The following is a 72,089-nucleotide window of genomic DNA, read 5'->3' as shown; positions in this document are numbered from 1 at the left end:
CATTCCTCTCCCTGCTGCTCCATCCTTCACAGTCAACAAGGAACTGCCACCGGACCAAGGCAAAAATGCTCAAGGCTTGGTAAAAATAAACATGAGATGAAACAAGATAAATTAAAATAACCATAGGTGCTTATATAGAAAGGAACCTTAAAACTGCAATCCAACCTCTTACTCAGCAGTTCAGTGCCCTCTACCCTCCATGCCAAAAAGTCATCAACACATTAAACACCTCTAGTGATGGGAATTACTAACTCCCAAACAGCTTACTGGATGTTTAGATGATTCTGTCATATATCAGCCAGAAAATGACATAGTAACAAGAGCTAACATTTGTTAGATATTCTATTTTGTATATACAATATTGTTTATTCTCCTCAACAATGCTGTGAGGAAAATATTGGGTTGGCCAAAATTTTCATTCATTTTTTTTCCATAAGATGGCTCTAGTAGTGTTTAGTTGTCTTTAATTTCATTTGACACAATTTTTAGAAATTTTTGTGACAGCTGTCATATCAGCATGTATTTAAAAAACATCAGAATAGGTGGATTTTTGTCTAGACATTTTAATATTGAAGATGGAAGAAAATAAGCAACACTTTTGGCACATTAAGCTTTATTATTTCAAGAAAGGTAAAAATGCAACTGAAATGCAAAAAAAAATTTCGGCATTGTATGAAGAAGGTGCTGTGACTGATTGAACATGTCAAAAGTGCTTTGTGAAGTTTTGTGCTGGAAATTTTTCTATGGACAGTGCTCCACGGTCGGGTGAAGTCGATAGTGATCAAATCAAGACATTAACTGAGAACAATCAATGTTATACCACATAGGAGATAGCCGACACGTTCAAAATATCCAAATCAAGCACTGAAAATCATTTGCATCAGCTTAATTATGTTAATCACTTTGAGGTTTGGATTCCGTATAAGTTATGCCAAAAAAAAAAAAAAAAAACCTTGTCTGTATTTCCATGTGCAATTCTCTACTTAAATGTAACAAAAGCACATTCTGTTTTTAAAAGAAATTGTGACAGGTGATGGAAAATGGATACTTTACAATAATGTGGAACAGAAGAGATTGTGGGGCAAGTGAAATAAACTACCACCAACAACATAAAAGGCCAGTCTTCATCCAAAGAAGGCAGTGTGTATATGGTGGGATTGGAAGGGAGCCTCTATTACAACTGAAAGCAGCACTTGAGGAAAATCATCCAGAATTAGTCAACACAAAATGCATAACCTTCCATCAGGATAATGCAAGACTACATGTTTTTTTGGTGACAAGACAAAAACAGTTACAGCTTACCTGGGGAGGTCTGATTCATCTGCCATATTCACCAGACATTGCACCTTCGGATTTCCATTTATTTCAGTCTTTACAAAATTCTCTTTAAGGAAAAAATTGGAAGACTGAAAAAGGCACCTGGAATAGTTCTTTGCTCAAAGAGATAAAAAGTTTTGGGAAGATGGAATTGTGAAGTTGCTGGAAATATGGCAGAAGGTAGTGGAACTAAACAGTGAATACACTGTCATTCAATAAAGAAATTGGTGAAAATGAAAAATGTGTCTTTTATTTTTAATTTAAAAATGAACAAACATTTTGGCCAACCCAATACTAATATTATCCTGTTCTACAAGTGAAGTAACTGAGGCTTAGAGAGTTTAAGTCACCTGTCCGGGGTCATCCGACAAAAAAGAAGCAGAGTAGAATTTCAACACAAGTTGTCTGACTCCAGAACCTCTCTAAATTACTTGGTTTGCTTCTAAACTCCTGTTTCCTCTAATATCCACAAATCAGTCCTGGTCTACCTCTTGGGTCATGAGGGCATCTAATTCCTCTTCCACTTGATAGCCTTGGTACTTAGCATCAAGGAGGTGCTGTCTCTTCCCCTAGCTGATCACCAGGCCCTTCAACATGCATCATGTGACATGGTTTTTATTTCTCTCACTTTCCAGGCCCTCGAATCTGACATGCTCCATTCAGTCTATGACTCTCTAAACAGGTCACTAAAATTCTATCACAAGCATATGCTTGACCAGTGCCATGTAGAAGGATATGACCACCACCCGCACTCCAGACCAGCACTGTCCAATACAACTTTCTGCGATAATGGAAATGTCCCACCCTTGTGCCATCCCACTCAGCAGCCACAAGTCACTTTCGGCTATTGAGTGCTTGAAAAGTGACTATGAAACTGAGGAACTGAATTTTTATTTTATTTACCTCATTTTATTTTATATAGTCACATACGTTAAGTGGCTACACAGTGTAGAGTGTCCCTCTAGAGAGTCTGCATTCCTCATCACACCCTGATCCACGTTGAATGAAATGTTCTCAGTAACTACGTCATCCCCATCCCATAACATGAAGGTGGCTTTGGGGACCTCTGAGCATATTTTACATTTATCTTTGACAAATGCCACCTCAGGATCATTCCAGTGCATTCAGATCATTCCCAATCTGATTTTGTCATTCAAAGTCTTTAGGATCTCTTATGCTTTACAGGTCACCTGCACGTTGCCTAAGCATGTTTGCTACATCTTTACAGGAGACAGCTAATGATGTGGTATTAATAAGTGTAGGTAACATTTATGAGGGCTAAGTGGCAGGAGCTGTGCTACGCACTGCAATACTCTACATGGCGCGTATACATCTCCTCATCTAAACTCAGGATGTTCCGGCTCCAACTAGGCTGCCTTCCACCCTGAGGAAACAGACATGTATGTACACACATGCACACACACGGGACAACACTGGAAACTTTCTTCCACTTAGACATCAGTTATTAATCTACACTTTGCACATCATCATTCACTCACAATTGTCCTCGCATCCAACACAATATTATCACATTCACAAGAATTTACTGAGTCCTTGTCAAATATCTTGTTGAAGCACATGGTTACAACACTGGCAAGCATTGCCCTGAACAACACAACAACCCTTTTGAAACAGCATAGAACTTAAACCTGGAAATGGAGATGACTGCATGGCCAGGAAGCCAAGTTAGAACGAGGTGGCCAGAAGTAATGGCAGGTAAGCTGAACTTAGAATGTCACCACCCCTCCATTCCCTGCTCAAAAACCCAGAGGTAGCTGATAATCTCTCCCTTCTAACTGCTGATGTTGAAAATGCTGACCCACATTCCCGGCTGATCAATGTTTTACACTATATATATGGCCTTTCTAGGGTGGCGTAATGAGCACTCTGCCATCTTGCCCCCACACAGCAGCCAGGAACGTAGTTACCAGGCACCACACCTGGGAAAGGAAGTCACCCAACTCTGTAATGGAAAATTCCATATGCCTGCCTATTTCAAAAAGCCCGTCTGCTTTGTCCCCAGCTTATAAAAGCAGCCAAGCAGAGCCAGCCCCTGAGCCAGTTCAGAGGACGTTCCTTTCCTCTGTGCTGCCTCCCTTGTGCTCAGGCATAAGCTTAATAAAATCTGTCTGGAAATTTCTCTGGGGGTTCTGCTCAATCCCTATCTTGGGGAACCCAAAAGTCCCATAACATTATGTTTTCAGAAACATAATGAGAGCAATGTACCCTGAGTTGTTCTTGAATCACCCTGACTCTTGGAAATATTCAATACTTATTCCTTGCTTAGTAATTCACCTGGTCAAGGGCACATTCCCATGGCCATCAAGAAAAATGTAAAAGCTAAGACAGTAATGAAAATTTTATTTCAGCAAGCTGTCTAGTTTGTCAAACAGGGTAGACAGATGCATTTAATATTTAGAACAAAGAACAGTTTTGAATAAAAAGTAAGACTTCTCATTCAAGACTTTTGAACGAGAACATTTTTAAAAGATACACATGTCTAACTAGATTTTTTGCCCGTTGCCCCAACTTCAACTAAAGTCTCAGGACGGATTGTAAGTGACAGCGCATCTACACAGTCTAAAGAGTGAAGCTGAGTCGTCGTCTTTGCAGAACTTGCTCAGGAGGTGGCCTCAAACCACCATCAGTAGCCTGTCAACTATGAGTAACCTATGTTCGAGAAATTAGAATGATAAAGACACATTGGTGGGTGAGGGTACCTTTGTAGAGAGCTGTCGGGCCACCATACAATTCCTCTCTCCTCTCTACCAGAAAGTGTAAGAGAAGACTTAAGAGATGGGTAGAAAATGACTACAAAGCACCCAGAGAGGTAGAAAGAAAATCAGGAGATTGCATTGTCATGGAAACCAAAGAAAAGAAGTGTTTCAAGAAAAAGGGAGTGGGCAGCTTTCTTCAGTGCGACTGAGAGGTTAAGATAAGGAATAAAAGCATTTATTGTATTTAGCAATAATGGGACATTGGCTTCTTTGATTAGAGCAATTTCCTTGGAGTGGGAAAGGTAGAAATGAGATTGCAGTAGGTAAAGTACTAACCAGAAAATCCAGACAATTATTTGAATTCGGCTGTGAAAGGGGGAGAGAGAGAGAAAGACTGGTAACTGAAGGTAAATGTAAATTCCAGGGAAGAACAAGATTGTAAATTAACAGATAAAGTGATCAAGGAAAACCAACCTGCAGCTTTATACGTACCACATGGAGACCATATCCTGGAGGGTACTAAAACTCTGGGTCTTGAAGAACTGTATGTATATATACATAATTTCTTAATACTCTTTAAAATAAAGATCGTGGTTCATTTGTTTAAGTACTGCTTAATAAAAAGTAAAATAAAATAGAAAAGGAACCAAATGACCACTTAGAATTTGAAATTCCTAATATATCTAATTTTTGCAACTGTGGAAGACTTCATCAAGGTCTCTGAGAAGTCCAGTACTGTTTCAGCTAAACAAGAGGCCAAACAATCTGCATCACTTAAATGGCCCTGGGTTATTTCAGTAAAATATAATATATCACCACATACACATGAATATGATCTTTGCTGGTTAGATTACTGATAAAGTTAGTCTCAAACAGGTTTCTAAACTATGCTAATATAACTACATAAAATTAAGAAACTTGGAAATAAAAATTTTACACAGTGTCGTTTTAATCAAAAGAAAATAATTAAGAGTACATATCACTATTGGAGAGAAAGCAGTGGTTATGGGATGGGTACAAAGGAAGGTAGTGGGCCACCCCATACAAGAAAGGTTAGCTTGTGCTGAGTAGGAAGCATTTGATTTTCTCTGGTGCTTTAAGCTCTGGGGCAGTCTTTGGCCTCTCTCAGGTGTGGCTTCCTGTCCTTGGAGGTCTGTGAGGTGCATTCTTATGACCACCTCAGATAGCTTCTCATTACCCTTTGGCTAACGTCTCAAATTCTTAATAAAGCTTCAGATATCCTATAAACTCTGACCTTCACCCACCACCCCGGCCTAACAATACCTCTGGTTTTTTTCTGCTCCAGCTACATCAGACTTCTCTCAACTCCAGGAACACGCCAAGCTCCCTTTTCCATAAGGTCTTAATGAATTCTGCACACCCTCCCAGGACAGCTTGTCTTGATCCCATCTCCACCTTTGCCTAGCTATATTTTGTACTCAGCCCTTGTTCGTGTCTTTGCTTAAATGCTGTCCCTGCAACTCCCCTGTCGATATCCCTCTGACTGGGTCATATCTCCCACTACGTGTTCCTGTGGCAGTCAGTTATTCTCCCATGGAGAACGGGCCATATGAGTAAGCATTTGCCTGGTGTCTGAATTCTCTGCCAGATGAAGTAGCTCTGTGACAGCTGGGCCCATCTGTCTTGTTAATCACTGGACCCAGGGCTAAGAACAGGGCCAAGCACAGGGCCAATGCTTAAGAGATGGTCAAGAAACCAAGAAACCATCGTGACTGACTGACTTGTGAAAGGAGATCAGGGGGAAGGCAGCTGCTAGCAAGAAAGCAGGGCAGTCAGGGGCCGAGAGTGCCAGATAAGGTTGAGGTTTAAGAGAAAAAAAAATTAGTGAGAGACCTAAAACAGGAGGATTAAGACAGGAAGTCAAATAAAAGCATTTATTTTGCGAAGAGAAATTAAGGCAAAGATCATACTAACAATGTGATCATTTTGCCGAACTGAGATAGTGATTAAACAGCGTGGCCCCTGTAGGTGGTATCAGTCAGCACAAAATTTAGCTGCATATAGCAGAAACCTACACATGAAGCTCTGTCATCTGGGATCCCAGCATGAAGCAGATGGCACGGTCAAGAGGGTTTCATTGAAACAAAGTTTAAGGAAGGCACTGTTACAGAGGCGTGGACAAGGTTAAGGAAACCCACAGGGGGTGGTGAAGCCCCCTAAGGTTAGCAGCAGCGGGAAGCCATTACCACCATAGGCTGAGGGACAGTGAGGCAGGGTGGTCTGGAAACCCATCAAGAGCTCCAGGCACCAGGGAGGATTGGCAATGGGAGGGAGCTATGGCCACAGAGGAACAGTCTCTGCTAAACCCAAACTATTCAAACAGGGAGGGAACAGAGCAAACCATCATTCTCTTTTCCCACATTCATCTGCTGCCTCAATTAGTTAAACTCACCTGGAAGCCAGAGGGCAAGGAAGCTTCCCAGGGCACAGATCATAAAGACAGAGTGGACAAAAGACCTTGGGGAGAGGGCTGCAGAAGGAAAATAACCAACACAGTGGATTGATCATCTCACATTATAACAAGGTCCCTCGTATTGTGATGCGGGTCCCTCAGGACTGAGGTGACCGCTCTATGGTTCTCAGACTCCTTCTGTCTTTCTGATCCACCGTCTTTTAACACTTGGCCTCCTTCCTTACAGTCACATCACGGTCCAGGGTGGCTCTGAAGTTCCTAACATCCCATTCTTCTTCCGGGAAGGAAGAAGGGCTATCGTTAATAATACTGTATTGCATATTTGAAAGTTGCTGGGAGAAATCTTAAAAGTTACCTCACAAGAAAAATAAATTTTATAACTATATACTGTGATACATGTTAACCAGACTTACTGTGGTCATCATTTCACAATATACACAAGTACTGAATAATAATTATATTGTGCACCTGAAACTAATATAATGTTATATGTCAATTATACCTTTTTTTTTAAAGGTGAGTAGGAACCCTTTAAAGAGTTCTCCAGAAGCCCCACACAGGACTTCCACATATATTTCATTAGCCACCCATAGCTGCAAAGGAGACTAGAAAAATGTATGTAGTATTTTGTCTGGGCATGCTGCTTCATAGAATAAAATCATGGTTTTAGTAAAGAAAGGGTAGGGTGGATATTAAGTAGGCCCTCCTGAAATAGTGATTGAAAAAACACTGCCAAAGGTGGACTTACTGAGAGATCGTCCTATAGAGAGATGGGTGGTATGAGTTTTCTGAGGGGAAAATTAGTTTGCTTCATATACTGACTTTATAACCTAACAACCGCTCAGGTTCTACAAGTTCTTGTGATTCAGAACCTTTCTAGACCACAGAGACCATTTGCTTTATATCTTCCTATTTACATAATTTTCCAGGCACATCTGCCAACTGATGATTGACTTCCTTAATTGACTGTAATGAATCTTCCTTCTAGCTGATGAAAGATAAAGGCTCTTCATTCATTCCCTCAGCCAATACTTACCGAGTGTTTACTATGTGCCAGGTTCTATTCTAGATGATGAGATACAGCAGTGCACAAAATAGACAAAATCTGTCTTCATGGAGCTTATGTTCTAGTGAAGCAAATAGACACTAAAAATGATACATAAATGCAATGTATTGTGTTTTAGTTAGTCTTAAGTGCCTCAGAGAAAAATAAAGCTGGAAAGAGGAAAGGAAGTGTTAGAAAGAAGTTACAATTTTTAAAAGTCAGAAAAGATGTAGTGGAGTAGAAAACATGAGTAAAATCCTACAAGAGGGCATGACGTGCAGATAACTGGGGAGGGGATGTCAGGAAAGAGAACAGCAAGAAGCAGAAGAGGTAGTTCCCTGAAGGGGACGGTAGGCAGAAGAGTACCGCCCCCCTGGTGTCCATGTTCTTGTGCCCTGAACCTGTGAATATGTTGTTATATGGCAAAGGAGAATTAAGGTGGCAGATAACAGTCAGGATTGCCAATCAGCTAACCTTAAAATAGAGAGAATATCGTGGATTATTAAGATGTACTCTCAAAGGTCGTTAAAAGTGGAAGAGGGAGGCAGAAAATGATGTCAGAGTGATGCAATGTGAGAAGAACTCGGTCACCATTGCCGTCTTGGAAGATGGAGGCAGAGAGCCAGGAGGGAGGAATGTGGATGCCGCCTACAATCTGAAAGGGCAATTAAACAGGCTCTCCCCTGGAGCCCCTCGAAAGGCATGCAACCCAGTCAACACCTTGAGTTTAGCTCAGTGAGACCTGTGCCAGACTTGAGACCTACAAAACTGTAAGATAATAAGGTTGTTTGAAGCCACTAAGTTGTGGTGATTTGTCACAGCAGTAATAGAAAACTAATGCATAGCAGCACCATCTGCAATAGCCAAGTGCTGGAAGCAACCTGCTGGAAGTGTCCATCAGTAAAAGGGTGGATCAAAAAACTATGGTACATTTACACAATGCAATACTATGCAGCAGAAAGAAGGAACTCCTACCCTTCCCAACAGCATGGATGGAACTGGACAGCATTATGCTAAGTGAAATAAGCCAGGCGGTGAAAGAAAATACCATATGATCTCACCTATAAGTGGAACCTAATCAACAAAACAAACAAGCAAAATAGAACCAGACACATGGAAATAAAGAACTGACAGTAACCAAAGGTGAAAGGGGGGTTGGGGAAAGAGGGAAAGAAGGGGAAGGGTCATCAAGGAACATGTATAAAGGACCCATGGACAAAGCCAAAGTGGGGAAGGATTGAGGGAGGGAGGTGGGGGTGGGTGGGGTGGGGGAAAGTGGTGGCAGGAAAATGGAGACAATTGTACTTTAACAACAATTTAAAAAAGAACATAAAAAAACAAAAAATTTTTTAAAGAACTTTAAAAAAGTACTCATGCCTAGGACTATCCCCAACCCACATAAAAAAAATTAAAAAGAAAGAAAACTAATATAAGTGATCACATGTCTAGTAAGTGAGGAAGAGCAAGGAGACATCACAGAAACAATGAGCAAGGGAAAGAGCGGTAACGCATGAGCTTAGAGAAATAAGTGGGATCCACATCATGTAGTTTCTCTTTGGCCATTTAAAGGGTTTTGACTTTCTCTATGAGAGGGAAAGGGGGACATGGCGCAGCTTCAGACAGGGTTATTATGGTGAAAATACAGAGGTCAAGGCAGAAGCAGGAAAGTGCGACTGGAAGGCCATTGCAATGAGCTGAGCAACAGACAGTATACCAAGCACAGAAGCACTGGGTTGTGTGAAGTGATTAGACATCAAGCATATTTCGATGGCTGGGTTCACAGGATTTCCTGTAACATTCAATACAAAGTATGAAAAACAAGAGTCCAGGAAGATTTCAAGGATTTTAGTCTAACCAGTCGGACTTACTTACCAATAACTGAAACAGGTAGCAATGCAGGAGGAACAGGTTTGGAGGAAACGATCAGGAACTCAGTTTGGACATGTGAAGTCTGAAAGGTCTAACAGGCATTCTGCTGGATGTCATTGTTGTTCAGATCATTTGCCCCTTTCCAAATGAAAGGGTACACTGCCCTGTCCCAGTGACTACGGTCAAGCATGTGACTTGCTTTTTAGCCAATAGAATGTGAGCAGGTATGCCATGTGTCATGTTTAGAGGCACTGAAAATTTCCACCTGCCCCCTTGTTCCTGCTCTCTACTACAAGAAACTAGCTCAGACCAGACAGGGGTGGTACCTTCAGCCTGGGGTCCAAGTCTGAAAAGACAGGCAGACAAGATCCACCTATGAAAGAAACAAGGAGAAAATCTGAACCCAGCCCATAGCCTGGAGCTGGACTGCAAACACATAAGAAACAAGTGTTTGTCAGGGTGAGCCACTGAAATTTGGGGGTTATTTGTCCTTGAACTAGTACAATCTAGAGCTTAGGGGAGAAGTCTAGAATTCCTCACTGTATGTCAGCATTGAAAGCCATGAGACAGAAAGAGCCCACCAAGGCAGTAAGTAGAGATAGAAGAGATAAAGGGTCAAGAATGGAGCACTAGAGTGCTCCACTGTTAAGAGACTGGGGAGACGGAGAACCACTTGAGGGATACAGAAGGAGTTCACAGTAAGGTAGGAGGGGAAACTGGAACATGTGGTATTAAATGCTATTAATAATTTACGTGAGATGAAGACTGAGAAATGATGAGGTTTTAATATATGGAGGTCACTTCACAATAGTTTTAATGGACTGATACAATGAAAACAGTCTTTATGATCATATTCACCATTCATTCATTCATTTACAGTATCCAATAACAATTTGGGGGGCATCCACTATGTGACAAGCACTATTTGAGATATTTGATATATACCAGTGAAATAGGCACCTCCCCCTCAAAAAAACCCCATCCTTTATGGGGCTAAGATTTTCATGGAGAGGCATACAATAAACAGTAAGCATAATAAATGAGTCAGATGGTAATAAGTGCAAGAAAAAATAAGTGCAGGAAAAGGAAAACTGGAATGCCAGAAGGGCTGTGATTTACATAGGGTGGTCAGGGTAAGTTTCATAAAGAAGATGACATTTGATCAATAGATTTAAAGAGTTGACTTTCTGGTCCAAGACTGTATGTACTCCAGGATCTTACTTCCCCTCAATGTCCTCAGTTTACAGTGCTCAGCTGACATTAAACAATCAAGTATATCTACAAGACCTGTGACTCCAGAAGGTTCCCCAAATGTTAATCAGGTAAGTAAATTAACCAGAAGTAAAAACCAAAATTCAGCCTCCACTGATTTCACCGTTACTCTGAGAATAATCCAATTAGCACTGTGAACCGTCAGACCATTCAACAAAGAAAAATCATCTCAGATTAAGCTGGATGAAGGTTCATAAGGCATTAGTAACTCAAAAACAAACTATTAATATTAGATTGTTGGTGGGATTGAAAATTGGTGCAGCCACTATGGAAGAAAATATGGAAGTTCCTCAAAAAAATTAAAAATAAAGTACCTTATGATCCAGCAATTCCACTTCTGGGTATTTAATTCAAAGAAATCCAAAACACTAATGCAAAAAGATAGATGCATCCCAATGTTCACTGCAGCATTATTTAAAAAGTAAATTAAGTGTTAAGTTTAGCTGCACATAGAAGAGGCTAAATTGAACTGGGCTGTTACGAATGCCAGCTTTAGGAATTGCTTTCACTTGACACAGACCTGAAATTAATCTTGACGGAGCACATGAGGCAGGCGAGAGCCAAATGAGCCCTTCTCCACTCTGTCTCAGGAATGTGGTTCTGTGACTCCTCCCTGAAGGCTGTTGATGTCTGAATGAACCACAGGCACTCCATGAGTCTCCTGGGTACGCCCCCCTTGTAGGATAACCGAATATGCGTAATAAGTAACAAAATCATTTCACAAGCCGTTTCCAATTTTAAATCATTTATTGAAACATACCATATAGTGTTAGGGGCCAATCATCAGGTACCCAATCATTTAAGGTTTTCACAATGGAGAAGAAAGAGCTTTAGTGAAATATTCTCATCTAGCATGGTCCGACCGAACTCTCTCCAACAATAAAATGTTGTATAATTGGCACTGTCCAATATGATAGTCTATTGACATGCAGCTATTGAAAAGAAAATGTGGCTTTTAAAGTTTAATTTGAATGGCCACCTGTGGCTAGTGGCTACTGGACTGAACAGCACAATTAGAGACCTCAGTTCTAAGCAACCCTTGTATCTGTTGCCCTTTCTCTACGGTAAGGGGATTGAGAAAGAGGGTTTTAAGGCACCTTCTATTTCTGACATTCTCTAATTCTAATACTTAAACCTTAATTACTTATATAACCTTAAACATGATCACCTGTATGCTAAACATGTTTGGGGTAAAACTGTTTTTACCAATGGCCCAGAACAGAGGTCAGTTCTTATATCCAGGTATTTTCTTTACTTTTAATATTTTGATAGTTGACTTTCTGAAAGAATCCCTAAAGGAGCAGGCATCGAAGAGCAAAACCAGACAGCAGAGTATAATGTACGCCATAGTACGAGAGGTGAAAAGAAAAGCCGTCTGAATTCTCCCTCCACCCGCTCATTTGAGTCTCTGTCAAGAGCTGCCAGTATTCACTGAACAGATTGCTAATGGGTGAGGCCCTGCACCAGGCGTTATAAATACAAGATGTCGGAAACATAGCCCTGTCCCCAAGGAGAGCATAATCAGCGGTGTCTATGGGGAATCTCATCACAGTTTCCAGAGGAAGAAAAGCCAAGCAATTTCTCTGTACCTCACGTCTCAGCGACTTCATGGCCAACAAGATCCTCCTTGCTAAATGTTGACACTGCAATCCTGTAAACCTCTGTTTTCATCTGGTTCAGCCATCCCCCTATCTGTACTTCCCAAAGAGGCAAAGACAGTTTTGTCTTTGAAGAGCCGAAAGCTTACTTCCTTGGACTGTATTAGTAATCTGACCCAGAAGTATATACTTTCAAAATGAGAACATTTCCCCAGCAGAGAACTCCATTTACTTCAAGACCTGATATTTCATTTTGAGTTTAATAATAAGTGTTTAAATGTTTAGACTCATCATTAATATCTTGTTGATTAAAATTATGTGTAAACCAAGAAAACTTAGTGCCAAAGTACTTGCTTCAACCTTAACATAGAGGCACTTCTAGTTAAAAAAAAAAAAACAAAAAAAAACCCTTCAACTTGACTATTTTATTTTTTTTCTTTTTGTAAACTAGGAAATATCTCTATTTTTTTTATTGCTGTTCAAGTACAGTTGCCTCCATTTTCCCCACTACCACTCCAACTTGACTATTTTAAACAGTATCCTTCTTAAATAAAATCATCTCTCTTAAATTTTAGAACTAAGCTGTTCTGAGTAAGCTATTTCACAGATTAGACAATTTGCCATACATATTTTCTTGAAATTTTCAACTAATGCAAATCCAAGTATGCACTTCGGCTTGAAGAGAAATCATAAAGTTTGTAGCAACAGAAACAGAATACACCTGTCTCCTCCTTTACAATGCTTTTAACCCCAAAGCTATAATATAGCATTAGTACTTCTTACACTAAGCAGCATGTAAATGATTGATGTCAAAACCCCAATTTCCAAAGAATTAAAACCACAGACTATGTCCCGCCTCCTTAGACATCCGATTAAACACATCTAGAGAAAATGATTGAGATTCCAACTCAATTCTTCAAAAAGCTCTTACTTCCCTGCACATAAAGTACCACATATGCATTAGTAAATCTGACAAAAATGTAAATTTTGAGAGCCACGCCATGAGTAAAATTTCTTTCAAATTTTTTCAATCTAATACAATTCTTCTTAATCTAAAAATGCAAACCTTATAAAATCAAATCCTTTGTTAGAATTTCAATTAGTTCTTTTAAAAAGGGATCTGCATTTAAAATTTTATTTCAGTGTTAGGGTGGACGATCACAGATGAACACAGTAATTCTCAGCAAGAACTATTTTGGGTGTCTATACCTGAGTGAGTCTTGTCACCTCCCAAGGAATGCGAACACATCAAAAGTAGAATTTGGCACCATTTTTAAAAGATGTTCTTGGCTATTGAACATGGTCAGACTTCTGAACAAATCATCGTGGCTCCTTTTAGCTCCTACCCCTGCACATAGCATATGCTCCATAAATGGTAAGTTGAATAGCATTTAGCACAAGCACAACATGTGAAAGACCAATTTTAGTGAGATAGTCACAGCTGTTTCACACCAAAGAGCAAAGGCACCTGGGACAACTGGGGTTGGTTTTTTAAAATTTAGAAATAAATGGAATCATCACTGACTTGCTCACTTTAATAACCTCTTGTGCCTATTTCTCATCGAAAAGTTTATAAATACATGTAGCCTATTAATTCATTAACTCTAATTTAAGAATATTATTACGTTGCATGTGTGTTTTCATGGTATAACAAAAGCGTGACCTGAACGGTTAAGTGATTTGCTTGAACGTGTACGAGGCACCACTTAAACTCAGGCCTACCACCTGTGAAGCAGCACTCTTGACGCATGCTTGGCCCTGGTGGGCTGCTGAGTTCAGATGCCTTCCAGGGGTTCAGGACCCTGAAGCATTTCGGCAGGTACGACCAGCAGCCTAGCACCCCCCAGGCTGGAGGCGGCCAGTACAAGCAAACACCAGCAACCAAAGCGCAGCGTCCTGGCCAGCACAGGGGACCGCGATGTTTCCATCGCATTCACTAATCAAGAATGTGGCTGCAATCCTTAGAGATTCTTCAGATTAAAAAACAAACAACAACAACAGAAAAACAGCCACTCCCTCTCAACTGACAAGCAGTTGCTTGTTTTCACCACCAAGGGGGAAAAAATGGATCATTTTTCCAGCCCAAGAAGAAACAGGTTTTTGAATGTAGGTCTCCATTACAAGCTAAACCCAAGTGGGGAAGAAGCAAATGGGGCTTTCGGAAATTTCTAACCTCCTTACTAACTCAGATTTCAGTTACTTATTAGTCTCACAATCTTCTCACTCCCTTATCCCATTGCCTCACTGCGGCCTGGTTTCGCCTCGCGTCACAGCCCGATTTGAATTATATGGAGGAACAGCCAATTCAAAAGTAGAATTCAGCAAACGTTTTGAAAAGATGTTCTCGGCGCTTCCCACAGAACCTGCAAGATGGCAGAAATGGGACAGAAGACAGGGACGGTCCACAAATTCACCTACCACGCACGTGGGTCTCCCGGGCTGCGGGACTTTCCTCCAAACGCCCTCCCGAAGCAGCTGAAGCGGCTGGGCAGCGCCCCCAGCGGCGGCCCAACCCCGGTGGTGGAAGAGGCAGCACCCAAATGCCTGAGAGGTCAAGCAGGGGCCACCACCCCTGGAGGCATCTTACACAGGGAAGATGCACCTGCGCAACGTGATCGCGCCGCCAGGGATGGTGGGCAGCATTGTGGGCGTGTACAACCTCAAGACCTTCAACCAGGGGGAAAGTCAAGCCTGAGATGTTTGGACACTACCTTGGCGAGTTCTCCATCACCTTAAGCAAGCCGGTGAAGCTGGGCCAGCTGGGCATCAGGACCACCCACTCCTCCTGTGTCATTTCCCTCAAGCAGTCAATAAAGGCACAGACCTCTCTTAAAACTTATAAAAAAAATATGTATGGTCACAGCTATTAGGTGATCAGCTTCCTGAAGAGTCTGACATAAGGCCTGCAGTTCCTCTCCTAGTGCTAGACTCTCCAGGTTTCCAGCAGCCTTTAGTAAGAAGCCCCCTGGGGTGCTTCCTTAGGGTTACCCATTTGTTGCTGAGGCTCAAGACCTTCAGCCCTCCATGCTGATGTGAGTGTTGGTGTGTTGTTGAGCCATTGCCCGCATCTGTAAAACAAATGTGTTGAGTCAGGCAATAGCTTCCTGCCCTAACTTTATGAGTGCTTTCTGAAATAAAATACATGACCATACTAAGGCACGTTTTCCATTTGGGGCTGTTACAAAATAAAGCTGCTACTTCATGCCAGGGATTGTACTAAGCACTTTATTTATATTACTTCACTTAAATCTTAGTAATACCCATATCCACAGGTAGACACTCTTTAATATTTTCAGATGAGGAAAGTGAGCATTAGAGAGCTTGACCAGTAGAAATCTCCCTCAGCTGACCTTTATTTAGCCAATCCAGCAAATGCACTGACTCTCAATTCATTTTGTGAAACTGCACTGTGATGAAGGACCTTGACCGCGACTGCTGGTGCCTGGTAGCCTCACTCTTGGACAGCGTCTGTACTTGGTTTTCCCCAGCAAAGCTTCTGTGCTTACCAAAAGTTAACCGTTTGTTCTCAAACCTGTTTACGCCAATTACACTTGCCACTTCAATAATGAAATTTAGTAAGAACAGTACATAAACCAATGAACTATAATTGCAAAATGGAAGCACGATTTCAATAACTCAGTAGGATGTTTTGGAAAGATCAGGTGAAGTATACACATATAAAAATATTGTTGACTTAAATGTAAGGAATGAAACAGTAAACAATTAGGGGACAAAAATACCAAAATCCTAGGAAGTTTTTATGTGTATGTTGTTTCTCACGTGTCTTTAGTTCTTATTCTGTTAGCAAGAGAACAAAATGGAAAGTATCGTTAGAGAATGCATCACAAAGGGGATTTTTCAATAAAGGTATATGGCCCTACCATACCAACTGCAGGTATGGCACATTAAAACAAAAGTACCAAGTCTGTCAAATATATGCATATTCCTGAGTTAAATTTAAATAAAATGTTTATGGTATGTAAATCATTCTGGAGTGATGGGGGTGTGTCCCAATAGATTCACTTGCATTTTATAAAGTGTTGCGTAAATGGAATCATACAGTATGTACATATTTTTTCCTCTGGCTCCTTTCACTTCAGTGTCACTACTTTGAGATTCATCCATGTTGTTGCCAGTATCAATAGTTTGCTTCTTATTGCTGAGTAGTATTCTACTGTATAGATACCCCATATTTTGTTCAGCCATTGGGGTTGTTTCTGTTTTGGGCTATTACAAAATGAAGCTATAAACATTCATGAATGTCTTCCTCAGACATGCTTTCATTTTCCCCAAGTAAATACATAGAAGTGGAACGGCTGGGTTGTATAATATGTGTATGCTAACTTTTTATGAAGCTGCCAAACTGTTTCCCACTGGCAGCGTATGAGAGTTTGTTACGTCACATCTTTGCCAGCAAATGGTATGCCATCTTTTGAATTTTAGTCATTCCAATAGGTGTGTAGTGGTATTGCATTGTGGTTTTAATTTACATTTCCCTAATATTTAATGATGTAGAGTATAACGTATTCTTTTTTCCTTTGGTGAAGTGTCTGTTCAAATATTTTGCCCACTTTTTGTTCTCATGTTATAATCCAATATATCCATTTTTAGATTTTACATTTAGATCTGTGATCTACTTTAACTTTTTGAAATACGGTGTATGGACCCAGGCTAGATTGGTTGTTTTGGATTTTGCGTATGGGTATCAAATTGTTCCAGCTCCATTTGTTTCTCTACCCTTTATTCACTGAATTCTCATTACACCTTTGTCAAGTCAGTTGACCAGCCCCGGCTGGTGTGGCTCAGTGGATTGAGTGCCTGCCTGCAAACCACAGGGTTGCCAGTTTGATTCCCAGTCAGGGCACAGGCCATGTCCCCAGTAGGGGGTGTGCAAGAGGCAACCACATATTGATGTTTCCCTCCCTTTCTCCCTTCCTTCCCCTCTCTCTAAAAACAAAATAAGTGTTTAAAAATGAGTTGACCATATATGGAAGTATGGAGTTACTTCTGGTCTCTATGTTTCCATTGATCAGCTTACTTATCTCTATGCCAATTGTAGTCATCTACTTTTCAACCAACTTTTCTGATTTATCAACCAACTCCTGCCTAGGTTTGTCAGGAGACTTTTACTGTATTACAGTGCTTAAGAAACTTGATGCACCAGGAAAGGCAGGACAAGGTAGGAAAGACAGGTGGGCAGGTACAGAAAAGATAAGGCAAAAGCATCACACGGGTAAAAGGATTAGAAAAAGTTTTTTAAAATGGCATTTTCCTAACTCAGCCATCACCAAAGGTCCCCACCCCCACCTAATATGACCCTAGCCTGTTTTCAAAGGTCACGTCTATAAAATAAACGGCATTTATTAGGTCATAATTCATTTGCGTTCTCATATATTATTCATCAAAGGCATATGCTACTGCAGTGTTTCGAGCAGTATGAGATAACCAAGGTTGCTGTAACTCCTGCCAGAAATAAACTGACCTTTTCGCAATCCTGTGCAGTCTCGCGGTGGGAAACGTTATGATCTCCATGAGGCTTTCTGAAATATTCACGACAGGCCCAGGACTGCCACCACCTGCTCCCTGCCCAAACCACTCTTTTCAGATCCATGGGTTTCTGGAGCCTCAGACAAACCCTGCCTCGCCTGCCTAGGGGCTTCACCAGGCTTCCGTCGTCAACCACTTGCTGTGCCATCAGAGCTGCAGGAAAATATGGTTATTGTTACTGTGATGAAAGGAAAGAGGGGGGAAAGGTACAGAGAATAAGTAGCATAAATGGTAGGTAGAAAATAGACAGGGGGAGATTAACAATAGTATAGGAAATGTAGAAGCCAAAGAAGTTATCTGTATGACCCATGGACATGAACTAAAAGGGGGGAATGTGGGTGGGAGTGGGTGTGCAGGGCGGAGGGAAATAGAGGGGGGAAATGGGACAACTAATAGCATAATCAATAAAATATATTATTTTTTTAAAAAGAAAATAACAAGAAGTTGTGAAGCACTGATTGCCAGTCCATGGTTTTGCAGTAACCTGGAATATCACTGATTATTAGTGCAAAAGAGAGCCCCTAAAAACAAGAAAAAAACTAATCCTATAAAAGAAACCTGTAACCAGCACTTTTCCCACTGAGGCTGTGTGGAATCCAAATGAACAATGATCAGGGTAAGCGATTCAAAAAGTCTGGGATACCAGCACCTCAGACAAGAGAGTGAGAAACCAAAAATGAAATATAGTTCAAGAGAAACTATTTGAAAAGTTAGTCAAAAAGGAAAACCCTGCCCAAATTAGACAGACCAATCTATCAAATAGGACAGCTTGACATGTTGGAATCCAAAAACCTTTCAAAGTCAGATCATATCCCCAAGTGAATAAAATGGATTCTTAGTGTAGACTGTTAAAACATCACCTTGCAATCACAGCTCTCCTTAAACTATGATCTATTTTAACAAAAGGGAGCAGATGTCAACAAATTAATGCATGAAAAATGAGGGTAAAGGACACATTATTGATTTTAAGTATTATTTTTCTTTTAGCTGTTTTGTTTTTCCGAAAAATAGGGAATGCGTTCACACGTGCTTGTCACCCTTACATAGGGGCCCCTGCAAGGGCTCTCAGAATTACTTCCATTATAGCTCCTGTGCTGTTGAGCCCGGGGCTACTGTACTTTTTAAATGTGTTGCATTGTCCAAACAAGCCTGGTCACCTCTCAACTGAAAAGAACATACCCATCCATTGATCTCACTTTGAGGACTAAGAAAGGAAACGCAGACTTAACTCCCAGCCATTAACTACGTGGGATTATTACTTAGATTCAAGTTCCCTGGGCCTCAGTTTCTCTTTAAAATGAGTGCAAAATTCAATGAAATTTTAAAAACATATTGTTGTGAATATGATACAGAACACCCCCACCACCACCACCACCCCCGCCTGTGCTTTTCTGGAGCAGCTGTCGGGTCCAATTGCCTGCCACCAGGAAGCATGACTCCCAACGCCAAAGTCTGGTGAAAAGGAAAGGAATTGTTTATTTAAGAGTTACACAGATTTAGCATAATGGCAGAATTCTGCCACCAAGTCCAACTCCCTTTAAAATACCCCCCACATAGCCTTGCCTCCCTCTGCCGAATCAGGCCATTTGGGGATATGCCAGTCAGAGGTACTGTCTTTGAGAAAAACAGGTCCGCGGCTCAGCATCGCGGGTCACAGTTCGGCATCCCAGGCATCTCCCGTTAATCCATGCGTGGCTGAGCAGGTTCCTCGATTCCCAGCACCATCATCCGTGTCGCCATGTTCCCCAGGCGGGTTTCTCAGCAGCTTTCCTTTCTTTCTCCAGCTCTTAATCCAAAGCTGCATGGCACCTCCTTACACACGAGCCCTCACGGCAGGCCGGAGGGAGCCTCGCACACCCTTTCAAACTGCACAGCGGAATGGCCTCACGGCTGCCCGCCCTTTGTTTAAATCCTGACCCGAGCCTCCTGTGTGACCTCGTCTCCGACTCCTCCCACAATGAGCTACACTTGCCAGTTCTCCTGTATTTACATTTACCCGGGTGCCATCCCCAGTCAGGGCAAGAGCGACTCAGGGATCCAGGGGAACCGCCCCCCTCCCACCCCAACCCCTCGAGTCAGGATACATCCCGAAAGCCACACTCACCTTGCCCAGAGGTGGTAGCACAGCCGTTATCTTGCTTTGGCTATGAAAAGTATCTAAAGCCATGTCGTCTGCTCCCCCATCCCCCAGCAAAGGGCTCTGGGTGCTTTGGGAGCCCCTTGGTCTACCCCAGTTTCAAATACAACAGAAAACTATAGCTGGTGCTCTGAATTCTGACATGTCTAAACTCTGTGACTATTATGGCTATAATTTTTTAACTTTTAGGTTTACGAAGCATGTAATTAGCTTATTCTAAACCTGATTTAAGATATGATCTAAATTTCCAATCAAGTGTATCAGAACCACCTGGCACGGTGTCCATCACCGCGAAACAGTGGCATGGTGGCTGATCCCATTCGAACCCTGAGAAACACGCAATCAGTGTTGTTCTCCTGAACTCCCTAAGACAAAGCGCTTTGTTTGTTTCTGCTTTTGCTGTCGTGAGGCCTGCCCATACCAGACCAAGCTTATATGAAGTGATTATCACAGTGCTAAAGGCTACCATCAGAAGAAAAAATATGCCTTAAAAATACATTATTTCGAATAGCACCCTATACAGAACTTCAGTATTTTCAAAGATATTTGACATTCATTAGGTAACGTTTATCCCAGGTTGGAGAGCTGAGAGAACATGAGACAAAAGCTCAAGGAAAGCCTTCTTCTTCCAAAATTTAACTTTACTAGCGATACCGTGTAGTCTACTAATTAACAATCCAATTGCTGCCAAATTTAAGTCAAAACAGCATAAACAAGATTAAAGAAAACTAGGAACAAGTAAGATTTTTCTTCCATTAACTTAATTGTTAACAATTACTATTTCACTTTTTTTCCTCTACTACAGTAAGAACTGTACGTTCCTTACAACTGCAAAGGATTTTGTTGACATGAATTACAGTGGCAGAAATCACAATATCCCAAGTCCTTGACCTTTTAAACAAAATAAAACGTATGTATGCCTTAGATGTCTGTAGTAAGTAAGTGGTGAGACAGGCTCCCAATCCACCGGCAGACTGGACTCTGTCCTCACCCACATTTCCACATCTTAACTGTGTGCTAATAAATCTATGGATTTCGATCCACTGGCTGAGAATTTCTGCAATGAAGAGCAACAACACAGATGAACCTAGATGGTATTATAGAAGTGAAATAAGTCAGTCAGAAAGAGATAATGTATGATTTCACGTTATGTATGGAATCTAAAAAACAAAAAATAAAACAGAAACATACCCATAGATAGATAAAAGGCTGATGGTTGCCAAAGACACAGGGTGGAGGAATGGCTGAGGAGGAAAACAAACAAACGAACAAACTTTCTGAGCCCTGGCTGGGTAGCTCAGTTGGTTAGAGCATCATCCTGATACTCCATGGTTGCAGGTTTGTTCCCTGGTCACGGCACACAGGAGTCAAACAATGAATTCATAAATAAGTGGAACAACAAACTGATGTTCTTCTCTCTCTAAAATCAATCAACAAAAAATTTTTTTAAGTGATTGAGCGTATATGGAGGCTTCAAAATATACCTGCTGAATGTTTCAAAAACTGATGAAGGCTCAAAGAAAGAAGAAATGAAGGGGACAAGGAGATGTAAAAGATCGACTACGCTTGATTAAAAGTTCATAAAGTCAACAAGAAATTTAATTACAACTCAGTTTTCGTTTCCTTATAATGAAGAAGCATGTGATCAAATCTCTTCATTATAAAAATGTTACACACCTAGGAACCAAAGAAAACATTTGTAGAATAGGATTATAACTAGATTATTCCTAGGGAATCAACTGTTATCCAGAATGCTTATTTTGCTGCAAAGGGAGTTTACATGTGAAAAACCACTTTCAAACAGCATAAAAAGTTCATAGTTTTTATTAACTGCAGTAGTGACTTCGAAATGGTTACCTGAATAGGGAGCAAAACTTCAGAGTCTTCGCCGGTATGAGTCCTGTCAAGAATTCCAAACTCAAAAAATAAAGCGACACACTGAAGAGAAAGTACAAGGCTAGTTTTTGAAATTTTATTATTTTTATTACATACAGTTCACACACAGAAACCTTCTAACATCACACACAATTCCACAACCAAATGTGTCAATTTCATCAACATTCCGTTACTATTTACACTGTCTTCCCTCCACAAAAGTGCAATCCAAGATATCTTGACAAGAAATCTTTACTGACAAGTACAAAGTTTGAGCTGGTTTGAAAGATGCCCATCCGTTATATTTTCTTTCAGTTACCTGGAATAATAATACAGTCAACAGGACACGGAGACGAGCCGAGTTAGGCAGCATCCAGTCATAGGACCCGAAACACTGAACAAGAGCCCTTTCTCCACTCTTCCCCCCGAGCCTGCAGCTAAAATCACTCGGCAGCTGCTGCCAGGAGACGAAGGGAAAAGCGAAGGAGAGTCACTGACCCCGGCACAGGAGAGCAGGCTGTGTGTTAAGCACTGGGCTTACAGGACAAAGTGAAAGATTTCAGCAGGTTAGTTCTGGTGATCTGTTAGTTTTAGGATTTGAACGCCTAATAATATTCTTTCCTGATGAATTAATTTGCCGCAAACAGATAGGAAAATACTTTTTATTCTGAAAACGAACTTCTTTTACAAAAACTACAAAATCAAGACTGGGGAAAGTGCTTTCTTAATTAGAATGGGATAACTGACCCCAATTCCCAATTCCACAGCCAATGTCTATCTTCTAAGGAATAAACCCAGTATATTAACTGCTTCAGATGCAACAAGAAAGTGGAGAACTGAGTTGGCCTGAAGGGAAAATGATGAGACCATCAGAAACAGTCTCCTCACTAAACTAATGCAGATAATTTTATTTGTTCAAGGTACAAAACTCTTAAAAATAAATGATAAAAAAAGAGTAGATAAAAAATAGCTTTGATATTTTAAGTCACTTACGAGTGGTTCATATTATTGAACACTATTCATCAGAAAACCAGAAAATGGATCTCTTAGGTAACTAATTATCTCTTAACATCTAAACCACAACAAAAATAATCATCTTTTTTTGACATATTCCAATTTCCATCAAGGTACTCAGAGCAAAGTACTTTGAGGAAGCATGGGGAAAATATTAAGGTCAGCAGATTTCCAAAACAATTTATTCTTTACATTACAGCATAATCAATTATATTTTATTCTCAAATCAACCAAATATTCCATTTTAAAAGAATGTACTGCCTTCAAGGCACAGACATTCTTAGGTGTGACACCTATGCCTCTCCTTTCACAGGACACAGCATCGACAGAGCCCTAACTTTATCACCAAAGGAAAGGCCAAAGGCGAATTTTACCTAATTACAGTGAAACCTCATCTTACTCATTTTTTTAGGGAGTCGAAAACAACAAAAGGAGAAAACTAACGAATGCATCAGACCCTACACTCACAGCAGTTTCAGAATGAGGAGCTTGCTGAGTGCTCTCCACACATGAACTCGAAGCTTAAGAACAACATAAGCAGGCTTCTCTACAGAAATGCAGTTGGGGTAAAAGAACAGCATTACAAATAGCTTACTATTCATCTTAAATTCAGAAGAAAAATGCAAATGGTGCTCGGAAGACAAGAAAAACTTTCACACTTGGAGAATACGTCGGAGAATCCATCGGGAAACGGTTAACTCACATTTACGGCTTGCATATTAAAGGCAATGGGCAAGGGTCCTCCTGTCCTAGAGACCTCTCTCGGTCGCATCAAATACTGTCGGACCAGCAACAATTTTCTGCTTCTTACTGGCATTGAGCATTTCCCCTATCGTGAAATATTTTTCAGATCAAACACCGAACTGGGCGCCAAACTGGAAGATGAAGAGTATTACTATATTGGTTCTTTTTAAGGCCGTGTTGTTTCAAACAAAACATCCAATATTTCATGTAGAACTGAAGCTCACTTGCAATAATGCCTAAACACTTCTGAGAGGAAAAACAACTATTTTTCTGAGGGAGGGAAAAATGGTATAAACCAAGCAAGTAAGATAAATGTTCACATAACTGCAAAGCTGGCTACCTGTAAAATAATGATTATTTTAAGCATTTATTTAGCATGTATGTGTATCATCTTTGAAATCATCAAATTCATTTTTGAGCACTGATATCCAATTTCAATTCTATAAGGGCATAGGGTGTACGTCTAATTAAATCACCAAGAGCTAATGAACAGAAAACTGTATTTTGGAAAGTCCAATGCTCTGAGGAGTTAAGTATAAATTATCATCTTTTCTCCCCAGTGGTAAGGTATCACAGAGACCTTCTGAATGATCTATTTTCAAATCGGTGATTTTCCAAAATGAAATACACTTAAAACAGAAATATTAAAATTATTATTTTCCTCATACTCTCACAAGTAGTTTTTTTCCTTTCCTTCCTAGGGTCAAATCTTTGATTTTGGAAACTCAGCACTGAATGGGCACAAGGTAGCTGTAAGCAATTTTGGGAAGCTAAGTGTGGCCATGATGGGTTCTCAAACTCACCAGTGCGGCCTGGCCATGAGACTGACCTGTAAGAAGGGTCTGACATGAAATGGCACTTGGACAGTGCAGCCCGTAGGAATCGGAGCCACCCAAACCATGTTATTCATGGAGTCTCCTTAGCGGCTAATGCGACCAAATTCGGATCACAGTTCCTGCCTTTTTGCCCTCCTGAATCAGTGTGTATCATTCACAAACTCATTTAGTATATTCTCTGTTTTAGGTCAGCTTACCTAAAAATACTTGCAATACCAGTAGCTTTCATATGTCTCACAATTTGGACATTATTTTCAGTATGAAAACTATTAAAGTACAACAGCGATGGAAACAGCACTTGGGTTCACCTTCAAATACTCTGTCAGTGAGTGTGAATTGCACGTCAGGGTGTGCTGCAGACAAAGCCAGGGTGGACTAACACACGATCGATCAACTCCCCAGGCACAGACTTGCATTCACTTGCCACATTTTCCCAGGGCCCAGAGAAGGTCTAAACGTGGGTCTTTAAAACAGTTAACTTGTAATGAGTGTGCTCCCAACTCCTACCAGGCTCTTAGTCTATAACCACATAATCCCTTTCCTAAATTCACCCCATCCTCCTCACCACCTGAAAAGCTGCATGAGAGACTCCCTGTGGTGGTGAATCCATACCTGGAACTCACAGGACCCCTCCCTGGGCTCTGGTCATAACCACAGCCTAACACTCCCGAGTCAGGAGAGAGCAAGGGCACCCCCATTTTGGTGGGGCACACACACAAAGGAGCCCTCCTTTACATTAGAAAAGAAGTTAACGTCACAGAACGTTTGCCTAGAAAAGATATGTAATAAAGTAATAATATCAACAAAATAGCTATTACCAAAGCAAAGCTTTCATCAATAAGCTTCGAGAACTTTAAAGGAGGAAAATGGCTTCACGAAATGGTAGTCCAGGTTCCCACAGTGCGGGCACTGCTGGACATTGCTGTACTCGGAGAAGTACTGCATGCCGATCCGCACGTCGATGACGGGCTTCCCGCAGTGCTTACAGTTCAGCCGCGCCTGGGGGGGAGACACCACACAGTCAGCCACCGCGCCCTCCGCCTCCCGACACTGCCCAAGTCACCAGAGCCCAAATGCGAGGTTGTGAGAGCTGGGAAACTGATCCGGAGCTTAGTAAAGTGCCCTTTTATTACCGAAACAGGGTAGCAAAGCACAGGGCATGCAGAAGATGCAGAGTCAAGTGTTCATCGTTAGTCTGAGGGTTAACTCCTGATTTCTCTCCCCATACGGAGCACAGCTACAGGCTTCCCCTACTCGCGGGAAGAAACGGACACTTGCACTGCCCTAAAGTTCTCCACCGAAGTCCCCCTAACAACAAGACATACCTTCCCTCCAGATTCCAAAAAGTGGCTGAGGCTGACTCTCCCCGCCCAAACCTATATAAACTTCTTTGAGGATTCTAAGTTTATTTTAAAAATTTATATACATTTTTCATTCTACCCCTCATTATATTTATGTGTTCTTTGTGTAAAAATAAAATTTCCCTAAAATGCTCAAGCAAAGTTAACAATCCAGGGAGCAGAGCTTCCCGCACCCGGAGGCTCTGCAACCCTCCAGCACAGTGCATCTCAATTCATGCACAGGCCTCTCTTTAAGGGCACGATAGGACGGGCTTGCACCAACAGGCCTTACATGAATAACCAGAAACAATAAATACAACAGACTCTCAATTTAGATTCGTTCCAAAATCGTAACAGAAAAGTACAACCTCATTTTTCCCTCAAAACACTCCTGTGCGGTGGGTAGTAGTATGTGAAGTTGTAGACGATGAAACTTGGGCGTGTAGGGAAAAAGTAATACGCTCAACACCACATTGTTAGTAAGTAGAAAGGCTGAGATTCGAGCCAAAGTAGCTCATTCCAGACCTATCACTCCTAGCCTGCCGGTCTTGTAACTGACTAGTATCTCTCTGAACAATGTTAAAAGTGAGATTCTGAGCAAACGTCTATCTTTAATTTGTTATACTTCTCTACAACTGATCACTGCTTAATTTTTGGCTTGAAGTTTTATTGGAAGACTTGGCTTCATCCCTTAGTTATGTCTAACACTTGTGCCTTCAAATTAATATAGTTAGCAGATATTTTAAAAGCCAAACAACAATCAAGCATGTCTTCCATTTCAGTGGGGGTGGAGAAAATAAAGTTCTGGGCATAAACTCTTTTAAGGAGGAAAGATACAGTAAGTGCCAACAGGCTGGGCGTGACAGGGTGCCACTCGGCTCTTCTCTCCAAGGTAAGGAAATAATCCCACTGCCTTTCAGTGCTGAACCAGAACAAACACCAGCCTGGGAGTCACAGGTTTCAGTTGTGGCTCTGACACATTTATGCAAAACGTTCTAATTTTCTAAGCCTCCACTGTATGTGGAAAACAAGGAGTCGGGACTAGATCTCCCAGGTCCTTCCAAGTGCTAACATTCTAGAGTTACAGACCCAAACATTCTTTCATTTCCTTGTTTCTCTAAAAGACAACCTTCCCTGGAGTGTGTGAGGAGAGAGAAAAGCCTTCCTTTTGTCTGTCTCACCTGGAAAGCTGGCATTAAAGCACAGTATTATAAAATGCTACAGTGAGTAACTAAAAGACTATGATATCTCATTTCCAAAGCCAAGTTTTAAGACGGAAATGTGGCCCATGTACTAGAATGGTGTACAAGTAGTCAATCCTCTCTGAAATCCAATGGCAGGCTGTATGGACGGCCATTTAGGTCTGTCACGGCTATATTTCACTTTAAGATCACTACCATAGAGAAAGTACAGCTGAAATACCAACTCTGCCAACATTTTAATTCAACCAACACTGGATATCTTCTGAATAAACTGTGAATCGTAAGGATATCCTCTTTACAAAAATCAAACCATGACGCCGAAGATGAAAACAATGTAGTACACCAATGAAGTGTTCGTCACTTTACTAAGAGCCAGTCTTGGCTACTGAAGAGCAAAGGAAAATCTCTCCTATCCATGAGGATCAAGGAACTGAATAACAAGTGCCTGCTTTTCCCGAGCATTTGAAAATATGAGTAAACCAATGCATTTCCAAGGATTCTGTCGTCTCCTGTGTTTCTATGAACTTCTTTGACTTGCATGTTAAAGTCATGTTACTTCCCCTTTTCCTGATGACAGCTGGATTCCGGATGCTCTCTTAGCAGTGCTCAATGCCTGCTCCTAGCAATGCTTTATGGGTTACAAATCTTGCACGTCAGCCTCAAACACCGTGCAAGGCGGGCAATGCCTGGGTAACTGTACGGTCCCACAGGAAGGAAACCAAAAGGAAATCTTGTCTACTAAAGAAAGGGAAGCTTTCTGCTCCCTTCTAATAATAACTTCTGCTTATTAGAAATGGGTATACGTTAACCATATAGAACATCAGGAAACAAAAGTAAGCGAAGAGAAAACTAAAAAACCACTCAAGTGTCCCACATCCAGAAAACACCTGCTAACTGGTTAACAGATCCGTTTTCATGTTCACTTTTTACAAATCGAAGCATTTGTAATCTACTTATATGCCATTTGTAATCGTATTTTTTACTGAAAATATTCCCACATTACTCTACAATATCCCTTTTCATGACTGCATAGTAGTCCAGGAACAGCTGCACCACACTGTAGTCGATCAACCGCCACAGGCGGACTGGAGGAGTCTCGGGACTGCTCACTACTAAAGCTCCTGCCCTGTGCCCTCCGCCTCCCCCGCCCCAACTGCAGTGCTCATTCAAACTCCTCCACGATCACCTAGGGGCAAAAGCCTGATGTTACCCCCTGCTCATTCTTTCTGTGGGGTCAATACCGACCTGACAGCACGGAGAGGCGGCCAGGATGTCGTAGGTGTACATGGTGCCCAGCTGGTGCCAACTGCCGTCCCACCGCGACTTACACTTGATGCAGATGATCTTGTGAACCCCTTCCAGGCAGTCCACGCACACGGCATACAGGTGCATGAGCCTCCCTGTGCACAGAAGACACAGTGCTGAGAGTGGCCGTCGAGGAAATCACCTTCTGTCTCCAAAGGAGATTAAAAATGCGCTCATCTATCAATTGTAAACACACATTTTGTCACTTGGATAAATATAAAGAGCAAAACAGACATCACAGATCCCCAAGTCGTCCTTTTAGAATAATGACAAATGGCAACTAGTGTCAATGAAACATGTACTTTAAGTTCAATCTTATTAAAGTGTGCTTTAATTCCCTTTCCCAGAAAGTGTTGCCAGGTCTAAAATTTGGACGTCCAAACTCAAATGACCAAGTCTCAGGTGCTCAAAACAGCCTGTGACTACGCAGGACTTTCTACTCGGAAGCCTACGTGTGGCACACAGAGACTGAACCAGCAACCCTGGCTTGTATTCATGGGATCTCTCATCTATTCACAAGCCCCGTGATAAAGCCAGAAGTCTGTCCTGGTATTGGTAGCCCAGAATCATACCACAGCCCAAAGTACTATGCTAACTGCCCTTGTCCCTAAAATTGCTCAGCCATCACCACATCTAATTTAGGAGCCAGAATTACATCTCACTTGTAAGTGGTATTTCAAAAGGAGTTCAATGTCTTGTTATTTACTGGGGTCTTAGCAGTCGTATCCCCATTCCTCCATTATTTATCAACACCTAAGGAAGAAATGCCACCCAGCCGGAATGGGACGGTCAGAATGTTCAGATCTGCCTGGACAGTGTGTAACAGCAACACTGCTGCTCTCCGTGCAGGCAGCAGGAAGTCGCACTCTGCTAAAAACTACTATCAGGGGAACACACGCCCCTGCGTGGCTTCCTATTCAAAACGGGCTGCTCGCTGCCATCAGCCGGACCACGGCCCCTCTCCTCTCGGTGCTGAGGACCAGCAGGCTCCTTCCACTGGGGAAGGGTATGCAGTACTTCAGAGACACCCTTCACGGCACATTCTCTCCCTCTTTGAGGACTGGGCTTACTCACCCTTGTAGGCTCAGAGTCTAGCAGTGTCTGCGATGTGGGAAGCACTCCGTAATTTTATGTTGGACGAACGGAGGGGCATGTTAATAGCCAAAGACTATACAACCTTGGGGGCCATTACTGTCAAAAATAGAAGGGTGACAAGAGCTTCTTGCGACAGGGTCCACCTCTGCCCTAGGGCACTGACAATGAAGAGGTCTCACACACCACGCCCACTCACAGTGGCCCGGGGGCATTTCAGGATGTCAATTCAAGAATCCAGAAGACACCAGAAAACACTTTATTTCCAGTCTCCCTCCTGGATTTACTCACCACAATTCTCAAACATTCAGACACCCAGGCAGCTGCTAGGAAGCGCGGGGCAGGAAGAGACGCAGAGGTCAGGGGCCACGACCACCCGATGAAGCTGACAGAATGTGTACCGAGGGCCCACTGAGGCTCTGGCCCTGCGCTCCCAGGCTGTGGAGCACTTCCCTTAACCCGCACAGCACTGCTATAAAGAGGTGTTTTTGTTATTCCCACTTCAGGTAGAAGGAAGTGAAACTGAGAGGCTGCAATTCTTGTCTGCCTCGCTGCTAACCTCTAGACAAGCTCACGGGAACTGCTGGTGTGCACTGAGTCTCCAGACTCGCTTCAGCACTACCATACATTGTCCTAAATACAGAGCAGTTTACATTTCTGAGCTCTAGGGCTGTGAGATCAAACGAACAGCAGATTCCTGAGAGAATAGTCATCTGTGCTTCCAAGTGGGAATAGAGTGCAATAAAAACCCCCTAAGTAGATCCACCTTAATAAATCATTAAAATCAAACACAAACATCTTATCAGAGGAAGAGTCAGACAGCAGAGGCTGGAGCTGGAGGCTGGGGCCGGCAGTGAGGGTAACGGGAACGCAAGGGAGTGACAGTCCACACGGGCCAGCCCTGGAAGCGAGAAGTTACTTCAGCAGCACATAATCCACTGCAGCCTGGAGCCCGTGCCCGGAAGGCGGCCTTTTCTATTCGAGCGGAACATGCTCTGAGGCCTCTGTGACGGAAGAAGTGATCTACACCGCTTGCTATACGAAAAGGTTGCATGGACTTCTCGCAGACGTGACAGTAAGAGCCCCGGCACACGCCAAGGCCCCACAGAGAACTTGGCAAAGCTCTTTATCATGGCTTGAAAGTGCACCCACCGCCTGCTCTCCATCTACCCTACTCATTCTCCACGCTAGGACCCCTGCTTAACCAAACGGTTCGCTACAGTTCTCTATCTCCCGACTTTTTAAAACCACTCTTCCCTCGCACACTGCCCCCTCTCCTCTTACTCACACACACCTGGTGTGGCTAGAACCTCCACCTAAATACGTGCCTTCAGATTGCCCCTGACTGCCCAGGCCGAGTGGCCCCTTCCTCCTTGGAAATTATAGGGCCCCTTCTGTATATAATATCCAGGTGGCACTAGGCCCCCTGGTGGTACTAGGGCCGCATGCCTGGGAGTTAGCTACATTTTTATAAAAGCATCACACATCCTAAATTCTAAGCTAGTGAAAGGCAAGGACTGATAGTACCCAGCACATGAAATGTGTCAGTTTCACTGGTAGATGAGTGGTTAAATGAAAAAGACTGTCCATCACAAGTAGAAAAAGAACAACACTATTCCCATGTACCCGCCACCCTTTTACCCTCACATATCTTCATAAGGAACATTTCCAGTCTAAAAATGGTCACCTAAGGTGTTTCAACTTACTGCCTCTAAAATCAGCCCCAAATAGCACAAAACACAAGAAAAAAATACAAACTCCATGTTCCATGAAACCGAGAGGTCCCCCAAACCGGAAGCAGAATGTGAGATCAGAAATTGGATGGCCCCGGCTGGTGTGGCTCAGTGGACTGAGCGCCAGCCTGGGGACCGAGAGGTCACCGGTTGGATTCTCAGCCAGGGCACATGCCTGAGTTGTGGGCCAGGTCCCCAGTTGGGGGTGTGAGAGAGGCAACCGATAGATGTTTCTCTCGCACATCGTTGTGTCTCTCCCTCTTTCTCCCTCCACCCCCCTCTAAAAATAAATAAATAAAATCTATTTTAAAAAAAAGAAACTGAATGGAGGAAGGGTAAACGATTTACCTCTCAAACTGGACCTCCAGCGCAGGGAGGAGTGGGAAGAGGTGCTGAGAGCGAAGCAGTGGGGTAGTACACAAGCAACCATACATTCTATGCAAATTTTTCCATCAAGAAGCAGAGTCTGTTTAATCATCCCCCGAGTCTAGGCTAGTCTTAAACTTACTTTGAGAAACAAAATGTGACAGAAGTGATGTTACTCAGGTCCAAGCTTAACTTTCTTGGACCTGAGGGAGTCCCAGGGAGAGAGACTCAGCCTCTGGAATGGTGTCCTAAGAATGCCACGTGAAGCCTGAGCCAGCCTGGGAGGTGACGGGCTACAGAGAACCGGACGAGCAACTCTAGCTGAGGCTCCTGCAGCCGACTCACCGGCCCACGCCAGGCGAATGAGAGAGGCCATCCCACTCAGACGGTCCAGATAGCTGTGAGAAATGACAAACCCTCGCTGCTCTAAACCACTCAGTTTTGGAGTGCTGTGCCTGATAACAAAGGCTAAGAAAGACACCAGGGATGAGGTGAAACACTGAAAAATGAATGAGACCACTCCCTGCCACTTCAGCGCCCTTTTCCTGCTGAGAAAGAGAAGAAATTGCACCCACATGAAACACACAAGAACAGGCCATTATTAAAAAGTGCTCTTGGAAATTATAAATACGAGAACAAAATCTTTAGGTAAAAACACTGGAATATGAAGTCAAGAAAATCTTCCAGAAAGCAGAATTAAAATAAAGAGATAAACAGGGCCAAAATATATATAATAAAAAAAAAGTAAATTTCCCCAAACTTAAGACTGTAAGTTTACAAAGTCAAAAAGCCAAGAAAGCACACTGTACAATGAATGAACAAATAATAATAATAAAGACCTATATCATGGTGAAATTTCAGAACACTGGGGAAAAAGAGACATGGGAAGATAAAGGGACAGGACTAATATTAGACTTCTCAATAACAACATTAGAAGACAGGAGACAGTGAAGAAATGCCTTAGAAATTCTAAGGGGAAAATAATTGTAACTTGGAAGACTATACCCATCCAAACAGCAATCAAGTGTGAAGACAGACTCAAGATTTTCTCAGACTTTCTAAGTCTTAAAACATCTACTTGCATGCTCTCTTCCTCAGAAAGCTCCTAGGGATATTCAACAAGTTGAGGGAACAAATCAAGGAAAAAGGAAATGTGGGGTGTAGGATACCAAAGGAAAAAAAACAGAAAAGAATTGAGGAAACTCCTAGAAGGACAACTATGTGGCACAGCAGGGACTGAGTACACCAGGACAGGCAGGAGCAGGCAGATGGAGAGTTTCCATGAGGGAAATTTCTAGGAAAAAATGTCTTTAAATGTCATAGGTATGTGGAAACGTTTTTGAGAGGTAGTTTGTATTGCTGCTTCAGAGTAAGATCAGCCTATGATTCAAAACAGGCAAAGCAAATGAAACATGAAGCAATTATTAACTTCAACAGAAACAAAAGGTGCCCTAGAATATAGTGTACTCTATACAGGAAATATTGTACCTACACTTCTTGGCTCAACACTAAATATTTCCACACTAATAGTAAAAAAAAAAAAAATATCCAAGAATTGTGATATCCTGAGAGGAAAGGAAAGATGCAAGAAAGTATAGTTGTCCACCTTAAAAGTAAGTCAGTGAGTAATATCTAAAATCAGAGAATGAAGACAACAGTTTTAAAAATATGGTGGCAAAAACCTAAAGAATCAGATAAGATTTAAAAGCGTCTCTGGGAACGGAGATAGCAAGGGTTGGTGGGAAGAAGATGGGAGGGGATGTATCATTTTCGCTACAGGCTCTTTTTTTTTAGCATACTTTGAAAGTTAAAAAGATATGACATGCATCCCATCTTCACATAAATTCAATAGCGTCACATGCAATGACAGAGTGCTCACCCTCTGTCATTCAACTTATAGCTGAAATGTCACTAAGTCCGTGTTTGGCATCCACAGCATTAATAAGCTCCTGCCCCTCACCCCCAAGGTAATATATTGAGTTCTCAATAACCCTCCATTTCCCGTTTGCTGTTATCAAGAAAGTCTCATATTTCATGAATGTCAAGATTAATTCACATAACCTAAAAACACCTTGGAGCTCCCTGACCCCTCCTTGCACATGCTTACACAGATCAAAGGGAATACGCAGCTTGCTGGGCACATTAGCACAGGTTTCAAAGGCAGCTATTTTACAGTGAGTAACATTTCCATACAATTCCTTCTCTGAACTTCCTCCAAATTATGAAAAACTACCCACCAGGAACCCTCCCTTGCAAGTACAGTAGAACAAAAACAGACAACTGCCCACCAGGACAACTGTACCACTGGTACAGGGCCATCAGAGCAAAGCCGGCTCCTACCATCTCCAACCCCCTCACTGGGCAAAGTTCAACCATTCAAATGGTACCCTGCACCTGACTAGAACAAAAATGCACCAAGGGTTAAAACTGAGCCAGAACAGAGGAGTCCCATCGGGTGTGCTTTCCAGCTCTTCACAGAAAGCAGGCAAGGTGAATTAACACCTGTACCTTGAAGGTGACAAGGAACATCGTATTCGATCTCATCATGTCTCGATGGGCTTAAGAACAGAGTCCCGTCCACCAGTGGGAACTGCTCGAACACGGGGAGCGCCCGGTGGCACAGGGCGCAGTTTACAACATTCCTGTGGCTGGCGCTGAGGGCCGCAAGAATGAACTTGCGCAGGTCCTCGCCCTGGCCCATCTGGGCATCGTCTTCCATCCGCACGTGGAAAGTGTTCAACTTATGCCTGGGGATGTGAGTGAGGAGCTCAGAGAGGTCCAGCCGCCGCAGGAACTGTACGGGCGTGTCAAAGTGGCTGCCCCTGTGAATGGATAAACCAGCCGAACTGTAATCAAAGTGGGCATTTCGGAACACGTGGCCCCCAGCCATGGCCTTTTTGTGGGGCTCAAGATGGATGGCATTCTTTAAGAATTCCCCAAGGTATCTGGAGGAGCGGGGGCCGCTGAAGTGGGCAGGGGAGAGGATGGAGTAGCCGGTGGGCGGGGACTGGCCAGGGGAGCCGCAGGGTGAGCGGCCCCCATAGGCCCCAGCACTGACGCCCTTCTCCTGGGAGTTCTGCCGGTCCATGGAATGCCGGCGGGGGAGGTCATGGTTCAGGCCTTTCTGGGGCTTGTTAGGGGGCCTGCACTTCTTTGCCTCCTCCACCGCCTCGCCAGGGGGCCTCCCTGTGTTCTTCTCTGACCCTGACTTCTTCTTCTTCTCGTCCTGCATCCGCTTCACCTGGTACCAGTCTGTGTCCTTCTTTAAGTGGCCCTGTCCACAACGGCAGGAGCAGAAGCGGAAGGCCAGGTCGTAGCCTTTCTTGGTCCACATGTTCTGGCGACACTGCTTCTCGTTCCAGCTGCGAGCCCGGCCGATGCAGTTGAACTGGACCAGGATGCTGCTCTCCCACTCGTAGAAGCACTGCAGGTGCATCCAGGTGCTGCAGGGGCAGTGCTCGTTGTTGCACAGCACCTTCTGGTAGTCGTCCTTCTCCAGGTCCACCGGCCTGCCGAAGCTGCAGATCAGGGGCGTGGCACAAGGGGCTTCTGGGGAGAAACACAAAAGGAGAGAAACTCAGCACCCAGGACGTGGGATTCGGCTGACTCCAAGTCACACAGCAAAGCCACCATGCTACATGAGCCCACTCACGGCAGAAGCACGATTTTTCTGATGTCCAGATTTCCACCACTGGAATGACACCAGGCCTGACTAGACAACATTTACCATTTTCTCCTGGGATGATGCTGTGCCAAGGGAATGTATGGTCTGATATTTGTTATCTGCTGAAAAGCACACCAATGAGCTTCAAAAAGTCCAAACCCTTCACAGTGGAACTGGCTGTGTGTCAGTACCGGCAGCAGGGTAGTATGAGGTTTTCCTGAGACGTGGGTTAATGACAGGCAGTTCCAGGGTTCTTTTAAAAACAAATCACTCCAGTGGACTAGGAAAATAATATGATGAAGCTACTTAACCAACAAGTTCACATGGCAGCTCCCAAGGGCTTGCAAAGCCCTTAACCATGGGGTTTAGGTTACCCTGAATACCACCGAGGAACTACAGGACAGACTGGCCTCACCCCCAGTCTCTTCCCGAATGGTCTGACACCTCATGGCAGGGTGTCTGGACAAACTACCTGGTGCTCGAACAGAGTTACACCGCCAGGCTATGGAGCTGAAATTCAGAATTCTCCAAAGCAATCAAGACAGAAAGTGGAACACCAAGATCTTCCTGCCCCACCTGACCACAAGCCCCATGGGTGTCCGTGAGGCCCAGCAGATTCCCAGAAAAGAGGGAAACAAGCAGACACAAAGTAGAACTTGTAACGGAAAAAAAACTATTTAAAAAAAGTAGTCAATAGGATGTATGAAAATAGGAATTCCACTGGATTCCTGTCATCTCAACCACCATAATGTTTCAGAGGCCCGTCCGGAGGCTAGTACCACTCCCAGAGGGGAACCAGCGGGCCTCATCACAAAGGTTCCACGTGCCACAATCGGTTTACACTTCATCTGCTGTGGCTGAGAAGCTAAATGAGGACTGTAAGCCACAGAGCCCCTCCGTCCGAGTTGTTTTAGAAATCTCACCCTGGTGGCAGTGTGGGACAGGAGGCTGGAAGCAGGAGGCCAGGGGTGGGGTGAGGGGGCTCCAGAAACCCAGCTGTAAAATGACGAGCGCCTGGACTGCAACCGCAGCAGCAGGGGATTCTCAGTGTTGCGGGTGGGCAGACACTGACGGACTGCCGGGGACAAAATCACCAGGGCTGGGAACTGCTAGGTAAGATAAAGACCAGAATGAACGGCGAACAAATCTCTGACACCTCAGTGAGGACAGATCCAGTGGGATGCTGGGGAAGGTACGGAGTAGACAGTGATGTAAAAAAGTAGAAGCAGTTCAGGTGACCCTCCAAAAACTCTTAACCCAAAGTCCCACTGGAAGGAAGAAAAGAGAATGGGCAGAGGACTCAAAGGTTGAGACCTAAGCATGTTTGTCCACTGGGGGAATGCACGCCAAAATCACAGGGCAGCTTGAGGATGCGGGAGCAGAGCACGAGCTACTCAGAAACCTTCACGACCTCACCACTGCCCAGTGAACTACAAATACTATTCCACCAATCAGCCCCCTCCGAGTGGCATTCCAGACCTCAGCAAAATGGCCCTAATCGACTCATCTCCCTCCATGCCTGTGATCACTGGGGCTTCTCCATCTACCTCCTGGGAATCCACAGCCCCTCATCTTCACTCGTCCACAGCCCACCAACTCACAGCATGGACTCTGCAGCCAGACTGCCTGGGTTGGAATCCCAGCAGCACCGACAATGAGCTGCGTGCTCGTAGACAAGCTACTTAACTTCTCTTTGTGTCAGTTTTCTGTGTAAAAAATGCAGATAACTGAATGTACCTTACCCGGTTGTCATAAAGATGAAATACACTGATACACAGGTAATGCTTATGTAACAGAGAGGCCTGTGAGATTGCTGGGCAGAGGGGAGGAATGCCAAGTTGGGTCGGGAAGGGGTCGGGAACTGCCGATGGTGGAGGGCTGAAATCACAACTGAAATCGTGTGACAGGCTTCCACGCCCTGAGAAGAGAAAACAACTAAGGTGGCCTGTGACACAGCTTGCACAGAGCCTGCACGGCCAAAACCATCACAACACACTCGCATTGTGGAGGTGCGCATGGCAACGCCTGGCCTGGGCAGAGACACTGCACCCCTGTACGCAGCGCGAAAACCACCCAACCCGGTTCCAGAGAGGTGGGGCAGAAATGCCACTCGGGCGATGTGTGTGGTGGACATTAGCCTCAACTGGCTGGAAATTTGGACATCTCTGCTTCTCGTGGGATTTGGGGGCGAAAGATTTAAAACAGAGAGCATGCAGAAACTCAGCCTTTTTGGAGTTCCCCTCGACCCCCGCCCCAGTGGGGCAGGGGGACAGGGATGTTCACAGGACCTGGCATGTGCCGGCCTGCTCACAGTAGGGAGCAGGCTCACGCGAAACCACAAAACACACGCTTTGCAGGCAGAAGCCTGTGGAACACCAGGACCCCATGCCACATGGAACATGGGTCCTGGACCTCTCCCATTCCCTCTCTCTGAGAGCAGCACACAGACACAAGGGCTGAAAACATTCAAGAGCTCTGGGGGCACGAGCAGCCTTGAATGCAGGGTGTACACAGAGCCCCTTGCAGGACGGGCAGCAGTGACCTGGCAGTGCTCCCCGGCCCGCCCACGAGAGGAAGCAAACTGAGGCGCAGCAATGGAGACACCAGCCCCACAAATTCGCACTGTAGAGAGAGTGAGCGAGTGAACCTAGAAGTGGAGAAATGGGGAGACCTGTTCACATAGCAGCCTTGAACTCCAAAAGGACAGATAAGAATGGGTAGGGGGTCTATGGGCATGAATTTGGATTTCAGTCTTTTAGGGAACAAGGAGATTTCTGTGTTTTTCAGAAGAGAATGGCTTGGAGCAGGAGAGTCCCCAGCTTCCCCAAATCAGGCAACCCTTTCCCTTTTTTCTCTTCCACCAATTACTGTTATGCCTGTGTACAGCCACAGGCCACTGAACCCCACTTGCTCAGTAACACTGAGAGCGGGGCCTACACATGGTAAAGCTCTCCCTGCCTTCCATCCTACAAGGCCTATCTCCAGACACCGATTTCCCCAGGCTCCCTTCCCCGGTGCATCCCGACTCCAGGACAGTCTGGTCCAAACCTACTTGAGCCCCCATTCTGGTCCCCACCAGGTGATGACTCAGGAGAGGACGCCTCTTACCCATCTTTGGGTTCTGGTACCATGGGCCCAGGCCTTGCACACATCTGGTGCCCAATACAGTCGCACTAAAAGGACACTGGCACATGAAAGCCCCACACGACAGGCAAAGCAGAAGGAAGAGAGGCTGGCCAGCACCCGTCTGTAATCCGAGACAGGCGGAAAAGACCTGGACAGAGGAGCAGAAGAGGAGACTGACTGGCTCGTGAACAACTAACTGCAGTCACCTGGTCTGTGACCTTTAGTGTCATTTAAAATGTTAACTAGTCAGTGAAAGTTCAGTTGTTTTTATCTTCACTCCTTCGGAGGAACAGGCTTGAAGGGTTGTCTCTGAAATATAATGGCAGTAACCAAAGAGACACTAACCCAGGACTAATGAAATCAAGTCAAAGAATGCCTTAACTATACTTTGCATTCACAATACCCGAAAGTTAAAACTTAAATGCTGAGATGGACTTGATATTTCTTTAAAAAGTATTTTCACATTAGAAAAGGCTGGCTAATAAGGAAAAAATCATATTTATATCTTTCTCAAAAAGCTGAGCACTTCCTGCATACTAGGTCACAGTAGCTGAAGGGATGGCAAATCCCGCCAAGAGCTCTAACAGAAATACATGCCTGGATCCCAGAAGAGTAGGTATAGCTCCAAGTCCCCGTCCCTTCAACCTTGCCTAGGACCATCACAGGGTCTCACCTGCTTTCAATAAGGCGCTCGCCCCCTCCGACCCGCCAGTCCTGCTTGTTTACATCGCAGCCACTCTGACATGGCCTTATGGCTAGGCCTCGGAAATGAATACAAAGCTGAGGGCTTGTTTCATGCCAAGTGTGTGCAACAGACACTTCCCCCAGGCACGCCTCCAGCCTGAGGGCAAGGCTCCTAGGAGGTGAGTAACAGGGTGGGCCTTGGGAACAGTTGGAGGACTTCTGACAAGGCTTCTAAATCTCGCACAGCCTGGCCTCTACACTCAAAAACATCATTTCCTTCAAGGCTTAGTTCAAACTTACGTCTTGCCTGCTTCCCCTCCCCCTCCCAATGTCCACACTGGAAAGGCATCTAAAAGGTGCCAGTTCTGCCCTGACTGGTGCGACTCAGTGGGTTGGGCGTCGTCCCCCAAACCAAAAGGTATCTAATTCGATTCCCAGTCAGGGCACATGTCTGGGCTGCAGGCCAGGTCCCCGGTAGGGGGTGTATGAGAACCCTCATACACTAATGTTTCTCTCACTCTCTCCCTCCCTAACCCCCCCCCCTCAAAAGAACATGTATCAAGTACCCATGGGCATGGATAACTGTGGGGATTGAGTTTGGAAGTGGGGTGTGGACTGGGTGGAGAAGGCAAAGGGGGGAAAATTGGGACAACTATAATAGCATAAACAATAACATATTTAAATAAGTAAGTAAGCAAATATCTTAAAAAAAAAGAAGGTGCCAGTTCTGCCGACTAGCTGTTTGACATGGAGCAGTTCCCTCACCTGTGAAGTGAGGATGAAAAAGAACTTGCTCTCAGATACTTCAAATACAAGGGTGGGCCAAGGTAGGTCTACAGTTGTGATACAAATAATATGGTAAGTAATAAAAACAATGCAAGAATAAACTCTGTGTTTCGCGCACTCCCAGCGGCACACCTACCCCTGCCCACTCCTGTGTACACGGAAGCACCCTGCAAGCTGTGAAGCCGCATGAAAACTCTGCTACGTGTCCCGACCACAGCTTCTACCTGTGTGTCTGGCTCCCCGACCTGACGCAAACTGCTCCAGTATTTGCCCTACTTGTTCTATGTTATGTTTTAGACACACAATAGGTGTTTAGAAAGTAAGTAAATAAATGAATAATGCCATGTTTCTTTTTTAAATTTCCTAAGTCTTACAGTTAACCAAAACATACAGGAAAAGACTCTGTAGCGCTAAGAAACAGCACTGGGGGCATTCACAGTGACACCTATAAGAAATTAGCAGTATTACAGAAGCATGTGATTGCCTCCTGAAAGTTGTCTCAAAATCTGTAAAACCCCTAGCTCTTAAGAAGAGCTGCACCACGATGGTATAAATGGAATCCACGTCAATGCAATACAACTAAAGGGGAGAAGGGATCCCGTGTTCCACAAGGGCCTGTGTCACACACGTCCCTTGGGATTTCAGTCTGAGCCGTGATAGCTGAACTAGTAACATGGGGGCCGTTCCTTTACGCAGAGGCAGCATTGTTGTAAAAACGTGCACAAGCCCTCCAGTGCCTGTGTTTACAGCGTCATCACCAAATGTCCAGTACTCAGCGGCTACTTCTCTCTGCCCGAGGGAAAATAATCAGGCCTCACCTCCTGCCGGGCAACAATTTCAAACAGTTTTAAGTCTAGACAACAGGATAACTAGCCTGAGGTCACCAGGGAAAAGTCTGTCACTCTCCCCAGCTCACATCCCATATCTCACCCCCCACTCCGGTCTCCAAGCTCCACCCACTGAAATGACAGTGATCGTTTACACTGGCTGCCCAGCAAACCCAAACCGCTGGACAAACGCATTCACCCCAGCAGGTGCCCCAGAAACCAGGCAGTGCCATCTTCAGCTTCTTTTACCTGTGAAATCAAATGTTTTCACCCCTCTTAAAATAGCTGTAAGCATCACAAGCATGTGGGGACTTTGGCGGCGAGGAGGGATGAGGCAGGGACTTGGTCTAATTCATCCATGTAAACCCATTACTGTGAAACTCCTTTTAGTGTTTAATATATGTCTTGCTGAAGGAAAGTGTGGCCCACTCAGACTCAGCACTCTGGGTGACGGAGTGCTGGAGGAAGGAGAAGGGGGGGAAGGCTGAGCCCCTGCAGAGCACAGCGCAAGTGCTCAGCTCCAGCTTAGCTCTCCACAGACCTTCTAGACTCAACCCTGGACTCTCTCTGGGGCAGGCCCTCACTTCCCCAAGCTTGCCATGACCTATTCCGTCCTCCTTTGGCATCCATTACCAAGTGCAAATATTAGGGGTTCTGAACAACTATTACACGGACCTTTGCCATATAGTAATTCCTCTTACATGGGAACACTCCCCTTGTTTGCTGAGCGAATTCCCTTCAGAGTCTGAAGGAGCAAGAGGATCTTCACCCCGCCCCCCACCCCACGGCTTCCTGAGAGGCCTGAGCGCGTGGTGATCGAGGATACACACTCTGCAGCAGCCGGCCTAGATTTGACTCTCAGCTCTGCAACTCACTAGTCTTCAGTTTGTCAAGTCACTTAATCTCCCTGTGTTTCTGTTGCCCTACCTGTGAAATGGCAGAAAGAGCAGTACCCACCTCAAAGGGTTGCCATGAGGATTAAACGAGTTAAGGCCATTCGAACAGTGCCTGGCATATAATAAGCACCATTTAGATATAAGCAATTATTAGAAGCCTCATCACTTTATATTACAAAGCAGTGGTACCTCGGTACTTGTCTTTAATTCGTTCCAGAAGTCGTGAGGTGTGCCGAAACCGACTCATGCGAGTTCTGGCAAATGTGACAAGTCCCAATCAAGCACAGGGCTGAAACATTTCTCTCTCATCAAAATGCAGCAAGTACAGGGTTTGACAAGTACCGAAGCCGACGAGTACCAAGGTATGACTGTACTTGATGTGAAAACCAAATGACTCTGAATGCATTTAGAGCAAAGCTACAACCGGGAAGTGATCATCCTATCTCCACACATAAACAGGTGCAAGAAATATATTTCTTCCCCACAACAAGCAAGCACAAAACAACTTGCTAATTATTTACTGACAAGTTTTAAAGAAACAGAAGCAAAATCCTCTTCTTCTAACCCTTTAAAGATGTTCTACTCAGTGTCAGACAAATAAGTATATTGCCGTAGGTAGTTTTCAACCTAAATGATCTTTCCTAAGCCTAGGAGACGCAGGAATTCACAGAGCATGGCTGCACCTCATTCAGGGGACATGTTCCTGAAGAAGGTGCATAATTCAGACGGATCGCCCCACGGCCCGGGGGGAGAGTGTGGGGAAGGCACCCTCAGACCATGTACACCTGCAGTCAGTATTGTGTGGTCGCTTCACTGATGCAGGTACTCCCAGCATTATCTCCACTGTTTCTCACCTGCACCTCATCAATGACAGCACGACACACTGTACTGTTTGGTCACATTGCTGTTCCAAAGTTACTGATTTTCAGGACGTTTCTCAGCACCAGTATTATTAGCACACTTGGATATTTTGAAAGCTATAGTAATGATCTAAATTATGAGTTGTTTTTAAAATAACACCACAAATTTCACAAAAATTCTGGAAGTTCTAAAAAAAGACAAGAGTTCAAATAATATTGCCAAGGGGTACTAGGTTTTTCTTTATAAGAAAAGGTGGTGCCACTGGGCAACAAAGCACTTTTATCATTCAGTTACCTGCTAGCCTTGAAAACATGAGATGGCCTAATGCATAATTTGGGGGAATGCGTTCATTGAAACTTTGCACATAATGTGAAGCTTCTATTAATATTATTTATGTCATTAGTTGAAATTTGCATAATTCAATTTGGATGTAATGGGCTCGCACTGTACTAGGAAATAAATTAGCAGGCTGCACTTTCTCTTGCCCAAGCAGGACCTGGAGGCTGCGGGATCAAGGAGGACTGCACCCACCCCAGCGCCACATGTACTGCGTTCTGTCACCCTGAAGGAAAGGTTGGTCCAGGAGCTCTCAGAACCAAATCACAGTCTCTTAAGATGGGAACCCAACTCCAGATATGTCCCATTTTTAAAGCCTCCAGAAAAGACCCATGTCATCCTTCAGTACTATGTTCCAATTTTAAAGCACTTTCCTTCATTCTTCTGAAACACTACAGAACTTGATTTAATGCCCTTGTCAACGTCCTCCCCTTTGCCAGCACAAATATTCACACTGTGGCCATAATCAAAACCCCTAAACTGTGTGTTTACATGTGATCCCCATTTATCGCTTAAGTCATAGCACAGCATCCCCAAAACAGTGGCCCACTTCTTCTCCCTCGGTGGGCCCACGTGGTACATGTACACCAAAGGCCACTGCAGTTGGCCCCTCCCCTTACCTCTGCTTCCCGCTGGCCTGAGCTAAAAAGACGAGTGACTTTACCTCCTCCCTAGGCTGTCCAACAGGTAAGACATATGGCTGCATGATTAACTGGCAACACGGGTCATCTGCAGACCGGGTACCTGTCAGAGAACGCAGCCCTTACCTCACTGATGTTCAATACCACCCAAAAGCTCAGCGGAGAGAAGCAATTTTTAAGAAAGATTTCATAAAAGATGTCCACACACACACTCTCCTAGATCAGAGTTCCAGTGGGGTGTCTGCCGTGTGTCTTACCGCACCAGTTCAAGGTTTTCTGTTATGAAATGTAAATCCAAGTGCCTTTTCGGTGCATCGTGTACTCCCTGGCCAGCCAGGCCTCCACCCCAGTAAGTCTGCCGCCCCAAATTCACCAACGGAGTCTGTGTGTGTGTGCTGGGGCACACCTTCAATGTGTCAACAGTCAGCAAGTCTGTTTCAGCCATTACTTCCCTGCTTCTGCAGAGCCTCAAGGTCAGCCAGAGGAGAGAACTACAGCCTCCTCAGGTCCTGCCTGGGCAGGCGCACTGGTCTTCCAAAGTACCAGGAATATATCAGAGCTTTTTCAAAGCCCCCTATGGTCATCTCATTCCCAAGATAATCTTTTCAAGTTTTTGGCCCACTTCCTGTTTGCCGCACTGGTTATCACTGCTGCAGACAGATGCCACATTAAACAATTACTGCTGGTTGCTTTCAACAGACACCCAAGAGCAGGGCTTTCCCCCTGGGCGATCTGAGTCAGGTCAAATAATGACAAGCCCCCCGAGGGAGGCTTTACTAGGGAGCCTCCACACCGGTCAGTGACAGCCCTCTTGGTGCAAGGCCTGGGGGGAGCTCCAAGCCTGTCTTCCCCTCCCGCGACTACTGGGCTGTTATTTTAAAGCTACCCGAAGCTAAGGAGAGGGGGTGGGAATGAGCAAGTTAAAATACAACAAAATCCAGTTCTTTACGATTCAGTCATTTCCCTTGAATGAAATCTGTAATGAGTTCTGTAAAATCTGATTTTGATCATTTTTGCCAGTGTTCTCATTGTCTTATGGAGAAACAGACTTCTAGAGGTCCTTATTCTGACATTCCAGAAGTGCTTCTCAATATAAATTTAAGTTTATATGCATTTTTACATAATAATAGGATAGCATAATCAATAAAAGACTTTGAAGTGAACAATATTCCATCTTAGTATCAAATCTTATGTAAGAAGTAAATAGAAATAAAGAAAAAATGAAACAAAATATACCCAGAGACTTTGAAATTAAGAACAATCTAACAACAGCCAGAGGGGAGAGGGGAGGGGACAATGAGGGGAAGGGTTTTCAAGAACTACTATAAAGGACACATGGACAAAACCAAGGGGGAGGGTGGAAGCAAAGGAGGGAGGTGGGTTTGGCTGGGGTTGGGGAGAGGGGGGGTTGTGGGGGGAAATGCAGACAACTGTAACTGAACAACAATAAAATAATTTTTTAAAATGTAAAATTTCTATTATTTTATATGGCTGCTAATGGTTGCCAAGTCAATGATAATTGTATTCTGTTTAAATACATTTAAATAACAATGTTTGCAAAAAACTCAAAACTGTATCCTTGGAATTTATGTAAATCTTTAAAAAAAAAGATGCGACCATGTTAAATATGCAAGAGAGACTGTTTTTTCAAATTATTTTGGGGGAAACACAACAAAAACGTCTGATCATCACCTTCGTATCAGCCTTCTGAAAACTATACTACATTATGTCATATACACATCAGGGACCTCAGAAACCCCCGGGCTGAAGCCCCAAGTCCTTTGGGTATGTTTAAGGAACCCCCATTTAGGCTGCCTTCTCCCTTTCCACCTGATCGCCCACCGGGCCGGAAGCAAAACCTCTGCTTCAGCGGAGACCTGCGGCTGCAGCGCGGAAGGTGGATTAGAAGGGGAAGGAGTGGACACAGACTGGTTAGAACACTAACTGCAGCCCACTGGTGTCCCACGCCTCAAACTCACTAAGTGTTTAAAAAATCACTTATTGATTAGCTAATGAGTATTTTTTAACTGAAAACTAAAGATGTTCTTAAATAATATTTTTTCAAATATTTCAAGACCTTTTTTTCTCACTAAAAATTCTAAAAAAACACTAGGTCTGATATATAAAGGAAAGTTAAAACAAAAATATTTTGTCAACTTGTCTCAATTACCATAAGAGCTATAGTAAGCTCACTTAAGCATATCTATCTTAACCCCTGATTTAGTTTTTCCTCCCTGATGTTATTTTAAGTGTAAAAGACTGTTCCAAAATGGGTAGCAAGTTGGGTACATGGAGATTATATTTGGTTAAACATGTTTTTTTATGCTTAGAGTAGGGTTTAAACACAAGGCTTTCACTCAGACAAACCACTCTATCCAAACAAACATGGAAGCTTCACATCAAAAAAAAAAAAAAAAAGTGAGCCTTTCAACTGCATTTAACAACTTGGGTTTTTAACATGGTCTCAATATATTCAGTTCATTCTCCTACATCTACTCTTTCCTTACTTTCAACTAAAACCCATAAGCTTACCCAGCCTCAAATTCAAACTAAACAGGAAGCTATCAGCTTCTATTTTACCTATTTTTTATTCCCTTTCTGGCCTCAACACCCTGACAGTAGTATATCAATATATCAACACTGATTATAAAGTAGAAACTCGTATCCTCCTTGTCTGACAGAGGCCATGTCAGGGCCCAAAAGGACATGGACCCAAAATAAGCCTGATGTAGGCTGAATATCAGGATGAAGATAAAGATTTCATAGTTCTTCCTGAATATTTCTTAAAGATACCAAAGCTCCACAAACAGAAACAAGGCAACCCCTTGGCTCAGGCTCTACAAACACTTCCTCAGCCCACTGCCAGATGGTCCCGCAGTGTCCTGCCCAGGGTCATTCCACTAGGAAGTGGCCTTCCTTCTCCATTCTCACCCACACCACACACAGACCGACAAAAAGCACAGAGCCCGTTTGCAAAGACAGGCAATGACCACTAGCTTTGTGTAACCAGATCTTCAGTAGTTCTATAATTTGTAATAGTGCCTTATTCAAAATTATAGAACAACTTACCAAGATATGGTTACACAAAAGTTTATTCAAAATGTTCAACACCCACATAAATCCTCAGAATCAAGCAAAATCTAGGTATGAGGAAAACCAAGTTAAAGAAGCAAGTGCTTAAACCCAACTACAATGCAAAGGTTTCCTGATCCCAACCTCTGCACTCCTTAAAAACAAAAGATAGACAATAAGGTAAATCTACTCTATGTAACAGAATGGAAGGAAGGAAGGGAGGGAGGGAGGCAGGCAGGCAGGCGGGCAGATCGACCATGAGCAAAGGGTCTACTTGTCAATCAATGAGAAAAAGCAATTTTCCTTGAAAAGAACATAAAGAATAGTATAGAAACTATCAAATTGGGCAGCTGACCCTGAGAAACAGAACCTCTGCCTATTTTTCCTGGACCCTGTTCTGGTCCAGGACTGGGTCACCTTCCCAACTTCCAGGATGATTTTAAGACTACTATATTTAAATCAATGAAACCCCAGCACAAAGTGGCTAAATTCATTTCCCTGTCTTTGTTTTCCATGTACCTTTTCTGCCCTGCTGAACCCCCTAGAAAATACACGCTTTCTGTTCCTTTGCCTTCCCTTCAAAATAAACCTGGGAAAATTCCTTATAGCACTTCTGCTGGGATCTAAGCAGAAAAGACAAAGCTTCTGCCTGGAGGCCATACTGCTGGCCTGTGCCTCAGCAAGAGACAAGCACGGTGCAGAATCTGTTGCAACAGGGACAGGCTTGTCCAAGGAGAAGGCGTGTCTAAGTCTTCCACACACCTCGGTAACACCGAAAGCCAGGCTCGAGAATCGTCGTGTCTGTGCCCAGGCCCAGCAGTGCACCACCTAAGTACGCGCCACCCAGCCTGTTACAGCAGGACGTGTTTTCAAGAGTGTCTCATAATACTCCCCACTGCAAAGCAACCTGGAAGTTTAGACCCCACTGTTAAGCCAGTGATGTCATTTTCACTAGTTAGTAATCCCCATTACTAACTCTTGTGGAACACAGACAGAATTTTACAGTGTGACCATCCCTAAAGACAAAACTATTCATTTCCAAACTAGAGGGAATAAATAATATGTCATTTTAAAAAGTTACCAAAATATCTAGAAATTTTGCCATAAGAGAATGTCATATTATATATAATTCTATTAAAATATGTAAGTGTATGCAAATATGCATATGGTTATATTTCAAATGAATTCTAAATTATTCCCAAATCTGTCTAGAGAAAAACATTTCAGGTCAATTCCTTAAAAATTCTTCCAAGTAATCCTTAGATTACATCTCTCATAGAACGTGAAAAAATAAGTTATTTCAAAGTCAGAACTTACAAATCTCAATATTTCAAAGACAAAGCTTACAAATTGTTTGTAATCAACTAAATTCCAAGAAAAACTGACTCGACAGAAACATATTGGCACATTTACATACATACGCTGATACGTATCCATACCAAGTAACACATGACTATAAAAATTACTTCGAAAACCTCCACAATATAGCTTGATATATTCAAAATTCTTTTATTTTTTGAGGTAACCATTGGTTCATAACATTGTATAATTCCAGACGTACGACATTATAAACCTCCACGTGCACGCACTAACCACGCCCACCACCGAGTCTAGTGCCCACCCATCACCACAGTGGACCCCCTGACTCACTGCACCCTCCCTCCAGCCACCCCCTTCCTCCTCTGCACCCACCCATCTGCTGTATGCTCTGGAAGTTAGTTTTTGTTTTGTGTTTTCTTCTTTGTTTTGTTTTTCTTTAACCTAATGTGCAACACGAACTCTAAAAGGGAGGTAAGGAAACAAATTGAAGTCATATGTAAGCATTTCAATGCTTTTACAACAACACTTAAACTCCCAGTCCATAGGACCCTAGAGGCAGGTAAAGAGCAGAAGGCAGAAAGGCCTGAAGTGAATCAAGACACAAACTACGTGAGGCATGATTACAAATACAGGCACCTACTCGTAAATCATGCAGTAGAGCAGGCCAAGAGCAGCGCTCTGTTAATCCAACGGTCAAAATCACAGTGGAATCTGCTGTTATAATGAAACCTGGGGACAGGATGAGTCACAGATCACAACAAAACAATCCCCAAGTCAGCTCTACTTACACTGGTAAGAGAACCTCTGGGGTCACAAAGGTCTTTTTCAGAAACTCCAGAAGAGCTCAACTCACTCAAGGGGCTGGGTTTGCCCTGGGACCAGCTGGCAAGCACTGCAGAGTGTCTGGGAAAACCCACACAGCCAAGAGCTCCCAGATTGGAACTTAAAGAGAAACTAAAGACTCCCCCAAGGAGACAGAACAAGGATTTCGGGAGAGCGTTCACCGCAGACTCCACCGGGGGAAAGCAAAGGTCTGCCTGGGTTCTACCAGCTAATCGGAGTCTGCATTCCATCGCTAGCTGGGAAGCAGCCACATGACCACATGACACACTATAAACCACAAACCCAACCAGAAAACACTAAAAACCCCAAATGTTGACACAACTATTTGCCTTTTCAAACAGCTTTACAGTTTGTTTTCAAAGATTTAGTCACACACAGACAAAATCATGCTATCCTCACTTCCTAAAGATAAGACACATATAAAACACATAGACACAGACCATGGTGTGGTGCCAGCCAGAGCAGGGCAGGGGTGGAGAGCAGTGGATGAAAGGGGGAGAAATGTGGATGGAAAGAGACTTTGCTTCGGGCGACGGGCACCATGCAGTGTTCAGATGATGTTCTGTTGAGTTCTATACTTGATACCTGAATGGTTTTGTGAGCCAACCTTAAATTTTTAAAAAACTATAAATTTTGAGGGTGCTCTACTCCCAATACGTTTACTCACAACTGTTGACTTTTTTAATTCTTTGCTAAGGAACAAGGAACTAAGGAACAAAAACATCAGCTCCTTTTGTATGCTTAGTATCCCTCATGTTATATACTTTTTCTTTTACTAGTCTTATAGATTTACTCACAACTCTACAAGTAAGTCTTGCTTATTCTTTTTTTTTAATTTTTAAAAAATTTTTATTCAGTTACAATTGTCTGCATTTTCTCCCCTGTCTTGCTTATTCTTAAATAAATAAAAAGAAACAAGACACCCTCCCCCAGAAAAAAATGTAAGCTCGGAAAGGTTCATTGGCCTTGTAAAATGGGACATCTTGAGCTATGAGCAAATCTCAAATCTCACTCCTCAGAACAAGCAATCAGTCTGGGAGCCTTTTCCAAATCTCAGACATCCGAGAAGACACAAGGGCTGACTGAATCAGTATGATGTATGGAGCGCGAATCAACTCTTGTTTCAACTGAGTGCTACGCTCTCATTTTATTAACATACAAATGCAATTTCAATCCAAGTGCCAGAACGTGAAAAATGGGAACTTTCTCATGAGTCAGCATGTAAGTTTGCTAAGTTTGCTATCACAAGGAGGTTATGGGCAATTTAACCTAGAAGAGGCCTTGCAGCTTGGTTCCTGAGAAGAGGCGATAAGGAAAGAATGGGCCTTTATCTGAAAGTTTCAGGGTCCCTGGAACTGGCTGGAGCAGAAACTGCATGGGATTTTAGAAATTTACAAAAAGTGACAGGTTTTAAACCCGAAGCTCAGCTGTCAACTGGACAGTAGTGGTCAGGGAAGCCAAGGGCTGGGCAGGACGTCAGGCAGGGTGGCAGGAGCTGCAGCCAACTATGTGAAAGAGGCTCCAACGTTAAATACAAAAATGAACCAGAACCTCACAAGTGTTAATGGCATTACTGTGCGCTGATACCCAAATGCACGTGGTCACTGGCCGGAGCCATCCACGCCCCACAACTGTTGCTATTCGCGATTTCACAGACAACTTCTCTCACCCTCTGCCATCTTCCTCTTGAGTTCTATCTCCACGTGGATGTTCTGTGATCACGCAAAACTGCAACATTTCTAACCAATAAAAACGTTGCAAATGGCAAAAAGCCAAACCATAAACCAGGGGAGAATGTACATCAAAAAGTATCCTGAATACTCAATGACTGTGCAAATCAGTAGGAACCCAAATACCCCATGAGTAAAACGGACAAAAAGCACAAACGGAAAAAAAAGGCAAATGAGCAGTATACATATAGTCCAACAAATGCAAATACAAATAAAAATAGGGCGTGGATTTTTTCATCTGTCTGAAAATGGTTATCAAAATCCACACTGGGGAGTGGGAAGACAGGAGCACTCCACGCAGGACCAGCATTAGCATAAAGAGGTTAAACCCTTTCTCAAGAATGGTTTGGCAGCACGCAGCGAAGCCCCAAAGACCGCAGGCCTTGTGACCAGTGATCCCTCTTTCAGGACTTTAGCCTAATGAGGATAATCAGTTCTTAGTTACAAACTGTGACCACTCAGAAGAGAAAGCGTCGGTTCCAATGTTCGCAGGCTCCACAACTCCAAAAGTGAGGAGTCCTATCATGAGAAGGGACCAGACCAACGTGAAGGCACAGGTGTGGGCAAAGTGCTTCCTTGCTCAAGTGTTTTCTTGTTTTACAAATTTAATTTCAGTTCAAGTGCCAAAACAATAAGCAGGAGGCATTTTACAAGTAATTTAAACAGCTCTATTGTTTCCTTGATGTTTTTATACTGAATTTAACTCCTCTACTTAACAACTTGTTCATACTTCATGCACATGTGTGTCAGTCAAGATGAATCCAACATCCAATAGGATCCGACTGTGGTGCCAGGTTGGGCCCATCTCTCTGATCTGGGTGTGCAGACAGGAGGCCATCTCAGGGGCGCAGAGTCCTTGTCCTCAAAGGTAGACTGTGGAATGCTGCTGGGTCACACTTGGCCTTAGTAAGTCTCAATAGAGGGTAGCGGTAGTATCATCATTGTTCCCGTCGCTGGGAACGGCCGCTTCTCCTTTCTTTTGATTCTCTGGGTTTTGCAGCACAAACACACCTACCACCCAGGAATCTAACCTCGTTTGTTTCTGCGCTGGAAAACTTCCATCTGCACCTCTAAAACTGACGGCCTCACAGAGTCGGACCACAGCACTGCAGGGCTAACGTTCCTGCAATGTGCCGGGTACCGCCCGGCAAAAAGAGATCTGAGGAGTCAGAAACCATGTGGAGGAAGTCTCGGAGCTGCCCATGCTGGGTGTGCACTTTCTGCCTCTCTCACAGAGGGACACTTCCCATACTCAATGCCAGGCTCTCCCCATGGCTTCTGGCAGCACTGTGTCCGCTCATTAATGGCCGTCACCAACCACCCCAGGCTCAGTCTCTCAGATTACAGACTGCACCTGCTGCCAATCAAAAGTAGCCAGAACTTGCTGCTGTACGTTCCCCAGTTTCCATTTCTGCCCAGACACTGAGTTTTGTCAGGCATATCAAGGAGTGTCATTTTTAGTAAGAAATGGTGTTATAACAGAGTTCTACTAAATCTTATACTGAAATAATCATCACATTCAGGAGTGCTGATTTAGAAACCTACAATAGTTTGCAATTCGATTTCAACATTAATGTCAAAAGATTCTCCTGAGTGCTTTAACTCGAAGAGACGTGATCTAAGGCATCAACAAACTTAGGCTTACCCTTAAGGGAAAATACACACTTTAAATTCAGCAAATATCTCCCTTATATGAGCAATTTGATATCCTGCTAACTTTGGTCTAAACTCATCCTCTTTATAAGCTTTATAAAGTCATATGCCTTAAGGCTGTCTATTTCTAATACATTTCCAATAAAGTGAAAAATAAAAATCCCGAGCTGTGATACTGTCTTTTGCTATCTGACACTCTGTAATTGCTATAATGGGGGTAACAAGATTTGAACTGCAACAGATTTTGAAGGGGTCCAGAATATGCCACTGTGGCCTAAAAATTATTTTGAACGGAAGGTATTTGAGTTCCCGAAATCTCCCATCTGCCTAAAATCTCAGCCTCTCAAAAGAACTCAACTGTCAAAAACCCCCTTCCCAAGAGCCCCCAGGGAAGTCTGAACCCTCACGACCAGAGAACCCCACTGAAACACGCATTACCACAAAATCACGTGTCTCCCATCTCTTCCCTAAGGACTCATGTGTCTTTCCAAAAAGCCGTTTGTTTTCCTGTAGGTGCCCTTTCTCCCCTCCTATGCTCCTAGTGAGACAGGATACAAGCCGCAAATTCCCACCCTTAGCCCCTCTGAGTCACATGTTTGTGTGTGTGATTAAATCTGACTTTCTCTCTCACTATCTTTTGGCAGTTTAATTTGCAGGCCCCCAAGTACTGAACCTAAGAGAGGTGAGGAAAAGGTTTTCTTCTCTGACAACTTAAATCTAAGAAATACACTGTATTTTGAGTGTATATAAGAACCGTAACTTTCTTCTTAATTACAGTCTAAACAATTATGATTAACATTTAATACTTCCTCTTTAAGTCTTCCTCTTTCTTCATTTTTCTTTAAACTTCCTCTTATTTTTCTTGTTTCTAACTTTAATTTCTATAATTGTTTTCAAGTATTATCCTCACAAGTATAATTGAGCAGAAATAATTTGTTTCCCTTTCTACTTCTGATAAATCGGAACACATAATTATTATTAGAAATGCTACTCACTTTTTGCCAGTTTATAAAAACCTCTCAAGTACAATTAAGCTAAAACATTATATTGATTAAACAAAGCAAGTTGCTATTTCACTAACCACTGAAAACCAGAGGCTTTTTCTGAACCATACAGAATTAAAGCACACACACAGTCCCTTTGTACAAAACAATGATATCCCCCTCGCCAGGGTTTACTGTTTTAAAACTGATTTGATGATGATAAAATAAAATGACAAACCAAGATAATTAGTCCAACCTGGCTCAGAGATACACTCTGTACCAAAGTATGAAAAATAAACCACAGGGAAAGCTCCCCCACCCCTCCAGAGAAAAGCCTGGCTTTTCTGCTCAGATGGCCCCAACCCCTCCCTTGGCGCTCGGTTCTCTGAAGTTAACCTCAATTAGCTAACCTCCTATGGCTCAGAAGCACAGGGATGCCAGTGCCCACGGTTCAGACAGACTTCCCACACAGCAGCCGTGGGGGCCGCGGCACTATCACCCTGCTGTGCAGAAACAGCGGTGTGTGCAGCCTGCCTGCTGCTCGACTGAAAACCCACAATCAGGGTCCATGGCAGGCTGGACTGCCAATCCCTGGCTCGCCGTATCAAAAGAAACACTGCCAAGACACCCATTCTGTTAAAATGCACTTTACAAGCTTGTCAACAACCTATGTTTATACTCCCTTCCGCAGGCTCAGCTGACTTTGTCCCTGCTGACAAACCTCAGGGATAGTTCTGCACCAGCTACAAAACATCCAGATGTGACTGCCTGCCCGGCCCCCTCCCTTTCCAGCCTCAGGCCCTACCGCTGCACTTCAAATCAGCCACAGACTCCTGGCAGCAACCGGAACTCAAGGCTCTTTCCCACCTTCCTCAGCTTGAAACATGCTCCCTCTGTTTTCAGGGCTAACGCCTTCCCGTCTTACAAGACTCAGCTCAACTGTCCCTCCTCCAGGAAACAAGTTATTTTTTTCCACTGGGCAACCCCAGCGCATTATCATGGCTCCTGGTGTTTGCAGACATGTCTCTACCCCAGCTTCACCATGAGCCCGTGTGGCTGTACATTCTGATACCTACAAGCATAATTCAACATTATACTTCCAATCACAGAAGACAGTAAACACACAATAAATGTTGAGTAAATGGATGAGTGCATAGACGGACAGAGCAATGAATAAGCAAACAAATGAGCAAGTAAACTAATGAATGGATTTTCTAATTGTTGCCTGGAGAGGGGAGGGTATTTGTTTAATTCTCAGCACTATTAAGCCCTGGCTGATCCTAAAGAGCACACTGGGCTCCTTAACTCCTTTCAGCTACGTTCAGCTCCACATGCTCATTTCACGTCTCCTGACCTTCAGATCCAACCCGCACGCTTCGGCCAGTACTTCACCACCTCCGAAGGCCCGGCCCTGTCTTCCACAGCCGCCCTTGTGTAGTACCTCCAATTACCTACCTCCACGTGTTTCTACAAAGTCTCCCAAGTAAACCAAAACCCTGGGGGCCCACTTCCTTTGTCCTTGTAATCCCAGAGCCCAACACAGTGCCTGGCAAACCACAGATACTCAATATACATGAGATGGGTAAGTGAATGAAGATGCAACAGTTTTCACACTCTGCTTTTTACTTTCTCTTTTCTTTTTAAACTAAGTCATCTGATTTGGTTCAGGTAAACTACCACCAGAGAGATAAGGAGGAAAGAAGGTCACTTATACTTAAATCAGTGCTTGAATAAAAAACCTGTATATACCAGTTTTTTTCTATAATAATATTCACAGATCCTTCACCCCCACCTTGCTGTCTCTCAGTGTCTGTTCTCAACAGTACAATAGTTTAACAAGTTTTGTTACTGAATAACATTGAACAAATCACAAAACTTATAAAGCTCTTGTTGATAGTGACCATATCTGCCAAGACCTTTCACATGTATTTTTCTTATCTTCAAAAACACTCCAAAGAGCTGCATTTAGAAAATGGAGGCCAAAAAAGGTTAAATAACTTCCCCAAAGTCACTTTGCTAGTAAGTTGTGGCACAAAGGTTTACAACGAATTCTGTCCAAGCCACATACTTTTTGACTAAAACTTTAAAAATACTAGGCCTTACTTCTGAAGATTAGAATAATGGTACGAACAGGATTTCGAAAGCCAATGCGTTTATCTCCACTAACTATTATCAGCTGCTAAAATATCATCCACCATTATTAGGTATTTTGTTGGACCCTTGTTCACCACCCAATCACCGAAGAACACAAAGGTCCCCGGCAGAAATAAATGCAGCCTTGGTAAGTCCCCCAAGAGTGGCAGCATCTGCTCCAGGCTGTCGGCCCAAATGAGGCCCTCCCGCTGAGATGGTTTGGGGCACCAGCCATTCTCCAGCGGGCCTTTGAAACAATAAAAACCAGGGACCAGAGAGGCCATGAGGAAAGGGCACTCTGGCCACACCAGGGTCAAGCTGGTACAACCCTTCTATAGGGTGATCTGTCAGCATGTATTAAAAATCACAAAAATATGCATATCCTTGGACACAGTAAGTCCGCAGGCAAGGATTTATCCTAAGGAAGTAATTGGGTAGTGCCCCGGGATGTATGAATAAGAACCTAAAGATCAAACAACAGAAGGATCAAATTTTCCAAGATGCAAATATATGATGGCATATTATGCACTCATTAAAAGTGGTGATACACCTGTAAATTTACTGCTTTCCTAAAACGCCCACAAAATATTTTACATGTAGAAAGCAGATTATAAAATATATGACCCTCTTTTTTCAAAAACTGTCTGTAAGAAAAACACTTAAAGGCTCTAAGAATATACATTAAAATATTAACAATGGTGATCTGATAGGATTTTGTGTTTGACTAGAAAGTCAAAAAGAACTTTGCCTATCTTCTTTTATTGTAATTTTCTTCCACAATGCCCATGACTGGCAAAATAATGAAATGATAAAATATTTCTAATTAAATCAATCCCCTAAAAATACCAACGAGCTGGTGATCAAAATCAATCAGGAGAGTTTCCCCGCCCCCCAAAGTTTTCCTTTTGATACCTTCAAGATCTTTAAATTGTTCATAGGAGGATTAAGCTACAGAGAGTTCCCAGGTTTATCCTGTTTTCAATTTTTATAGAAAATACACATTCTTGGACATGAAGGAAAGCTAACATCAAAGGCTTCGTTTCTAGAATTTAAGCTCAGGTCCTGCAACAAGTCGAGAGAGAAGAAGCAAGGGCTGTGCATAAAACCCCACTAGCAGAGTGCGGAACAGATCTTCCTGTAACACACAAAGTACACAAGATGAATCTTCCATGGATGAGGTGGTGTTTTCTACCAGCGCCTAGTACAAAGGTGGATTTCAAAAGACACGATCCAAAAGTAGCAAGTATTTTTAAAGATCTGACAAAAGTAATTTCTAGATAAGGCAAAAAAAAATGTCTTCCAAGAACACAATGGTGCTCTACATACTTAGACCCTCCATAAATATTACTTGATTCAAAATAAACAGCAGGCAAACACTGTTCCTTTTCCTTCCAATCGATAAAGGTAATTTAAGTGTAGTAAGAATTCAAGTAAACCCTAAAAGGAGAAACTATTTAAAATATACTACAAACCTGGGGTTATAAAAAGTGTTTGGTGGCCTAAGCATACCAAAAAATACAAATCTTGCTTAGAGTTGCTCCAAAAATCTATTTGTAAACAGATGTATGGATTCAGAACACACACTTCCATCAAAACAATGTTATGAGGGTGGTTAATTCCCAGCCTGGTCCATGAAGCCTATTTAGTAGTTAGGGAGAACTATCCCACACCTGTGTTTTGGGTGAATGGCACTAGTGGTCTAAGTGAAGAAACCCATAATGCTAGGGGAGGAAGAGCGGCTCACCTTCGCTCAGAACCAAAGGCTCCCAGCTGAGTGCCTCTCACACAGGCTCTCCAGCTAAGAGACCTCTCCAGGTCACACCTTCCCAGGGGCAGCCCAGGTCCATATACCCAGTCGGTAGGGGAGGGAAGGTTTACTGGCGCTGCCCCATACCTCCAGGTTAAATACCTGCAAGGCCACCCCAGCTCCAGAGCTCCCTGACAACTGCATCACTGTTCAACCCCTTCCCCTGCAGGAGCCTGCTTCCCTCCTCTGCCACTAGTGATGAGGCCAGGAGCAGCCCCAGCAAACCTTTTGTGCGTACATCTCCATCTCAGAGACTATTTCCAGGATCTAAGACAAACAGTGAACACAGTAAGCTTATTTTATAACTCAGGCACTGTTTATATATATATACATACTTATACATACATATAGTGTGTACATAATATCAACATATGTTATACACATCATAGGTAAGTAAAGATAGATATCTCACTACATAGGTATGGGTAAGTACTATCATCTCAGTTTAAATATACAGCAACTGAGGCTGGGTAAGTCAAATGACTTACCCTAGATCATATGCTAAGTAATTTGAGGAGCGAGGATGTGAATCTCTATGTAAACTCACTCCACCTTCTAGAAAGAGCTGTTGAATGAGTTAAGGCGGACACAACAGCCCAGGGGTTATGGTGGCAGTCAGGAAGGAGTGGAGTGGTGAACCATGGGCATGCAGGAAACAGGAATTTATAGAAGGACTTGGGATCCAGGCCCAATGAAACCTGGATACTATGATCAAAGGTTCATATGTTTTTAGGCCTGACACAAAACAAAAAAAAGGAAAGAAAAATATATATATATCAAAAGAGGTATCTAATGGAACCATAATTCCAGAATAAAACTGGAATATACACAGTTATAATCAACTGCATGATTACTGGATCCTAAAAATAATGATTGGCAAATCTTGTCCACCTACAACCAAAATGCTACATTATGTGCAGACAGATGTTTACTGTATGGAGAAGGAGGATAGTGCTTCTACAGCTTTTACTCCAACCCCTGAAACAAAAAGCTTCATAGACCTATATAAACAGTACCTGAAAATGTACTAATAAATTTCTTATTGGGGTACAAAGTCTTTTCCATTAATATTCAACTTACCCAAGATGCACAACAGCAACCGGTCCAACTTCTTCAACTACAACCCGCCCAAGCCTCCCCAAGCTTTCCCTAGCTAGTAATCTGCTTTTATAGAATCAGTAGTTTTTTATACCTACTGACAAACAGTGAACCAAGAACTAATATTACTCTACCCTGGTGGCCAAGAACGTACAAGACATAAAACCATTCTATAAACTCCAAACAACTACTCATACAAATAAGTACTGTTAACTTTAAGCAAAGTCATTAAGTTTGTATACTTTCAGCGTAGATCACATATGACTTGAACAGTGAGAACAAACCTTCAAAAGTTTAATAGAACGTAGTTTTACTACACCCTTGAAAGAATTGTTTGATTTGTAATATTCATAATCACAAAATCTGACATCACAGTTAAGTAAACAATTGAATATACTTAGAAATTCTGTAACAGTTCCATTGTCATTTTAAAATTCAAAATAATTGGGCCTTATCGGTTGATTTTGAGAGTTGGCGATATCTGTTGTCCTTCCTTTAAAAATTCACCAATGCCATTTCTCCCATCTCTACATTATAATGGACAGCTTTAAGTGGTAAAACAAAAAGCATTTGCAATTTCCTTATTTATCAACTTCTGCACAGGAGGCCTCAGCATCTAAGTTCGGTTATCATCAACTGCAGTAAGAGTTCCTCAAATTAAGGTGGATCATTCACTGCGACTTCACACCATGTCAGCGCCAAGAATTTGCCATCATAAACTTCAGCTCACCACTCCAATATAAGTTAAGTTTGTTGCTTCTCTAATGCTGATTATGCCCATTTTTGTTGGGCCCATTTCTTCCCTTTTTCTCCTACTCAATTAATAAAACAAGCTCCAAATCAAAAATCATTTCACACAGATATACACAGAACTGCTACATATACCTGAGGAGAGTAAAAATGGGAACATCATAACCAGATTAATGTTTACAAATGAAGAGATGCCACTAGCCTAAGAGAAAAATTTCCTCACACCACCTTAAAGTGGTGTCTCATCTTTTGGACAAAGAAGAAAAAGAAACAGCCAGCGTGAAGCTTCCACACAGATGAAAACAGCAGGGTAAGCCACAACTGCTGAGAAAGGAACACAAACTCCACGAGGACCAGCATGCCCTCTCTCTTGATTACCCCTGTATCCTTTAGCAGGGTACCTGTAACACTGCAAGTGCTTAATATTTTTTGAATGAATGAATGATTGTTATCATTGCCCATCACTTTTCTTGAGGAACTTTGCTAATGCTCTTAAAAATCTAACGAGCCCTTCAGACAACAAAAATAAGAGACTGGGTAGGGAAAGGACACTCTGAGCCTCACACTAAGCCTATAAGGGCAGCAATATAAGCAGTATTTTTCCCCCAATGTTACAGGCGAGGAAACTGAGGCTCAGAAAGACTGACCTTTCCAAGATGACAAAGTTCTAAATGGTTGAGCCAGGAGTCTGTCTTCCTTCCCCTCTGTCACATCAAAACCCAAATGAAGTTTAGAGCTAGGAAAACAAAAGAACATAGAGAAGACAGTCTGGCCAAATGTTGTAGTATCAAACATTCACATATGCGATAAATTTGGAAATCTTCCTATTTCCATATTGCAGAGACAGAACCAAAGGGGCCTGCCGTTCTGTTTCTAACAGGCAACACTTCATTACGGAGTTCTTCTAACTGCAGGTGCCCTGTTTAAAAAAGGGACCGTCTACGAAATGAATGGATTCAAAAGCTGAAAGCTATAAGTTAAAAGCCAGAAATAAAGATCTTAATCTCCTTCCATTATAAGCTGCCTATATTCCCTTCCTTGAAAAACTGGCTGACCAAAGGAATTCAAAGGAACTGTCCAAGTAGTAGGTAAAGTGCTTGCGCCCTCCAACAAAAACCTCGACTTTGTAGTGACATCAGCAATACTGTCACATCTTCACTATTCTGTAAGTGCTCCCCAAAAGGTGCATTCAGGCACCACCTAAGACTATTAGGCTTCCTTCCAAAAAGGTGAAGCAGAATTAAATAAACGATGATTTTTTTTTTAACTCCGGGCTGAGAACGGAAGTCAAGTTCAGATTCTCTTCCTTCCTCAAGCGAGCAACAGAATTAAAGAGCACCCCCACCCCACCCACACACAGACACACATACACACACACGCCCTACAGTAAAAAAATGTCTCTGGGGCCTCTTCACCTGTGGCAATCGACACAGACAGCCCGGATTTGCTGGGGTTTAGGCTCTTCACTTGGGGGTGGGGGCGGGTGGGACAGGGGATCACAGGGAAGAATGAATTGGTGCCTAAGTTTTCAATCGGATCATTCTTCTCAACTTGGGCAGCTTTTTCCTTCCTTCCTTCCTTCCTTTCTTCCTTCCTCCCTCCCTCCAGGCTCGGCGCACACACTCGGCTTCGCCAGCGGGGGCACCACGGGCAAGGCCCGAGGGTAGCGCTGCCGCCGACCGGGACCCGAGCACCCTTGGTAGTCTGAGGAGCGGGCTGCCCAGGACGCGCGACCGCCGCGCGGCGCGGACACCCGGCAGGGGCTGCAGATAGATTGTCGTAGTCTGGCGTGGGGATCGGGAAGGGGCAGCCGCGGTGGGGCAGAGGGGCGGGGTGAGCACTTCCTGACTCTCGCATTGTCCACGCATCGCCCGCGCCACCCAGGGCCCCGCCACCGCGCCGTCCCCGTCGTGGAGGAAGTTGGCACTCGCCCCGTCTTACCGTTCTTGGCGTCGCCCGAGGCTGCAGCCCCCGCGGCGGCCGCGACGTTGGCTGCGCCAGTCCCCGCGCCTCCGGAGCCTGCCGCGCCCCCGGTGCCCGGCGCGCCCGCCGCAGCCGCTCCGCAGCCCGCCGCTGCCGCCAGGGCCCCCCCGGCCGCCGCGCCCGCCGCGCCCGCCGCTGCCAGGGCCCCGGCTCCATTTTCCTGCTCGTCCCCGCTGCTGTTGGCGCGCTTGTTTTTGCGGCCGCCTTTACTGTTTTTGGGATTGGGCATCTCGGGAGGGTTCAGGTGCCCGGCGTCAGCGAAGGCAGCTCCCCGCGGCGCGGCCGCTCGGGACCCGGCGCGCGGGCGGCTCCGGGGCGGAAAGAATGGAGGGCGCGGGCCGGCGGCTCCTCCGCCGCCCGTCTAGCCGCGCGGCCGGCAACGCGCCATCCCCGGCGCCGCGCCCTGCCCGGCTTCCTGCAGCCGGCGCGCGGCCCCCGAGCTTTGCAGCCGCGCGGGCGCCGCGGGCTCGGGGCGCGAGCGAGAAGCTCCGGAGCGGGAGGGAAAAGGCGGGTCTCCGGCTTGTTTTGATTCGGCTCCGCTGACACGCTCTGGCCCTGCCCCCGCCCGTGACGACACTGGGGATTCGGCCTGGCCGCGCCCACCAGGTGACCTCACGGCGGACCGTCCCGCCCGCATGACGTCATGCCCCGCGCTGAGCCGGCCACCTTCGGGTGACGTCATGCTGGCGCCCTCACCCGGGGCGTCGGGAGCCCCCGGGCGTGTGGGAACCGCCCTTCCTGGAACGGCCCCGAACGCCAGTCTGATGGCATCTGAAGTTGTTCGGTGGCCTCCTGACCTTCGTGTGACTGAGGCTTAGCGCGCCGTGGGCCGGGAAAATAGGCGGTGGTTGGACCTGGACTGGAAACAAACGATTTTGAGTTTCGGGTTAATAATCCATTAAGAAGAGTTGCCATTCAGGAACAGCCTTAGGTTCGGTAATTTCAGAAACAGGGTTGAGTTCCTAGACGAGGGGAGTGAACTGCAGGATCCCCGATGGGGAAGCCATCACAGCCTAGTGGTGAAAGGGTTCGTTCGAACCGGACCCGCCGGTCCAGGGATGCAAGGATACGCTGCCCGTGACCTAGAAGCAGGCCCTTCCCGGGGGAAAGCCCAACCATGCCTGCGGAAGAACAACAGCCACGTTGTTCACGCGGGAAAGTAGAAGCTGACAGGTGATGAGAGGGGATTCCTGGGAAAAGTTGCAAAAGGTCCTTTTCTGCAACTCTTTTCGGCCTTTTTGCGTCTCAGCTCCTTCCCATCCCTGTCGTTCCAGCTCCAACACATCACTTCCTGCGGGATGATAGAACTAAGGTGCCTTCCCAGAAGAGCTATCAGAAGTATCAACTTGTTCGTTTCCCTCATCCACCTCTAATTATTTCGTCAATATATACGTTTAATTGTTTTCTATCTCCTCACTCAAATGAAAGCTCCACGGGATTTTTTTTCTGTCTTGGGCACCTTAGGGAACAGCTAGCATATATTTGTTGAATGTATAAATTAACACCTTTGCCCATGAACTGTGGAGGAAGAACTACGTTAGCTGACAGTTTACAGTTCTCCCTCCTATGGGTGATCTTCTTTAATTAACCCGGTTCTTCAGGAAGGGCTCTGCGGCTGTGTTGGGAAGCACACAGGGACAAGCAGGGAAGTACAGGGAAGAGTATCCACGCTCGCCTTAAGCAGGCGGTTCTAGTAGGAAACTCGAGGCGTGCACTGCAGGGTCCGTAGCACAGCCTGGAGCTGCAGGGAGGAGCGCCGGATTCTGGGGAGCGATTGCTGGTTGGCTATTTTGTGCCTACATTTTCGTGTCTACTTTTCCTCCGCGTGACACCCTCTAAGCCAACAGTCCCCAGCCTTTTTGGCACCAGGGACCTAGAAGGGCCAGAATCGCGTCCATCCTTCTAACTGTAGAGTCTAAAGTAAAGCCTGGCCCCCAGCACGTGTTCAATAAAATTTTGTTGAATGAAGGATGCTAGAAGCAGTCTTCTCCTGGCTACATTTTTCTGAACCTTAAAGATTCAGCAAAATCATCAATTCTCTAGAAAGTCTCCTCTGACAACCCAAACCTGGATTTGTCCCCTTGTGCTCCCTGTACCTTCCCCACCAATTTGCATACACAGTAATGAAATCGCATATTTTCTTGTCTCCTATGTGGGCTCCCACTAGATTAAAAACTCTGTTATGGCAGAAAATGTCTGTCTTAGTCACATTGTATCCTTGGTACCGTGCATTGTATGCTATGGTCCAGTGCACAGTACACAGTAGGTGTTTAATAAATACATGGCAAGTACATGAATGAATGGACAATGCATCGAGGGTAGATGCAGCAGGATAGAGTGGCCGCTTGAAAATTAGAGAGAAACGAGAGAGTGAAGTCAAATTCTGAAAAGTGGAGGAAATGCTGATTGTTAATTAAGTGCAGACCTCCAGGGGAGGACGGTAGGAGCTGTGGACAATGGTAATGAGTTAAAGGAGCCCATTCAGACTTAGCTTAATTTCATTACTGCTGTCCCTCACTAGAGGTAGCTGAGAGAACTCAAAATCTTTTGGTGACTTCAGCTTTGGTCTTTCTCCCTCTTTTGTTTTATCTGTGTCTGTTTTGAAGTGGTGGGGATGAAGAAGTTTCGGTTAAGAAAATGGAGATAATTATCTTCTTGAATAAGCACATTGCTGTCGTGCCATATTGGATCGGAGTAATTGTGCATGTACCCTGCAGACAGACATTCACACCAGCTGCCTCCCACCTCTACATAACTGAGACTCAAGAATTGGAAACTTTCCCACACAAATATCATAATTGGCTCAAAGCTTACAGAGAGACAGCCAGTTGCTGTTCTTGTTCATTGTGTCAGCCACCCCCTTCTCATTCAAACTGAAACAAAATGAAAAGGAGGAGAAGCTGGGCCACTTCTTCTATGCTCAACCTTGCTAATCTATTTTTAGCCTTAGTCAAATGTTCTAATTTATTGTGACAAAAAATGTACTAAAGTCAAGATGTTAAAAACAAAATTTAGGTGAGGTTCAGGGAGTCCATTTCCCACTCCTGTACAATAATGTGGCATATCATAGGAATCTACTTTAACCCTCTTCTCATCCCCGTTCTCCCACCATCTCTGAAGGGGAGGATTGGTAGAGAGAGAGAAAACCTACCTAAAGAGAAAAGATGGCAAACAGTGACAGAAAGCCCTCCCCGCAGATGATTCCAGAAGGAAAATAGGACGAGCTGGAGGAACCTGAGGAAGCCACTATACTCTGTATAGCCACACTTGGCTTCTTTTCCTGTGATTTCCCTGATCAACTCGTGCTCTGAATGAACTTCAAAAAAACCGTACCTCTACCCAGGGTTTCTTTCCTCCAAACTTCGCCACCCACTCCATCACCCAGGTCTATGCACAATTAAACAAAACACAGCAACAAATAAAGGTCATCAAAGGGAAATAATTTACACTTTTGAGAAAAAGGACAAGCTCATCTTCAGGGACCGATAGGAACAAGTGGTTATTGTTTCAGTATTATCATCCTGTTTGGGTTTTTGCTTGATATCTGTGCCTGTATTCTGAATTCTTGGGGGGTCAACTAAATCATCTGGGCTAGAGTTAGCCTAATCTCTGAAAGTCACTTCAAGTAAATATACCTTGAACAATGTATGTTATCTCTGTGTATCAGTTTCTGCCCATGGGTTTACTTTGAAAATAATGAGAATTGTGATTATAAATAACTTTGACAAAATGGAATACTAATGCAAATAGTAATACAGGTTATTCAGTGCCACAGATCTGCTCTGCCATTCAATTATTCCTAATTATTAATACTTTTCCCAAATATGTACCCTCAGAATCTTTTTTCAGGCCTTTAGTTTGCCCTTTACATTATTTTCATAATCTACAAAAAAATCAGAATTCTGTTCTCTGAATTCAGGGTGCCCTGAATTTGCTGCTTACTCTGATTTCAGGGCCGCCTTTGCTTATACTGTTGTCCCGCTCAGCATCAGCACTGTTCTGGACCCCAGTAATCTACACGGGATGTTCCTTTCAAGAGACACATCAAGTATAATCTTTTCCAAGACCGCCTTCCCTGTATTCACTCCACTCAGTACTCTCTCCTTTACTTCACACCTTCATGTGGTCACCACTCGGTTACACTGTTTTCTGAACTGTGGGTTGGTTATATCCTCTTGGCAGTTGTCAAATCAATTCAGAGAATTTCTATCAGCATTTTTTCAAAGCTAAAACAGAATAGAAATATCAAAATGCATTGCATATAAAAATTAAGTATTGTTTTGTGAAACCTTATTTTGTAAAATTTAGCTTACACACACATGCACATATATACATCATATATACATATATATACACACACATGCATACTTAGTCATGATGTGAAGTCCATTTCTTATTGTGGTGCAAGTAAAAAAAAAAATCTGAAAGCCACTTGCTGTACCACAGCATGCAGTACTTGATTATATAGGCTGTCTTCCCACAGTCTTCTCACCCCAGGAAGAGCATTTCCTCTCTCCAAGGATATTTTAAATTCTCCAAAGATAAGCATCATATCTTCCATCTTTTATAGTTCTTCCAATGAACCTACCATCACGAGTACTTTGCTTGCAAGTTCCACACATGCAAAAACAAACCAAACTCAAAGACCTGAAATTCTAATGGCAGAGGGAGTAGCAACAACACAAACACATATGAGACAAATAAAAATTAATCAACTGTTAACCTGATGACTTTAAGAAAATAAAAAAAGATAAGTACATTGTATTTTGTTTCATTTTGGAGTTGGAGTGGCCCACGCAGACCCCAAAAGATTTCAGGGTTAGCAGAGACTACAATTGTCAGAGAAGGCTTTGTGGGAAAGCCTTGAAGATCGGTCTTTTTAAAAGGCATGAAAACAAGAATGAGTATGGAGCATACAGAGGAGAGAGAGGGAGATGCAAAAACTCTGGTGTTTGCTGGATAGAGCTGGAGAACAGCCAGATCCCGATGGGCCCAGGGCTGCAATGGACACACAGTCCAGACCTTGATAACTGGTAAGGAAGCTGGCAGTCACCCTCCCTCTCTCCCTTCCTGCTTTCTTTTCTCCCGTAATACGTAATTACTATACTGTATATTTTTTATTTTTATTACTGTATGATGTACTTTGTGTTTATTCACTTTGTTTGGTGTTTGTCTTTCCTCACTAGAATGTGGGTTTCAAGAGGGTGAGGATCTCTCTGTTGAATCATCAGTGCCTAAAATAGCACCCAGCATATAGTACTATTCCAGTACATATTTGTGGAATAAAAGAACATACAGACGAACACCTCAAAGGAATAATCTAAACCAGACCTCAAGGGGAAAAAAAGCCTCCTAAAACCACATTACTGTGTTCTTGGTAGACATAACATCCTTCCCCAGCAGTGAGCATAATATTTAAACCAAAGGGGGTGGCTCTATTAGAAGCTAGTTCTTTACAACAAGGAGACATATGAGAGCGATATTTTCTTCAGGAATTGCAGTTGGCCTTGCAATTATCAAGTTGTACATCTTGTATTTCTGATATCTCCTCTGGGAGTGGCACTGAAAATTCAAAGATTGTTATCACCTAGATTTCATCCTCACAATTCTCTGTGTTTCTTCCCAATTAAATCAGTGTTGTTCGATGCTGCCATTTTAAAGCTCAATTTAACCACCATGCTTTAGTCTTTCCTTCGGCTGTCTGCAAGGTGTGATTCAGATAATACAGCCTTAGACTTCCCTAAATACCTCTTTTAATACTGTGCTAGTTATCCTCTGCTGCCTAACAAATTACCCCACGATTTAGTGGCTCCGAACAACAAACTGTAGTATCTCACAGCTTCTGTGCCGGGAATTGGGCATGGCTTAGCTGGGTCCTCGGGCTCAGGATCTCTCACAAGGCTGCAGTCCCGTCATGTCAAAGTTTGACTGGGGGAGCACCCCTTCCCACACTCACTCTTGAGGTTGTTGGTAGGATTTGGTTCCATGGGGCTGCTAGCCTGAGGCCTCCCTCAGGTAAGCCTCTGCACAGGGGAACTGGCTTCATCCAAGTGAGCCAGTGAGAGAGGAGGAGAGGGTAAGGAAGGCAGAAGCCAGTCTTTTTGGTAACCTAATCTCAGAAGTAACTCCACCCCTGTTGCTGCACTCAGTTCCTTAGAAGCAAGTCACCAGGTTGAGCCCGCGCTCAAGGGGAGAATTTTATGCAAGGGCCTGAATACGAGGGGACAGGGACATTGAAAACCATCTTAGAAGCTGGCTACCACCAATATGTTAATATATTTCTTGCAATCCAAATTTTAATTTCTTACCACTTCACGTTTAGTTTATAAGACCAGAAGAGTGGATTATAGTAATCACTTCACAGTATATACATATATCAAAACATTTTCCTTGGTACACTGTGAATATATACAATTTTTACTTGTCAATAAGACAAGAAGAGTTAGAAAAGGTATAAACTTCTGGTTCTTCTTTTCTAAGTTACTGTTTTAATGAATCAATTTTGGGTGATGTTGGCTGATTAAATTTCATTAATTTAACTTAACTTTTGCAAAATAATTATTTAAAATTGTTTCAGTCCTCTGTGTTCAAAACCCTATTGACGCTTAAGCACAACAGTATAGAGCATTATTGGACCCAAGGACCTGCTCCAAGGACAGTTTATTAAGTGCTAAGGGTATTGCTGTGTCTGTTTCTGGAGTTAATTTTGATTGAGCTTGAACAGAATTCTCTCCCAAGATTCCTCCTCCTCCTTTATTTCCACTTAGAACAATGTCTATCAAGAGTATCCTGAGGAACCCTTGTTATATAAGACATGCCTCTATTTCTGTGGTTAAACAAATCTAGAAAACACTGTGTTTTTATGAGTCATAATATACATTAGTATAGTAAAGATCCTAAGAAGTCCAGCAGTAAGGAAACCTGCTTATTCTTAACTTAGAACTTCCCAAGTTTATACAACCTGTGAATCTCTTTACATGTAAACCAATTAACATCTGTGAAACTCGAGTTCTGCTAAATACTTTTGGCGGGGGAAATAGTGCCTTCGTGCAAAAAAAAAAAAAAATCCCAAAATCGAAACCTAATTCTAGCATCAGCATCCTAGTGAGTTGATGCCATGGTGAAAAGTCAAGCGAAAAGGCAGACACTGGATCCCCCTTGTAAACAACCAGTTCTTTAGAAAATGCCTTGGGCAGTACCTTTAACACTCTATACTCCAACTGTTATAATGGTATAAATACATTAAGTATTGATTCTAAATAAGATAAAACAGTTGAACTTTCATAACACTGCTTCCAATTTCAGAAACATCAATTGTTCTGTTGAATAAAAATTAGCGTCACCAACCTAGTGAGGACTACGTTGATTAAAATGCAAAGACACCTTTACCAATATTATAACCAGAAGCAACTTTCAACTCTTGTTCAGAACCTTTGATGTAATAAATGCTATAGAAAAACATTGCCTTGTACCCTCTTAATATGATGAGGGGTTTTTTTTTACATCATATCAATAATCAGTTTCACCTTCAGTCCAGTAGTAATAACTGTTATGTGAGTTTCTAGAGTTAATTTTGATTGATATTGAGTAGAATTCTCTCTCCGGGTTTTCTTTCCTTATACAAAAATAGCGATCCTGAGTCCGTGCATGCAAACATGGTACTGCACGGATTAAAGATGGTCACAAACTTGATACTCCTCTCTTTAAGGGGTGTAGCTTTCCCCTCCCCTTGAATCTGACCTGGTTTGTGACTTGCCTTGACCAGTTAGAAGCGCAGCACAAGTGGTGTTGCTCCAGTTCTCAGCCTAGCTTTCGCTCTTACTCCATTAAAGCCAGTCACCATACTGTGAAGGAACTTGAACCAGGCTACAGAATGATGAGAGGCCATATGGAGAAGGTGAGAAAGACTCTGATTAAACCTGAGTGACCCAACTCTGAGTCTTCTTTTTGATGAGGCCCTCACCTTGGACTCTGTCCTTAGTCCAATGTTGGCAAGAATTCTGCTAAGTCGTTTTATCAAAAATACCCACTCTTGGCATCAGATCACGCTTGATATCTTACCACCCTGGTCTGCCCTCAGCAAGGATCCTGTCAAGTCAGTTTAACCCAACTCTCTCTACCCCCAATATTTCCTCTTAGTAATTTTCTAACCACTGACCCCAACCCTGCTCCCTGGCTATAAATTCCCACTTGTCCTTGTTGTATTGAGTTGAGCCCCGTCCCTCTCCCCCGTTGCAAACCCCATTGTAGTAGTTTCCTAAGTAAAGTCTGCCTTACTGTCTTTAATGAATGTCATGAATAAAATTTCTAAACAAAGGATTCTAAACACCTGGAAGATGAGAAGCCATCTTTGATGTTCCAGTCTTGGTTAAGTTCCTAACTCGGCGTTTCTCCACCTTGGAAGTTTTGCCCCCTGGGCACATTTTTGGTTGCTACTACTAGCATCTAATAAGTTGAGGCCAGGGATGTTGCTAAAATCATACAGTGCACACAGTCTCTGCAACAGTATACTATCCAGCACCAGATGTAGTGCCAAGGTTGAGGAATCCTTTCCTCGAGGAATGCAGCTATTTGAGTCGCCATAGCTTCACCATACGGAGCAGATTTCGAAGATGAGCCCAGTCAATCCACCGAATTGTGAGAAATACTGCATAGCTGCTGTTTTAGGCATCTGTTGGGGGAGTTTCAGTGGTATGCTTTGGTTAAACCACTGAGGAGGGGCAAGGGAGGGAGCCCTGACTTACAGTGTTTACTCTTGCCAGTGGTATAAATACTCCAACCACAGTCAATTTTAGGCTACCAGCTAAGCCACTGAACTCAAGGCTGGAAAGAGCTGTGAACAACTGGCTCTGTGAGCCAATAGGACTTGGATACACTGCCTTAGGCAACTGAAGCAGCATCCCATCCACAACGTCTTTTTAACTCTGAATCCTAAGCTTGGGTATTCCCAGTGTTCAGCTGGCCCCCTAGTCAGCGTTTCCTACTTGTGTACTGTGGTTGGTCACATTGCTACTGGAAGCTTCTCCTTTAAATGACAAGAAACTGATTCTACTGTCTTTCTGTCTTGTGCTGTTTTTTGCACCATTAAAATTGTGAAATTGGGAAGAGTCAAGAGGCTCCCACGGAGTATCACAGCGCAAACCCCACTCCGAAGTAATTCCACAGCACACTCAGATTTTAGTGCTGCGGCGAACGGTCTGGTCTGATCGCAAATACACATGGCGCTCACTGAACTGTGAGTTTGCTTTGTGAAATCAAACGTCTGACCACAGCTGAAGGAGCTAAGCAAAAGTGAAAGTGGCCGGGCTGGGGGTGCAGTCCACCTTGCAGAGTATGGGTTCACGCTAGAGCATGCTTTGGTTCCGAAAGAATGCTTTCCTTCCAGATAGAGGGAATTTCTTCCATTGCATGAGCCCCAAACATTCTTTGTTATTTCCTAGAGCAGCCATTTCTGAGGTTTCAGACACAAGATCCAGGTTCTGTTACGAGTTATTATAGTTTCGTGGTTAGGTGTCTGCGTGGAGACAAACTTCCTGGGTTTCATTCAGTCTTGGCTTAGGAGCTGCATGACCTTGGGCAATATATTCGTGAAAGAAGGATAGTAATGATGTCTAGTTCAGAATTAAGATAGGTAATTTTTGTGTAGTGCTTAGCACATAGTAAGCTCTCAATAAACAGTAGCTATTATCATTTATTAGAGGCAAAGTTTATGTTCATTCACTATTGCTATTTAACTTTCCTCCTTCTAACTGTAAACAGGATTTTTTTCAAAAAGCAACACTAGTTGTAGGCCAAGGATTAACTGTTTTTAATACACCGCTCTCCTCTCTTCCACAAGCAAACCACACCCTATTTCCTGTTGCATGCAAATGCGGGTGCTTTGCGGGCACTGTCAGAACCAGGCACCGGGGCGGGAGGCTGAGATTGCAACAGGGCTCACTCCGGTGTGCACCGTGGGAAGCCAGGGTGGGAGGAGATGATGAAGAAGCGATGCTTTGCCCAAGGATTCTGAGTTGATTTGTGTGGATATAAAAAGTTATTGCAAGCTTCTAAAATTTTTTTTAAATGATATGATAAAAACAGCATTTTTGGAAGAATAGTCTGACAGTAACATTCAGGATCGATTTGCTAGAAAAGGTGGTGACAGGGAGCCAGCTGAAAATCTACTGTATCATTGCTGGGGTGAGATCATAAGTTTCAGACTAAGGGGTTAACAGGGAAAAGGATGTGTGTGGCAGACATTATGCAAGAAGAAATCATAGGACCTGAAAACAAAACTCTTGGTTTTAAAGAAACACCATCTCATCAACTTCTTATTCCATATACATGAATACCATCAATTTCAGTACTTACAAATAAGCTGTTAGCATCTTCTATTCTAAGTCCATTAGGGTAAAAGAACCCAATATTTACTATGTTGGTTTTTTGCTTTTAAAGAACAAAATTAATTTACTATTAATCAAGACTTGAAAATTCTAGGTAAAATTGGACACCTTGTCATTAAAACACATTGCCCAGTTAGCTAGATATCTTTTGTACCACCTCTGGATTTAGTCAACAATACTGAGTTCAAAGGTTTACCAAGTCATTTTTAGGTACCAGTCTGAGATTAAAAAAAAAAAAAGTGCTCAACATTTTCTGCCAAGCATGCTAGATAACACTGTTTCCCAACCTAGTATCCAGGGAGGTGGACTGAATTCAACATGTATTTCTGTCAGTTCTGTGCAGAACTCTGTGATACATGGAGAGCAAGCACCTGTCATTTTCCTTGGTTTATAAGCCACAAAAATGTTATGACCATAGTTTCAACAGGTGAGAAAGAAGGAATTTTTACTTAGTCCAACTATGAATCTTTGACTCATAAAAAATATCTTCTGCTTTCTTGTCTGTAGGTGAGAATTTGATTCACAGTCTTTTCCCTTTGTCTTATTACAGAAAAGAAAAGCAACATTGCTCAAATTACCATATTTATTTTTATTTTACAATAAAAATTTCATTTGGTTAATTTTCACAACTATTTACCGAGCATATAATGAAGGTCTGTGTCAGATACAAGCGCGAAGTGATGAAGAAACAATGCTATTCCAGTGTCTAGGAACTCATATCCTGGTGAGAGGGAAGTGCAGACGGGCTGGATTCCCATGCCTTTCTTTGCAAGGGCTTACAGTAAGAGCAATGAGATGTGCGACACAGGAAAATAACGTTTATTAGAAGTAAGTGAGAAAGATGAAAGCGAAGGGAAAGCAACGATGGGATCAGAGGTAGGCTAATGCACAAAATAAATACAATAAGGGCCTACACGTATTTGCTAAGGATTCATCAGGAATTTGGCTCTCAGCCTTCCAGCAATCTCTGTACAAGGAAAAACACGACCAGTTACACAATCCACAGGTTCCACCAGAGAGAAGCTGACAAAAGCGGACCAATTGTTCAGGATATAACTAGTCTGGATA

The 72,089-nt window shown here is 43.5% G+C and overlaps 1 protein-coding gene across 1 annotated transcript; it reads right to left on the bottom strand.

Annotated features, from left to right (window-relative positions):
- Positions 1 to 21,894: 21,894 nt before the first annotated feature.
- Positions 21,895 to 61,193, bottom strand: HECA (hdc homolog, cell cycle regulator). The gene is made up of 4 exons (XM_053913795.1): positions 60,595 to 61,193; positions 33,952 to 34,992; positions 28,193 to 28,347; positions 21,895 to 25,404 (listed from the first exon to the last, which is right to left on the bottom strand). The coding sequence occupies exons 1-4, from the start codon at positions 60,863 to 60,865 to the stop codon at positions 25,240 to 25,242; spliced, it is 1,632 nt and encodes a 543-aa protein (XP_053769770.1). The 5' UTR covers positions 60,866 to 61,193; the 3' UTR covers positions 21,895 to 25,239.
- Between the last annotated feature and the right edge of the window lie 10,896 nt (positions 61,194 to 72,089).

Source organism: Desmodus rotundus, chromosome 11 (assembly GCF_022682495.2).
Source record: "Desmodus rotundus isolate HL8 chromosome 11, HLdesRot8A.1, whole genome shotgun sequence".
NCBI classification, from domain to species: domain Eukaryota; kingdom Metazoa; phylum Chordata; class Mammalia; order Chiroptera; family Phyllostomidae; genus Desmodus; species Desmodus rotundus.
This window is presented reverse-complemented; position numbering and strand designations above follow the sequence as displayed.

Bases quoted from the DNA above. Each gene is read 5' to 3' on its own strand.
- HECA (XM_053913795.1), bottom strand. From the start codon at position 60,865: ATGCCCAATCCCAAAAACAGTAAAGGCGGCCGCAAAAACAAGCGCGCC. The intron at 34,993-60,594 runs GTAAGACGGGGC...GTTTCTCCCCAG, and splicing joins CTCGGGCGACGCCAAGAACG to AAGCCCCTTGTGCCACGCCC. The intron at 28,348-33,951 runs GTACAGGTGTTA...TTCTGTGCACAG, and splicing joins TGTTCCTTGTCACCTTCAAG to GGAGGCTCATGCACCTGTAT.